The 60948-nt window shown below is 51.7% G+C and overlaps 1 protein-coding gene across 1 annotated transcript; it reads left to right on the forward strand.

Moving 5' to 3' along the window:
* Nucleotides 1–11471: 11471 nt before the first annotated feature.
* On the forward strand, nt 11472–60640 carry UNC13A (unc-13 homolog A; the record flags this gene model as incomplete). Its single annotated transcript, XM_080815598.1, has 42 exons — nt 11472–11526; nt 12416–12445; nt 13071–13170; nt 15068–15185; nt 15953–16076; nt 16704–16777; nt 17653–17707; nt 19348–19383; nt 22272–22479; nt 25791–26330; nt 26586–26694; nt 28337–28383; nt 31579–31657; nt 32275–32346; nt 32600–32819; nt 33373–33600; nt 34533–34674; nt 34799–34968; nt 35527–35642; nt 36666–36829; nt 37225–37375; nt 37676–37744; nt 38054–38143; nt 38360–38494; nt 40101–40234; nt 41479–41564; nt 41741–41867; nt 42625–42721; nt 43096–43239; nt 44006–44089; nt 44635–44712; nt 44934–45022; nt 45484–45636; nt 46782–46905; nt 49412–49450; nt 50591–50620; nt 52016–52072; nt 52440–52520; nt 53414–53561; nt 57434–57526; nt 58667–58826; nt 60340–60640. 42 exons carry the CDS (start codon nt 11472–11474, stop codon nt 60638–60640), a joined length of 5157 nt encoding a protein of 1718 aa, XP_080671724.1.
* Nucleotides 60641–60948: the final 308 nt, after the last annotated feature.

The raw sequence follows: 60948 nt of genomic DNA on the forward strand, positions 1-60948 counted from the left end.
ACGTTTATCAGTTTATCACAGTGTACTATCCCATTGGTCTCACATTTAGGCGGAGACCAAGGAGATAAAATGACTAAATGCAGTGTAGGGTCCTGGAGTGGATCATTGACTAGGAAGAGAACATTAGTGGAAAAACCAGTGGAATATAAAGTTTGCAATTTAGTTAATAATAAGTGCCAATGTAAATATTTTTCTTTTGAAATGTATATCCTGTAAGTAAGTACATGTTAGATGTTAACATTAGGGCAAGCTAGGTGAAGAGTGTATAAAAACACTCCGTACCTTTTTACAGCTCAGTGCCTCTACAACTTTCTGTATATCTAAAATCTTTTCAAAATAGAAAGTTTATTTAAAAAATTAAGAGATTCTCTTCAGAAAATGATTCCTAAATAGAATGAAAACAAGCCACAAAATTGGAGATTTTTTTAAACAACACACATTAAACCAACAAAGGATTCATATTTAATATGGTTAAAGAGCTACACCAGTAGGAAATGACAGTCACATTTTATTTATTTATTTTTAAAGATTATTTATTTTAGAGAGAGAGAATGCATATGAGGGGGGAGGGGCAAAGGGAGAGGGAGAGAGAGGATCTCAAGTAGACTCCCTGCTGAATGCAGAACCCAACAATGCAGGGCTCGATCTCATGACCCTGAGATCATGACCTGAGCCAAAATCAAGAATCAGACACTTAACCAACTGAGCCACTCATGTGCCCTTTTTTATTCTTTTTTTTAAAGATTTTTTTTAAATTTATGTGACAGACAGAGATCATAAGTAGGCAGAGAGGCAGGCAGAGAGAGAGGAAGGGAAGCAGGCTCTCCACTGAGCAGAGAGCCCGATGCGGGGCTCCATCCCAGGACCCTGGGATCATGACCTGAGCCGAAGGCAGAGGCTTTAACCCACTTAGGCACCCAGGCACCCTACCTTTTTTATTCATTTTTTTAAAAATGTGGCTATTGGGGCATCTGGGTGGCTCAGCTGGTTGGGTGTCCTACTTGTGATTTCAGCTCAGGTCATGATCCTAGGGTTGTGAGATCGAGCCCTATGTCACCGGGCTCCCTGCTCACTGGGGAATCTACTTGAGATTCTCTTTCTCCCTCTGCCCCTCTCCCCCTCACATGTGTGTGCTCTCTCTATCTCTAAAATAAATACATACAATCTTTTTAAAAGCGGATAAAAAACTTGAAGCATTTCATCCTAAGAAGAAACCAATAATCACATGAAAAGTTCCCCCTCATGAGCAGTAAGAAAGCAAATCAAGGAAAAATGAGGCACCAGTTCTCCCCCTTCAGTTTGGCGTGATTCAAAAACTGGGAGTTGTCCAAGTGTTGATCAGGGTGTGGAGCAACTGAATGCTTATATGGTGTGAGTGTGGTAAAAATAGTTGGAGGCATGTCAAAAAACAATTTGATGTTATCTCGTGAAGCTGAGCATGTGGGTGTCCTACAATCCAGCCATCTTACCATGTGCACCAGCCTACATTTCTGAGAATGACTATAAAAGTTTGTGGGTTTTTTTTTTTTTTGGAATAAACTCAAAGTGGAAGCAATCTTAAGGTCCACCAATGAAAGTAGATAAATAATCAAAGGTATAGTAAATCAAGAGAATACTGTAGAGCCGGAAAAATGCATCTATTTCAGCACACGCAGAAATGTAGGTGAATATCAGAATATCATCAGAATCATGTTGACCAAACAAGTTAGTAAAATCTGTGATCATTTTATTCTGGTTACATAAAGTCCCCAAACACACAAAACGAAACCGTGTATTGTTTGTTGATAAATATGTGGTAAAATGGAAAGAAAAGTAGGAGGATGAAAAAGAAAATTCAGGTAGTTCTTCTTTCTGAGGGGAGGGACGATGAGGTAGGGGAGAGGCCCATGGGGTCTTCCACTGTGGTGGTAATGGTCTTTATTCAAGCCTATCATTGCTGCCTTTTATTCCTTACCTAGGGCTGATCAGTATGTAATAAAAATTGGAAAAGCAATGAGAGTTACAACAATGGGTAATAATATACATTACTATTCCAAGTTCTTTCAGTTGTTAGCTTACATAACATCTGCAATTCTGTGAGGCAAGACCTGTTATTGTTCCCATTCTACAGATTGGGGAAATGAGGCATAGAGTGGTTACATAACTTGCCCAAGATCATGCTTGGGATTAGAGGTAGAGTTGGGTTTTAAGCACAGACCTCACTTGCAACTAATTTCATGTACATTCTGTGTTTATGAAATTCCTTCATGTGTGCTGGGGGCAGGGGATTTTGTGGGGCTCAGCTTCTAGTGTTGTCCTAGACACTGGAGGTACAGAGTGAACAGGTTTATAGGAACTTGACCCACAGGGAACTGCCCAGCTAGGTAAGTGGGGAGTCCTGGAGAGCAGAGATGTGTTGGAGTGAGGGCTGAGTCAGGGGAAGAGTTGGGGGCTGAGGAAGTTCAGAGGGTAGGGTCAGTGTGGGGAAGTCAGGGAAGTCTTCCTGGAAGAAGGGATGTTCAAACCGGGTATTGATGGATGAATAGGAGTTTGCCAGTTACACAAGGGAGTGAAGGATGGGATCCAGTCTGAATGTGTGCAAAAATCCACAGGGTGAGTGGCTAAAAGAGTGAAACAGATACTCAGAAGGAGACCTAGACAGGGAGTGGCAAAGACATAGACTGGACAGAGAGAGGCTCAGAGGGAGACACATGACCAAAAGAGACAAGGAGACAAAAAGAGGAACAGAAAGACACGGAGAGAAAGAGATAGAGAAACAGGCAATGAGAGACACAGACATTTGAGACAGAAGAATAGAGGGAAAGCAGAGAGACAGCAAAAGACTCAAGAGAGAGCCAGAGAACCCTCAGAGCGACTCCGGGAGAGATGAAAACACGCAGAACCAGTAGGGAACCTGAGTGGGACTGCTCTCTGTCCCTCTGGTCGGGAAGCCCTGGGGGCGGGGAACCCTCTCCCGGCTCCGGCCCTTTAAAGCTCCCCCAAGCCTGCAGCGCCCCCGCCCCATCAGGCGTCCCTGGGCTCCGCCCGCCAGCCCCACATCAGCACCACGTCAGGAGCTGTCCGCACCCCCGGTGCTGAACCAAGATGGCCGGCGGCACAGGCCGGGCCCCGGCGTGAGCTGAGCGCGGGCTGCAGCCCCGGCCATGCCCTAGCCCAGTGGCCGCTAAGCTCTACCTAACAGAGCCGGCCCGCCGGCGACCTCGGAGACATGTCTCTACTTTGCGTTGGAGGTAGGAGGCAAGGCTGCGGGGCTGGGGACCCGTGTGGACCCGGACGGGGCTCGGGGTGCGTGTGGATGCGGCTGGATTTCTGAGGGGGTGACTCGAGTACACGCGGCTGGACTTTTGAGAGGGGAGCCAGCCCTTGTAGACACATCAGGGAGCCTGAGGGGGTGATCCGTGCAGATGTAGCTGCGTTCTCAGGGATTCCTGGTGGCCACTGCTGGGGGTCGTATGGACGTGGCGGAACGCAGAGGCCGTTGTGGACGCCAGCAGGGACCTGAGGCTCTATCTGACTCCCTAATCTGGACTGGGGGGTCTGTGTAGACCAGGTCATTAGGTGTGGAAGGGGCTGGGCTGGGTAGTTCGAATGAATCGTGTAAGGTACTTGGAAGGAGTCTTGTGCAGTGAACTGGCTGTGGGTTCTCAGGAACGTGAACTAGCCTCGGAATTCGAAAAGGAGTGCAGAGGGAGGGGTCTCCAAGACCTGAGCATGTAAGATTTGGGTAAGAGGGTTTAACTATCAGGACAACGGTGAGCTCTAGGAATCTCCCAGCCTTGGGTGTAAAGAGTCCTGGGAAGGGGCTGGGGAAGACCCTTCCCTACGTCCTAGGAGGGTTGTGACTAGGGTCTGGGGTCGCTTTTCGCGTTAACTCTTTGGACTCCCGAGTTGGGGCTGGGGGAATCGCCTGAGGGCCTCCCCACTCCCCACCTCCTCCAGCACTCCGAAACGCGAAACGCCTAACCGGCCTTCCCCATACGGAGCCGACCCCTCGAGGGTGCAGTGCAGGTCTGCACCCCTCCCAGCATCCTCACCTCACCCACTTTGCGCCGAAGCGGAGTAGGGAGAGGTGGGGTGGAGCTATTTTTGGGGCCCGAACGCCATCTGCACGGAGGCCCACGCCCAGGCCCACGCTCTGCGTTGGGGTTGGGGGCGGGGGAGGAGAGAGACCCAGGAGGGACATGATCGTTGCCCCGGACTTCTGGGGTGGGGGCAGACCCAGCCCGTCAGGACTCGTGTGTCCTGAGCATTCCTGCTAAGAACTCAGGCTTTGGGAGACCTTGGGCGGCGGTGGTTATGACGAACAGAGCTCAAGTCTTATAGAGGTCTCAACCTTGGGTTTCAAGGACTGGGGTCCACCCCCCTCACTCACACCTACTCCCTCCAAGAAGGCTGAGGTCAGGGAAGAAGTGTGTTGGTCAGGCCTGAGATGTCAGACTTCGAGAGACCTTAGGCAGTAGGGATTGTGCCGCGTATGTGAGAGAGAAAGAGACAGACAGCTGAACACCGGCTTCCGCCTGGACCCCAGTGAACAGGCCCAGATCTGGGAACCGCCCCCGCCGCCCCTCCCCCCTCCTCCCCTCCCCCTTCCTCCCCTCCCCCTCTGTCGCTCCATTCACAAACCCTGCCCCGCCCGCTCCCTGCCGCGCGGCGACTTCCAGAGTGCTGTCGCGCGGGGCTGGGCAGGCGTGGACGCGGGTGTTCTTAAAGGGGCAGGGACATGCTTTCTCTGAGCTCTTCCCCAACTGTACCTGATGGTGACAGAAAAGCCCATAGATCAAAAGCCAACTACCCCTTGACCTAAGGAGTTAAGGGAGTGGGAAGGTGCAGAGGATCCCCTGGAACCGCCAGGGGCTAGGCCTAAAGGAAGGCGGAGGTGAATGTCCAAACCCCCTATTGGCCTCTTCCCCTCCTCTAAGTTGCCTAAAAGTGGGGGCCAGGAGGTGGGGGGACGGCATCTGGCACTGGAGGAGGGGGTCAATGTGAGTGTTCCTGGCTGAATCTCTTTTCTGCTCCTCCCACCCCCACCCTACCCTGCCTCACATCCTCCTAGTTGGGTTCCGCGAGGTTTGCCTAGTTGTGTGTGTGTGGGGGGGGGGGGTGGAATTTCACCATTAACTCTGACGCAAACTGGAGGCTGGACTGCGGAGGTGGTGTGAAGGGGGGGCAGTAAGAAGGGTGAGGCTTCCAGAAACAGAGGCCTGGGGGAAGAATTGTGTTGGATGATTCTGTGGAACTTACAGGAAGGGAATCACCAGCAGAGTGGAGGGGTGTTGGTGGGAGGGGCAGGGCTATGGGTGGGGTGGGAAGTAAAGCCCTGAGATGTATGGTGGGTGGAATAACACTGAGAGAGAAAGGGAGAGGCAGAGGGGGAGACCAGGATAAATGGAGGCAGGGTGAAATACTGGGGGAAGTGATGCCCAGAATGGGGAGGCCAGGAGGATGAGGGGCTGAATGGGAGGGGAGAGGGGGGAAGGGAAGCAGTGGAGCTGGGCTGGGAGGGCTTTCTATGGGTCTGAGCTCATCCTTGTAGATGAGGAAATTCCTATACCTCCAACCAGAGGTCCACTCATGTTTGCCCACATCTGTACACACATGCACTGAAACGCTCATACACAGGCAGTCTGTGTTGACAGTAATGCCCAGGATCCATCAAAGCTCCATGAAGACCACATGCCTGTGAATGCACACTTATGGACACATGTGCACATTCATATGTGTGTGTGCGAACACACACATGTATATGGGACACAGCCACTCTGACATATAGACATGGCCCCAGAAATATAGGCAAGTGTGTCCACATGCATGTACACAGACATGTGTGTATCCAAACACGTGTGATGCACGGTCACAATATCCATGTCACATAAAGATCCACTCATGCTCTGACATACAGGCACATACCTAGGTATACCTGTTAGGACCACAATCTCAAGAAACACACATGTGTACACATGAGCACATGCCAAGGCCACATGCATACACACATGAAGACACTTGCCCGGACATTCAAAGCAGCCCCTTCCAGCAGGTGAATGCTGGTGAGTACACACAAGTAAACAAATACACATTCCATATTGTACATTCCATATACAACTGTATAACACACACATCCATACACACACAACATATGTTTCTAACTAACATTATCACTTGCAAGTCTTCATATACCTAAACTCACACATACTAGCATGTCCCACATACAGTCACACTGTACTCCCTGACACATATGTACGGATCATCACCTGCATTCAGATGGTACAAGTAAGCACATGTCCTTCCATGCACATATGTACATGTATACACACCTGCCTGCCCTGGTAACACTAGCAGATACACATGCAAACACACGCACATGCCAACTTTTGCATACATACCAGAAAGCAGGACATAGGACACCACCTAATATAAGTCTTGCCTCTGCCCCCTCTCATTTCTTTATCTTTGTGGAGTCCCAATGCCCCCCTTCCCCCCACCATCCACTTGCTAGGGCTTGGTAAAGCCGTGAGGCTGCAAATGCCAAGTACTACCTGGTTCCTTTATGATGAATTCATTCATTTATTTAATCAGCAAGCATTAGCTGAGCACTTACTCTATGCCAGGCACTGTTCCTGGAGACCCAGCCCTACTCTGACCTCATGCTGGTGGAGTCAGAGTGGGAGGAACAGGGAAGGGCTGAGGGAGCCATGGAAAGTGGTATCCTGGGCTCTCTTCCTTTGGGAAGCCTGTCTTTACCCGCAGCCCCCCCATCCAACATTTGCCTGGGTCTCCGAAGATGAGGGGGAGCTAAGCAGAAGGGAAATGGTGCTCTAGGTGGAGGGAACAGCACATGCAAAATCATGGTCCTGAGTATTCAGGTCTAGAGCCTCTTAGGTACCTTACAACAATTTGCCAGGCCACTCAAGTTTTAAAGGCTCCCTAAATATTTCATGAATGAATATTGCATACAATTAGCAAATTCATATGAGGATGAGTTTGCCTCATAACTAATAACATCAACAGCAAGCCCCATTTATCCAGCATTCTACAAGTATGGTGTTGAGGACTTTTTGCCCACTGCCTTCTCTAATCCTCACAGAAACCCACTTTACAGAGGAAGCAAACCAAGCCTCAGGGAGGTTCAACAACTTGCTTAGTGCCACAGAGCCAGAAATGTAGCTGTCTGACTCCACAGCCTACTGGGATTTGGGGGTGAAAGTTGAGCCTTTTCTTGGAGGAAGGGAAGCCATGTCCCTTTCATGGGATGAGAATCTGTCCTGGGATCACCTTCTTCCTTCAACCACTCAATAAAGAGATGTGTCATTTCTCCCTGATTCATTGTGGCTTTTCCTCTGCTCCTCTCCCAGGAAGTCTCCATAAATCCCTCTGCTCCTGGCTGCCTTGTTTCTGATACCATGTAGCCAGGAGAGTTTGTATCTGGGTCTTTGCTCTCACTGTACTCATAGGATGCTCTCCAGGGTTGGCTCTGATTCATCTTCAGGACTGTATCTTAGCCCCTTCCCTAACTTGTACCTCATTTTCCCCCCACATACAATGGGGTTCCTCTGTGAGGTGCCAACCAGGACATCCCTAGTCCACCAGGCCTGCATTCGAATCCCTAAAACCACCACTTCCTGGCAAGCCCTTTATCCTCTTCATTTCTCAGTGTGCTCATCTATAGAATGGACACATTAATAGTACCCACTGCCTAGGTTTGCTAGAACTCCAGTGATATGAGGCACGCAGAGCCTTTGGCACAATGCCTCATCTGTGGAAAGGGTCTGTGAGTGTGAGCCGATGACAGGAAAAATCGATGACGGTGTTTTTATTAATGGGGACTAAAAGCTTTCCGTGGGTGTAGGACATTTCCTGAGAGCTCACTGCGTTCTCAGGCCTGAGGAGGGCTCAGCAGCACACAGGATATAAAAAGACGTGCCAAGTTCATTGGAGGTAATTGGGCAGGGACAGGGGTTCAGCACCGTGGACAGAGCAGGAACAAGCGCCCTCCACACCATGGACAGCGCCCGCCTGTGACCATGGGGCTGATCCTAGGACAGGGCTGCTGGAGGAGGAAATTCTGTCATTACTTCATTGAACACAATTTAATGAGCACCTACTATATGTCAGGCTTAGTTCTAAGTGGCAGCCCCTGGCAAAAATACAGACAGAAATCCCTGTTAAGGTTCTTGGTTTGTTTATGTTTTACACCAAAGTCTTTTGTCGGGCTCCGGCTTATTTCTGTCAATGGAGGGTGAAAGCCCTCTCTCCCAGTTGAAAACCAGCGGGGCCAGTGTCCTTACCACAAGGCTCATGTAGGCCAACGACATCACATATAAAACCACCAAACATCTTAAAATCGATTTCTGAATTCTTTGTTTCCCTTCCCTCTTTCTCCATCTTGTAGTGTCTTCTGACACCCAGCAAGCATGTCCCAAAGAGGGGTTTTCAGGTACTTCCCTTGATGGTTGGCATCTACTCTTCACCTGCCCCCACTCCAGGCCTGGAAGGTCATAGAGGAGGTGCCCAAAGACTGCAATTTGTCTCAATTAGAATCCAGGTTCATCTAGACCTGCACACTTAGAACCCCACCAAATAATACAAATAGTAATGATATTGGCAATGGTAATTATAAAAATATTGGTCATGACAATATAATAAGGCCGATTGTAATAATGATGAAAAAGAAAGGGGAGCAGGAAGAGAAGGGAATATGGGAGGAGGAGGAAGGGAAGAAGGCCCTACTTCGCTCCATTTTCCAGATGAAGAAACAGAGGCCCAGAGCCTTGCAGAGCCTATGGGAGTCCCCAGCCTGAGCCCTGGCTCCCACCTCCACTGATTCTGCCCTGGCCAGCATCTGCCTATGTAACCATATTAATCAGTCAGGGCTGATGGGGCCCCCAAGGGCCGTGCAGGCTGCTGACAGTTGTGAGGCAGTGTCTCCCGCTGGCCTGTCAGAGGGGAGAGCAGTGGGCACCTCCTCCACCCGCCACTCCCAGCTGTCGCATCGCCCACGCCCTCTGTGCCCACTTTATAAATAGCCTTGTGCGTGTGACCAGGAGCTGGCAGGAGAGGGGTGGTGCTTCCGCCCCGGTGACCCCGATACTGCAGCTCGGCTCCGGCTCGAGTTCCAGCAGTGCCAGCGAGCAAGCAGGGGGAAAGTGGCAGGGCAGAGATGTGATGACTGTGGTGGTGAAGGCGACAGTGACTCGGACCATTTACTGCCCGGAAAGACGGAAGAAGATGGACTTGGTCCCTTTTCAGAGCCCCACCAGCCCCTGCCTGAGGCCCCTCCTCCTCTGAGCCCCACCTCTGATGACACCTGCTCCTCTGCCTTCCTGAGTCCCCTCCCCCACCAAGACCTTCCTCCAGCTCCGGTGTTTTCTTCCTTAGTCCTCTCTCCTCCACCCCTTGCCCCATACCCCATATCCCCTCTGAGTGCGCCTCTCCACTCTGAGCCTCTTCCTTGATTCCTCATTTCTTTCTGAGTTTCCCCCTCCTCCCTCTGAGTTCCCAGCAATGAACACATATTGAGGTCTTCATTCTGGACTCACTGAAGGGGCCTGGGAGCCGGAGCCTGGCCTCAGGTAGAGAACCCCCCAATATCATTCCAATGTCGGTGGGCCCCAACTGAGCTCACTACCCTCTGGCCTACTGAGGCTTAAAGAGGAGGAAAGTGGGTAATCTGAGGGAGTAGGGGATGAAAGAGACAGAGACAGATGGAGAAGGGAGGGAAGAGAAACAGAACCAAGAGGAGGGAAACAGAGACACTCCATCCCCCACCAGGAAGAGAGGGTGGAGGACAGACCTTAGATGATTAGCCTCCTCTCTGAGCTCTGTCCCTGGTCTGTAAAAAGGGATACAGAGCAGAAGCTGCAGGCCAGGGCCCAGGCCAGGCCTGGCTAGACAACAATCAGCCCCTCATCTCTCCCTCCAACCCTTCCCTTCCAACTCTGCCTCTTCTTTTTGCTGGCCCTCCCTAGTGGACATCTGTGTGTCTCTCTTTTTCTGTGTCTCTGAGTCTCTGTCTCCGACTCTCATGACTTGTTGTCTAACCCCTCTTCTCTGCTTCTCTTTCTTTCCCCATGTTGATCCCTCCATGTGTGCGTGCCTTTCTCAGCCTGTCTGTGTCTCTTTCACCATTCTTCTTCCCTGCCCTGCCCCTGCCTCTGCATCGACCCCACTCCCAGCTTCACAGTCGCCAGGTGTACAAGCAGGAGCTCCCCCAGGAGGGAGGTCTATAGCTCCTGCTGGGTATATTCCTAAGTGTCCCTGAGCTTCACTCAGCCCCAGGGGTGAGAGGCAGGAAGTTGAGCTCCCTGTGGGCTGAGTGAGGCTGAGGGTATGAGAGGGGACCAGTGGGACAGAAGCTGAGCATGCCTTCAGGAGAGGGGCCTTCACATGTGAAGTTATGTGCCTTAAATGAGGAGGTGAGAAAGATAGCACACGGTGACTAATTTAAGGGTGTGGGAGAAAGGGAGACAGAGACACAAAGATAAAAGACAGAGAGAAGGCCAGATCTAGAAAAACAGCAAGAGAGAGATGGAGTGAGAGAGAGATGGAGGCCCAGAGAGGGGAATTCACTTGCCCAGGTTCACACAGCACTGTAAGCTGAACCTGGATCCACCTGACTCCATGCTGAAATGGTGCTCATCGCTCCCAATGTCCAGCCAAGGGCTTTGTCTGCACTCTAACCTCCCAAACCCAAACCCAGGTGTAAGTACGATGCACAACCCATTTGCATTTAAAGTTTCGGTTTTCTTGGAGGTGTTGGCATTGGCATAGGAAGATAATCATTCTCTCTCTTGCTCTGCAACTCTAGGGAGCTCGCTTAGTACTTCTGAGCTACAATTCCCCCACTGCCCCCCCCCCACGTACACCGTCTGTCTACAACAGGAACAAACAGTATTTATGGCAAGTGTTTAGAACTACTCCACGTCCCTCACCCTTGATGGGAATTCTCTCTTCTCTGGTTTCATTCGGGTGCTTTTGCAAGAGAGAAACTCAAGTGATGAGGACAGAGATATGAACCCAAGATGGGAGGCCATGGCATTTTCCCAGAAAAGGGCTGAACTTGACTCTCAAAAGAAAAGAAAGGATAGAAACACAGTTTTGTTTCTAGGAATTTATCCTCCAACTTACTGCACATACTCTTCAAGATGCACTGAGAAACAGAAAGTTTCTATAGAGGGTGTAGAATGCTGCCATTTGTGTAGAAAATAAAATAATGTACACATGCACACAATCGCCAAATCAGAAACCGTCTCTCTCTAGCACTGCAAGAAACTAGTAACATTGATTGCACCAGATGGGATCGTGAGGACTAGGGTAGAAAAGAGCCTTATTCTCATTGTATGCCATGGATTTTGTCAAATGTGCCTGTACTGCCTACACAAACAAAAATGTTCATTGAAAAGGAGAAAGGGAGAACTGTAGAAAGCAGGGGCAAGAGCTCGGTTTGGGAGTTGGTTTTGGGTGGAGACAGACAGTGAATGGTAGAGAAGGATGTTGGGGGCAACTGCAGGGTTGCGACGAGAGATGTTGAAAGTAAGTTTAATATCCTGTGAGAAAAGCCAGTGAAGAGTGGAATTGCTTCAAGTCACTGTGAGTTGATGTGAAACATACAGAGACTGGACCCCCTGGGGCCCTGATGTATATTTGGGTTTCACCTTTCATAAACAAGCTGGGCTGGACAAGTTGTGTGGGCACTCTGGAGCCAGCTCTCTGGACTGTTCTGTTCCATCTCGCCCAGTCCCCTTTGAATATTAGACCTCAAACCCCTGGAGCATTTGGTAGGACAGACTGAGCTGGATAATTGGGGGAGAAGTCTCACTAGCCTGACAGGTGGAGGGGGTCATTGGAGATTGTCTTTCTCCTCTCTCTATCCCTCTCTCCTTCTCCAACTGGTCTCTCTCTGCTGCAATCCTGGAGGGCTTCCTGTGGGAGGCCCCTCCTATCCCCTGCTCAGCTCCTTCTTTGGAATCCTGTTCAATTGTGGGTAAAGGCACAGCTGGAGGTGGGGGAGCTTTGGGGGAGTTTGATGGGGAGGGTTGAGGGACAGAAATTATGCCCAGGATCCAAATTTCCTTCAACCCCTAGGTCTGCCTGTACTCATCTGTCTGATGGCTTCTTTCTCTCCCTCTCATCCCTGCCTCCCTCCTCTCCTTCCTGTTTCTCTTTGTCTCCTTGTCTCTTTGTCTCTGTCTCTGATCTCATCTCTTGATCTTGCTTTTGTTTCTGTTTTCTGTTTGGTCTCCTGATATGTCTCTTTTGCTCTCTATCTTTGCCCTTCCTCTTTGGCTCTTTCTTTCTGTGTCTCTCTCCTCTCTGTCTCTCTTGTTACATTTCTATTTCGGTGTGTCTCTCTGTGTCTCTGTGTCTCTCTTCTCCCTACTCTCTACCCATCTCCCTTCCCTTTCTTTGTCTCTCTCCACAGTCAAAAAAGCCAAGTTTGATGGTGCTCAAGGTAAGTGGCCTCTATTCCTGCCCTGTCCTGTGTTGTCTGTGTCTTGGAGAGATAGCAGAGGGGGTCTGAACCAGTGATAGGGGACTTGGGCTGCATGTCTGCTGAGCGTTACAGAGTGTCAGACTTGGCCTGCAATCCCAAAGTCTCCCCAGCCATCTCCTGGAGAATCCAATGGAGGTGGAGTTCACCTTGAGTCAGGGGCCCTTCCCAGGACGCTAAGAGACAGGATGGGGATACTTAGATCTGTCTACAGGTGGGAAAAGGGAGGCTCAGAGAAGTGAAGGGAGTTTCCTACTGTCAATTTTGTTCCACTATCTGGGGCCTCCGTCTTCCCATCTAAAAACCCAAAGCTATTGTACCCAGTAATTTCTAAGCAGCAAGATTAGGCATCCCAAAATTCCACATCTCCCTTTACCAAGGCCCTTCCCTTGGGCTCTGGGGGACTGGTGGGGAGGGACTCTGGGGTTTAAGCACAGAAACAGCTCAGTATATTTGACCTCGTTATTGGACTGAGGCCCCAAATACACGGAGACCCTGGGGGATCACAGCAGGGTCATCTAGAGCTTGAGAATGGGCACAGAGGGTCCCCGAACCCCTGTGTTGACCCCCACTCTCACCACCACAGAGAAATTCAACACGTACGTGACCCTGAAGGTGCAGAATGTCAAGAGCACGACCATCGCTGTGCGGGGCAGCCAACCCAGCTGGGAGCAGGATTTCATGTTGTGAGTCTGCAGTGACTGGGCTAGCATGGCCTGGCACCTCGCTGGTCCCACAGAGCAGAGCCGGACACTTGCATGTCGTCTGGGATTTCACTCCCTCCTCCCTCGGCCCCATGTCCAGCCATTAGCATCGCCTCCAAAGCACTTCCTAAATCCAGTTGCTTCCCTTTATCTCCATGGCCACCAGCCAAGTCCCTGCTGCCCGCCAGCCTCCGCCCCTGGCCTCCTGCTGCTGCCCGCCTCCTGCCTCCCAGCAATCTGTTCTCCTCCAGGCAGCCAGGGGGATATTTTTAAAACTGCAAATCACATCCTGTCACTCTCTAAACTTGCCCGTGGCTCATGGCTTGTGAACCTCAGAACAAAACCCACACTCCTCTCCACAACACCCTCTTTCCAGGCCTGGCCCCTGTGACCTGCCAGTATCTTCCTCCATCACTCCTGGCTCACCTGCCCCAGCCACCTCCACCTCTGGACCATTCCCCCAACATGTCCAGCTTTTTCCCATCCCAGGACCTTTTCGCTTGCTCTTCTCTCCTCCCTCTCCCTCCAGCAGGGTCCTTCTCATCCTTCGAATCTCCGCTGAGTCACCTCCTTAGGGAAGCCCTCCTTGACCACCATCCCCAAGCTGCCATTGGAGAGTAATTTCAGGCCTAGCCACCAAATATCACTTTAGTCATTTGTGTGATTTCTCAACCCATTTCTGGTCCCTGTTTCCGGACTGTGAGCTCTAGGAGGGTAGGGCCCTGTTGGTCTCTGTCTCCACTGTGAGTCCCACCCCCACGTCAAGGACAAGGCCTGGCACACAGCAAGTGGCTCAATAAATATTTGCCTAACAACTGAATGAATTCAAGACCTGGAACCTCCCCTCAATCTGGAGCCACTCAGGGCCTCATATTACATCCCATCTTCTCTGATGATGACCAACAATATGTTCTATGCCCTCTTTTAAGGCTTTGATTAAATCTGTTTCCCCCACGTCCCTGGGAGGGAGGGTGTTAATCTAATCCTCATTTTACAGAAGAGGAAACAGAGGACCAGAAAGGCCAAACCACTTGCTCAGTGTCACACAGCCTATACTTGGCAGAGCTGAGATTTGGACACACACAGCCCTCAAATTCCTGAGCAGTTCTTGGCTGCAGACTAGCAGTGGTGGAGGCCATGAGAGAACTCAGAGTCAGGATCTTGAAACGGAGGAGTTTGGGGAAAGAGGGGAGGGGAAGAGCTGGCCCTACAATTCTAGGGAAGATGTGAAGGGAAGAGACAGTGTAGTCTCCAACTCCCTGAAAGCCTGTTACTGAATGACCAGGTCACAGCTATATGCCAGGAGAACATTCATTAAGATAAATCTTTGGTAAATTGGTAAATTCAGTGAGCTGGACATTCACCAAGGATTCCCCCAAATCTGCATATTTCAGGGTGAGTCCTGCAAAGGAAGTGTTTAGAGATGGTATCATTCATGCTCTCATGGGTGTCCCCATGATTGAATAGAGATGACCCTGGGAAGGATGGAGACATCCTGAATACCCTCATCGTGGGGTAATAGGGAGCCACGGAGGGTGTCTGAGCCTCTTCCTCACTTAGCAAGTACTCTCAGGGTCTGAGGGCTCAAGGAAGGGCCAAGGGAGTTGGCGATACAAGAGATGTGTGATGTATTTCCCCACTCCTTCCTTCCCAACTTGTAAATCTGGTTCTGCTGTGATACCCTGAGCATGTAAATTAACCCTTTGCCCTCAGTTTCCCTTCTGTAAAACAAGAACCGCTGTGTTACCTTCCTGGTAGGACTCACCCAGGCCTGGGTTTGAATTCCAATTGGCTGTGTGTCCTAAGGCAGGTGAGCTGAACTTTCTAAGACTTTACTCCCTCACTCTTACCCCGTCATGCCCCTCCCCTCTCTCCACAGTGAGATCAACCGCCTGGATTTGGGGTTGACAGTGGAGGTGTGGAACAAGGGTCTCATCTGGGACACCATGGTGGGCACTGTGTGGATTCCCCTGCGGACCATCCGCCAGTCCAACGAAGTGAGTGGAGGGCCGAGGGCTGGGGAGGAGTGCCTTGGAGGGGCCCAGAGGCCAGTGGCCTTCATAAGATGAACATGTATCTCTCTCCCCCAACGACGTTTGTGATGGTAGTTCCAAAGTCACCAGGGTCTGAGCTCCTTCCATCTTGTTGCTCTGCCTTTCTCCCTGTGCAGCCCAGGATGGCTGCTGGAGGATCCCCAGGACATCTGCATTGCCATCAAGGGAAGAAAAGGTGGCAAGGGAGGGGGCTCACCCTCTCGGTTAAGGGCCTAACCTGGAAGCTGCTCACAGCACTTCACTCACATCCTATTGGCTAGAACTTAGTCACGTGGACACTCAGCTGCCTGGGAAATGTAGTCTTAAGCTGCACAGACCTGGGCCCTGCTGAAAATGTATTTCTATGGAAGAAAGGAGAAGAGTTATTGTGGGTAATTAGCATTTGGTGCTGGGAGAAGGCTACACCAGTCCTGAAGGTACTAGACAATAACCTTGGCCTCCTCCCTCGCTTCCTGGCCTTATATCTCACTCCTTCCAATCAGACCCTTCATGCTGAGCCCACCGGGATCTTAACCACCCTAGGACCTTTCCTTGCCATCCCTGCTCATCTCCTTTGGGATGCCTTCTCGATGGCACTCGCTTACATTGCCAGCCTCATCTCCCCTGCCCCCCTCCAACTGTGAGAGTCGGGGGACTGCTGGTCAGCACGTAGCGGATCCCTGCTCCACCCTGCATCACTTTGGACACTGTCACCCCGCCCCAACCCCCAGGAGGGCCCCGGAGAGTGGCTGACACTGGACTCTCAGGTCATCATGGCGGACAGTGAGATCTGCGGCACCAAGGACCCCACGTTCCACCGCATCCTCCTTGACACCCGCTTCGAGCTGCCTTTAGGTGAGTGTGGGCTGGGGGGACACAGGACCCTCACCAGACCCAGGGGAATGGCCAGGGCTGGGTGGGTTCAGACTGCCCTTCCTTCTGAGGATGAAGTTTCCTGTCCCTGGAAGAGAGAGTGTCCCAGTTATGGCGAGTCAGAGGGGCAGGCACCTGCCATGTGCGGAGCACACCACAGCCCCCCCAGGTCACCAAGGGCCAGCAAATGCTTCTTGACCCATAGGACTTGGGCCTGAACTGACCGGGGCTGGTCTTTGGTGAGGTCTTAGACTGCAGGGTGAGCTGGAGATAGGAGGAGAGACAAACAGAGACAAAGAGACATGGAGAGGAAAACAGCAGAGACACAGAGAGGCCTCTCTCCTTCTCTTGGAAGCAGCTCAGTTCTCTCCACAGCATTTTTCCAAGAACCCATGGCTTCCCCACCCTTGGAGTGCTGGGAGGCATCTCCTGTCTCATCTTCCGGTCATTCCCAAGGCAGCTCTGGGGCGGGGGAATGGGACACCACCTTGTCTTCCCTTCCTCTTCCCCCACCCCCTTGAGACCAGCCCATAGACCAGCAGGCTGCCCTGGCTGGAGGCGGAGGGGCGGGGAGGGGTTCCAGACTCACAGCCAGGGCTCTGCTTCCAGACATCCCCGAGGAGGAGGCGCGCTACTGGGCCAAGAAGCTGGAGCAGCTGAATGCTATGCGGGACCAGGATGAGGTGAGCATTGGAGGGGAGGACTCTGTTCTTCCTGTGCCTGTCCCTCCCTCTGTCTCCCCGTGTCCTCTGCTCTCTGTCTCTGTTTTGCTCTCCGCTTGTCTGCCTCTGTGTCTCTAACTGGACAAAATCAGAGCCTCATTTGGCGCCTTCTCAAAGCACGGAGGACATCAAAGAACACACAGTCCACCGACGATGAAACGCTTTCAATCCGCTGGAGTCCTGCCCTTGCCGGATACCCGCAAGGAGACACGAGGCCCCGCAGCAGCCCTCACCTCCGTTCTCTGCCCCACATCCCTCAACGGTTTGGTTCATACTTTTGGACTTTTCAAAGTTCTCCCCCGCCAGTTTGGTCTCTGTGCCCCCGTTCTTCCATGGCAACCCCCTTCTTCTTGGCTTTGTATCATCGCAGTGCAAAGACCCAGCGGGGGTCAGAAGGCAGCCTTTGAAGGCGAAGGCTGAGAAGAAAAAGCAGGCGAGACCAGAGCTCTCTTTAGTGAGAGGTGGAGTGCCAAAAGGCAACCCTCGCTTGATAATAGTTTTTGTCCAACCTCATCCCTGATCTTTCTTCTGCTCCTTGCCTCAGTTTCCCCCACTGCTCTCTCTTCCACTTCTATTTGTTTCTTTCCCTCATCTGTGTTTCTGTCTTTTTCTGTTCGTGTTTCTCGCTGTTTCTGTGTCAGTGTGTGCGTGTGTGTGTGTGTGTCTTCTTCTTATTTTTTTTTTCCCCCCTGTGGACATCTGTATCCTTCTCCTGCAGACAGAGTGATTTGGGAGGCAGGGGTAGTCAGGATGGAACAGAGCAGAGGACCACCTTGGTCGTCTGGCTTCTGGCCCCTCCTAAGAAGAACTCTCTCTTCTCCTTCTCTCCTTCTCAGTATTCATTCCAAGATGAACAAGACAAGCCTCTCCCTGTCCCCAGCAACCAGTGTTGTAAGTACCTCTCAATTCCTCGCTGGGCATCAAATGAAACCTCATCCCTCCCCTACCCATGGCTGTCCTGTGTAACAGGCCACCCTCCACCCCCAGAGGAACAGGTCCCAAGAGCACACAGTATCCGCTCGTGATGCAGTGGAAAGAAAAGATCCGGGGCTTGGATGTGAGTCCTGCCTTGCTCTGGGGTCACAGGCATGCTGGTGTCCCTTTCTGATCCACAGAGTCCCTCTCTTTGAAAGAGGACATTTGACAGTGCCCTCACTCTGAGGGCTGTTGGAAGGGCACAAGAGAGTCCTACTAGAGATTTGAAAAACACTTTGCAGACTCTTTAATTCCATTCATCAGATCCTGAATAAGGACCTATAGCTCATTTGACAAACTCTCCTGTGGCCCCCACAGACCGCATCCCCCCAAGCAGCCCACAGTCTGGTAGTGTAAACAATCTTGCTAACACAGATACAATAGGCACACATACGATGGATGAAGGCTGTTCCCTCTGCCCATTTTCTTAGATAGAGAAACTGAGGCCCAAGAGGAGAAGTGACTTGCCCAAGGTCACACACCCAGCAGGAGACAGAGCTAGGATTTGAACTCAAGGTCTGAGGGGCTCCAGCCTCCAGCTTTGCTTTTCTTTCCACTGCTCTGCATCTATGGATAATGCTGGTCACATTCCTCTGAATACCGCCTCTCCACCAAGGCTGAATTTCTCGGGAGTGTTTATCCTCCTTGGCCCTGTGGATACTCAGAAACACCCAGGCCAGTTCTGCATGGGCCAAGGAGATGTCTGTCCCCTAAAAGCGCCCTCTGAGTCCCCTGGAGTGGGGAGGAAGTGACAAATCGTATAAGTCTCAGGGCAGAGCCCCACCTGACATTTTGACCCCACCTTTCGACCTCTTTCTCCTTTTCCATCTGCTTCCCCCTCCCCCTTTCATTCCTTCTCACAGTCTCCCCTATATCCATTGTCGAACCCCCATATGCCCAGGATGGTAATGATGGAGCCCGGTGGGCGGAAGGGCTGGGGGACTGCAGTTGGGAGCTATTTCTTGGAGGAGGCAGCCAAGTGTCAGAGGAGATAGGATTCTGGTCCAAGGCACTTTTTCCAAGATGCCACGTGCTGAGGATGAGGGGATGAGGGAAGATGTGGTTCTCTCCCTGGTCCTCAGAAGCTGTGTGACTTTAGACTGCTCACTCTACCTCTCTGAGCCCTGTTTCTTTACCTGTAAAATGAGCAGAATGATTAAAACCCACCCATCAGTGGTGTTTCAAAGTTTAAGTTTCCAGTTCAGTGTTTCTTTCCTTGTGTTCCAGAAGGGAGAGGGAAAGAGTGGGGAGTGCTTACTCCAGAGTTCAGAGTCAGAAAACCCTGGGCCAAAATGCCTCCTTTATTACTTCCTGGCTGAACTAATGGCCTCTGTGAAAAATGGGGATATCCCACCTTCCTCCCAAGGTGATGATCGAAGGTGTCACAAATGTCAGTGGTTAAAGTGATATTCTGAGAAGATACTCAGGGCAGGAGGGGATCAGGGTCCTGGGGTGGGAGGAGGAGATGGGGAAAATGAGGAGGATGGGGGAGTCCCCCTCCCCATGCCCCCCCTCTGCCTGCTCCCTTTTATTGTCTCTGCCCCTTCTCTTTGTAGGCAACTGGAATTATTTTGGCTGGGGTGAGCAGCAGAGTAAGTACTCAGCTTGATGTTCTGGGAGGCCATGGGGAGGTGGGTGCCTTGGCCACCCTGAGGCCCCCGCCCCACCACCAAGGACGCAGGGAGCCTGTGACGGACACACTGGGGCCTGAGGACTCGCAAGGCCCTCCCTGTGCCCTCCTGTCCCTTGACCTTAACGTCTGTCTTGAGGGTCCTGCTCTGTTTGGTGGGGAGTGGGCACCATTATTGGGGTGGGCAGACTCAGCTGGGAGGAGTGGGCCCTTAGACCAGCGACCTGCCTGTCTCCAGCCGGGCACTGTGACCCCTTCCCCTGTTCCCCATGTATAATGTCATCTCCTCTCCTGTGACTCCTTCCTCTTTTTGTCTCCCCATCTTCCTCCTCCACCTGGAAATGGGCCCCAATGTCACTTGGCAGCGGTAGGTACGGGGTCAGAGGGTCTCAGAAGGAGCAGCTGGGCAGGGGCCCCCAGGCACTTATCACTCCAGAGACCTCAGCTTCCAGAGCTCCCTGCCACCTTCCTCCAATCTAACCCCCGGTTGAAGGAAATAAGTAACCCTCCCGGCCCCGCCGCCCCCACCACCCCCCGCAACTTGGTGTTCATTTACTCCCCGAGCAATGAACTCATTTTCCCCATATTCTGCCCCTTCCAGGGAAATCTAGTCTTCTAGCCTGAGTGTGAATCTACCTCCTTCCCTCTGCCCCACCCACTGGGTGCTCAGATCCTGACCGACAACTTCCACTATGCCCTCCCTTCAGGACCAGGGAAACTGCTTACAAATACTTTGATCCAAAACAACTTGTCAAGAGCCAATTTGGCCCAAATAGGCATTTGGCAAACAAGAATTCTTGGTTAACAAACAGTTTGCCACAAACAAACAATGCAGTCAAAAACAAGCACATTTTTGGCTGAAATCGATTTGGCGAAAGCTGAAAATTATGACAGTTGGGTCATTTCGTTAAAACCAGAGTGGCTGGAAATGTTTATCGGAAATCAGGCAATTTGGTCAAGAACTATTTGGTAAAAAGCAGAATCTGGGTGAAAGCAAAAAGAATCCATTAGGAAGCGATTTGCCCCAAAACAAGACAGTTCGTCAGAAAAAAATTAATAATTTGGTGAACACGCCCACAGCCCCATGTAATTTGGTTGGAAACACCTTGGCTCAGTCAAGGACAGTTTGGTAGAAAGAATGCCCATTTGGCTTAAGACTATCTACCCAGGTAATTGGGTAGAAAATGGGTTGGTCAAAGGAGCAATTTGGTGACACTGACAAATTGTCCAGAGTCCCCTTGGGGGATTGTCTGGGTTTCAGACCCCCCACTTTCATGGCCTCACAGTTACACCCTGATGCCTGCAGATCTGAGCCATGGAAATTCACATCTGCTTCTGCCTAAAATGGCAGCACCAGTGGCGCACAATACATCAATCGGATGGTGGCTGCAGATGATGAGGACAGGATTAAAAACCTTGTAGGTCACAGTGGCCCAAGTCAGCTGAGAAACCAGGAAGTCAGAATTACCTTGGGGAGGCCGGCTTTGCTAGCTGAAAATGAAGTTAAGTTTTCTCAAAAGGCAAAATAGGTTTGGGAATGAATCCAACAAGCTTTCTATGTGAAGGGTGAAATTAATTTTTTCAACAGTTTACCACATTTTAAAAAATGGACCTATTTGTCAAATATATAGAAACAGACACGATTAGCTGGAAAAAAATTAGAAGGTTAAAATAATAAGGCAAGAAAAACATACAAACATCTGGGAAATAAGTAAAAAAACCTTACAAGGATAAAAAGGGGCAAGCCACCCCTTTGGCAACTAATGTGACCAGTAAATTGATGCCACGGACAAGAGCCATAGGCCACCCAGTCAGGGGTTTGATTTATTTTTATTTATTTACTTATTTATTTATTTTGCAGCCCATTTGTTTTTGAGTGTTGCTTTCTATTTTATTTTATTTTATTTTATCTTATCTTATTTTATTTTATTTTATTGAGAGAAGGAGAGAGAGCATGCGCAGGTGTGCCTGCATGCAGGCGGGGACGAGGAGGGGCAGAGGGAAAGAATCTTACGCAGACTCCCCACTGAGCGCAGAGCCAGACTGGGCTCCATCTCATGACCCCAAGTTCATGACCTGATCCAAAATCAAGGGTGAGACACTTAAGTGACTGAGCCACCCAGGTGACCCTCGTGTTGCTTTCTAAATAAATTGAGTCTCTCCCATCCCACCACGATCTAACATCCTTCCATACTGTCCCCTTTTTATCAAGGAAAACAAACCAAATGAAAATGTCCTTCAATTCTTAGAAAACACCTGAAGTTCAGCAATGCCACTCTGTTGCATTTTAGCAATAGATTCTGAGTGTGTACCTAAGAATCTAATCCTTTTTGAGGGCTACAGTGTCAGAGCCGCTTCTTTGTTCCTACACCTGTGAGTTCAGATCTAGGATCCGCATCCTCGGACATCATGAAATCTCTGAGTGTTAAAGGAAATTTATACTCCACCTTGTCCTCCTGACCGCCCTCTAAACGTCCCTCGGAGTGTTTGTGTGACTCACTGCCTGATGGAAAAACTCATCTTGTTTTCAGAAAGCCTGGACTTTAGCAAAGTCCATTTTCACATTTGAGCTGAAGGACACCCTCCAATTTGTCCTTGTCCTCCTCATATCGTAGGACCTACTTTGGACCCCCGACTATGAACCCAGTCTGACCGGCAAAGCAAGGTTTTCGCCTCCCTTATCCTAATGCCTCTGCTTCTATTAACATGGCCCAAGATCCTTCATTCATTCTGGCAAAGATTCCTCTTTTTGGGTTAGCAGCCAGTGAAGACTCCCTAGTCTGAGAAGTCTGAGAGACTGCGTCGGCCTCCATGGTGTGCTCTCTCTCCCTCCCCTCCTCTCTCTTCTAGATGATGACCCTGACAGTGCAGTGGACGATCGTGACAGCGACTATCGCAGCGAGACAAGCAACAGCATCCCACCACCTTATTACACTACATCCCAGCCCAATGCCTCAGTCCACCAGTATTCTGTCCGTCCACCACCCCTGGGTTCTCGGGAATCCTACAGTGACTCCATGCACAGTTATGAGGAGTTCTCCGAGCCACGGGCCCTCAGGTGTGTGACCCTGGAGGAAGGGATCCGTGTGTGTGCATGTGCGTGTACGTGGCTGTGTGTCCCAGAGTGGAGAGAGGAGTAGGGGACTTGGGCGAGCAGGAGGGGGAGGTCAGTGGGTCTAGGAAAGCAGCATCCGTACTTTCTTTTAGGTAATAGAGTCCTTTCTTTACCCTTGATCTTATAAGAAAATCTCCCAAGCTTGGTAAAAGGGGATCAGTTTTGGCTGAAGGAAGAGGGATAAGTCAGGAGGATCCTGAGAGGTGCCCCCAAAATATGGGGGTGCCTTGGTGCTCCCTTTAAGGGCCCTGGTTTCTGTGTAGTCTCTAATTGGGCAGGGGAACTGTGGGTAGGGGAAGAGACGAGCATTCATGGAGGGTGGTGAGGCATAGTGACATTGAAAGGAGCCCAGTAAGCAGCTGGCTTATGGTCCTGCCTTGGCGCTGCCCGGTCCTCCCTAATGGCCCCACTCTGTGTTTCTGACTGGTGGCCACGGACATGGTGACACAGGAGCTGTACCTTGAAAGTAGGCTGTCCCATATCTGTCCCCTAGGTGGGTCCCCTGGTCCTCACGAGCCACGCCACTGCCCTGTACAGGGTGCTGGTCCTCAAGCCTCAGAGGCTGACCCTCGTGCCTGCTGTCCTTCCTCGCTGTCCTGATGACCCCAGTCCTGGTTTCCAAACACAACGATGGCAAACACGATATTGAGCAGACTGAATATTTGTAAAGCACTTAGAGTGGTATCTGTAAGTGCTACACGGGGACTGTTAGATACAAGGCACAAATAATAGCATTTGAAGCTAACCATGCACCCAGCGCTGGACTGGCACCTTCCCTTCATCATCTCATTTTATTCTCTGGGTGGGAATACTATTGGTCCCATTTGGTAGACAGGGAATCAAAGCACAGAGAGGTTAAGTCACTTGTTTGAGGTCACACAGCTGGTAAGTCGTAAGGACTAGTGTTTATGGGGAACCTACTGGATACCAAGCAGTGGCCTGGTGTGATTTTTGGTTGTGGGTCTTTTCCCTAAGTATTTGTTCCCAGAAGAATACATCTCCTTCATGAAAGCATCACTTGCCTTCATTTGCATACTCAAGGTGGCTTCGTGCGATTATGGGAACAAAGTTTCTATGTGTTGGAAACACATTATGGGAACAAAGTTTCAATGTGTTGGAAACAGCTGGAAAATATTTGATATTTATTAATATCAAATATTAATAAACTATTAACTCTTTTAGAAGTAGGAAAAGTCCTTTCTTGGAGAAAACGAGCTGGAGAGTGACCATAGCATTAGACCCAGAGAAAATGTCAGGAAGTGTCTGGTTGGAGGAGTCTGTCTACTGTGAGCATTCCTGGAACAGAATGAGGGGGTTTGTTGGAGAAAGAGGAGTCTCCTCCCCTTGTGCTGTGGTCAGGCCACGCAGGGGTGAGGGGAGACCTTTCAGAAGGAGGAGAGGATGCAGAAGCAGAAATGGCCTGCATTCCCCTGAGAGTGACTCAAGCCACACTCCCCGGGCATCCTATGGCTATGCTGCCTAGTGCTGGGTGATCTGAAAGGCTAGGGATACAGAGCCAGACACAGACATTCCGTTCCACGGTCGGGGCTTGGCTGTAAGGAGGGATTGGACTGGATACTCTAGGAGTGGGGAAGGGTAGGGAGGGCTTCCTGGAGGAAGGTGCCTGGGAGATGGCCCTTGAAGGATAAATGAGTCCAAGGCAGAGGAAATGGCTCAGCCACGGATTGGGGAGGTGCAAGGTGCCAGATCGTGCAGGAAGGCCCTCGGGGGGCTAACTCGGGGGGCAAGGGAGCCAGGGGAAGCATCTGAATGGGGTAAGAGTTGTGTTGGGACTCAGTATGTCAGAGTCAGGATGGGAGGATGGCCCCAAAGCCAAGCCTGGGACAATGTATGTGGTGCCCGAGTTTGCAGGTGGACACTTCCAGAGCCATGTTGGGATCCCAGTCCCAGGCTGCCCCCTTACCAGGGGCCCCAGAATGTGCTGGGCTGGACTTCAGGAGTATTCATCAGCAGTGGGACTTCGGAGTCCTTTCCACCCAAGTAATACCTGCTGATCCCCCACCTGTCTCCTGCCATCTACAGGGATGGGCACCAAAAAGCAATCAACTAAACTCGTAAACCAGCAAACATTGGCTAGAGGGAGAAACCTCCACTTTGGTTGCTACAGCATCCCTGGAGCTGTCCAGGGAAAGGGGTCGCAGTCCCTGAGAGTGGAGGAAGTATTTAAGGCAAGGAATGATGTTTGTTGAGTGACTGAGTGAATGATTATAAGGGGGATGAGGGGTGGCCCATGTGTCATGCTGCCCGCCCCCAGGCAGAGATAGAGATTTCTTCCTAGTCATGCCCAGCACGTTCCAGGGGGGCATATTAGGAGCATACAAAGACCTGACTTGGCCAGAGGGTGGGGGAAACTCACTCAAAGAAGGGACATTTTGCCCAGAGGTGGGCAAGAGTATAGGATTTTGGAGGAACAGTGAGAAAGCTAATGTGGCTGGAGCAGGGGGAGAGAAGGGAGCTTGGAGGGAGATGAGGTGGGGAGGCTGGAGGGTTTGGGCCACACTGGGTGTAGTCTGGGTCTGCCACACGGCGCAGACTTTATCCCAAGGGCTCTAAAAAGCTATAGTAGGGTTTGGAACAGGGAGGTATGTGATCGCATTTATGACTTGAGGAAGTCCCTCTGTGGCTTCCATGGGAAGCAAGTAGTGTTGGGGATAGGACGTTGCGGCTGCACCTGGTAGAGGCAATGGAGCCTGGACTAGGGTGGAGCCCAGGGTGCAAGGAAATGGATGCATTTTGCACGAGTTTTCAAGGCGAGCTGGGGAGACCCACGGCAGTGTTGGCTGTGAATGGAGGTTGAAGCAAGGAGTGGAGGCAGAGAGGCGTGGGACCCGGGGACATCAAGAGCCAGGCGTGCCATGTTCAAGTTTCAGGAGCACTAAGTCCCCAAAGGCTGGAGATAAGGGCACTAACTGGGATCCCCAGCACATGAAAGGAGCATTTGCAGCCTCCACGGTGCATGGACAGGAGTGACGGACAGTAGGTCATCAGTGATCACTAATGGCATCCATCGAGTTTCCTGCGTGTATCTCCAGACCGGAAATGGCCCGGAAAGCCGAGATTTTTGTTTCTTGCGTTCATGGCTGTGTTTCCCGGGTCCCTAGGGCAGAACGTGATGCCTGGTACGGGCTTAACCGATACCGAGTGAACGACTGGGTGTCGGAACCGGTGTGATTGGGGCTGGGTCCGGCAGTGGCTCTGTGCCTCCGCCGCTGAGCCCCGGCTGGTTCCCACAGCCCCACTGGCAGTAGCCGCTATGCCTCTTCCGGGGAACTGAGCCAGGGAAGCTCGCAGCTGAGCGAGGACTTCGACCCGGACGAGCAGAGTCTACAGGGCTCCGAGATGGAGGACGAGCGGGACCGGGACTCCTACCACTCCTGCCACAGCTCGGTCAGCTACCACAAGGACTCCCCACGCTGGGACCAGGATGAGGAGGAGCTGGACGAAGAACTAGATGAGGAGCTGGATGAGGACCTGGAGGACTTCCTGGAGGAGGAGGAGGAGCTGCCTGAGGAGGAGGAGGAGCTGGAGGAGGAGGAGGAAGTGCCTGATGACATTGGCAGCTACACCCAGCGGGAAGAGGTGGCAGTGGCTGAGCCCAAAGACTTTAAGCGTGTCAGCCTCCCACCGGCCGCGTCGGAGAAGGAGGAGAAGGCTCCGGCTGTACCTGCTGAGGCCCACGACGTGGCCAAGGCAGCCCCTGAGCCAGCCGCCCCGGAGGAGGTGCCCACAGCCGAGCGGGCACCTGAGCCCGAACCCCCCAAATCTGAGGAGAGGTAAGGGGAAGGGACCAAGGGGCTGTCACGGGGTCAGTGGTGCTGTGATGGGGTCAGCATGGACCTGGGGAATGGAGGGGAGTTTGTCACAGGGTCGTGGCTGGGGAAGCAGAAGGGGAATGCCGTCAGAGGGGGTATAGGTGGGCCGTTGTGTGTCTGTAGGGCCAGAGAGTCCACGGAGGGCCTGACGTCACTCCAAGGGCTGGGGGTCAAGGGAGGGCCGGCCCTGGACCCTCATGACATCCATTGCCTCAGTTTCAGGCGACGAGAGGATGAGGAAGGCCAGGAGGGTCAGGACTCCCTGTCCCGGGCCAAGGCCAACTGGCTTCGAGCCTTCAACAAAGTGCGGCTGCAGCTGCAGGAGGTGAGTGAAAGCCGCCACCAGCCGGGTCAGGCCCATGTCCCGCCCACACCCGTGCGGGGACCAGACTGCGTACCTCCCCGCCACTCGCGTTCCCCTCCCACCCGGGGCCAGTTCCCAGGCCCCGCCCACACGAGCCACGACACGCCCATGGACAGCTTGGCCACGCCCACTCCAATGCCCCCTCCGCCTTCTCTGCACTTTCGTATATCCTGGTCTTTTCATGGCTCCGCCCACACCAACCTGGCCCCACCCATGCTCTTCTCTGTCCTCCCCCGCCGTTCCCCGCCCAGCCCCTGTCCAATTGGACCCCTCTCTGGCCCTAGCTACACCTTGGCTTCATCTGTCTCCGGAAGCGCCGTTCTCTTGTTCTCACCCGTGCCTGCCTGTCCTCTTCCCCAACCAGCTGGCCCCACCAAGGCCCAGCCCAGTGTCCCCCATGCCAGCACGGAATTTTGAGGGGGGGAAGAAGGAGAGGTGAGCCGGAATCTGGAGCTAGGTCATGGGTATAGTCATGTCGGGGGGTCAAGTTCATGGGTAGGGGTAGAGGTTAGGGATGGGGATAGGGCTAGAGGTCAGAGTTAGGGCAGCAGTCAGAGATCAGAGGTCAGGGTTAAAATTGGTGTTAGGGGGAAAAAAAATTGGTGTTAGGGGGAGGAATCGATGCCTGGGATAGCATTGGGTACCAGTGTCAGGGCTGGGGAAAGTTCTGAAGTCTGTTCGGAGAAGAAATTAAGTGAAAGATAATCGGTTAGCATTAGGGTCAGGATGGCTGTTCAGATGGGCAGCAGGATTGAGGCCATTCATTTACCTCTTCAATTGCTCAGGCCACCCTAGGCTGGGGACAGAGCAGTGCCCTTATGCAAGCGGCCCTTCCAAACTGGAGTGAGGCTGTCAATAGGAGATCCTAAACAAATTCCCAAAGTCCTAGACCGTCACACATCAGAGCCGCAGAAACTTCAAATCAAATTTATGTTTTAAAACAGAATTCTATTTTATTTTTAACGAAGTATTCCACTCACATGGCTCTAAAGGCAAAGGGTAGAAAAGAATATGCAGCGTAATGTCTGTTGAATAACTTTCACTAAATCAGCAAATTAGATGAAAAAAAAAAACAGTAGCTACTCTTATAATGGAACCAGCCATAGAACAAAAATAAATAAATAAACATGGGCAGACTCTCTGGGTTTCATAGAAGGAGCATAAAACTAATCCAAGACAATCAGGAAGACTCCCTGGAGGAGAAGACCCTTAAGGAGAAGTGATATGCAAAATACTTCAATAATACTTCCGAAGAGAGGGCTGGACCCTCTCCAATCTTTGCCCACCATGCCACTCTTTAGTTGCATCAGAGATGGGGGTGTCAACCCAGGGTCTGCCCTGAGATCCAAATGATGAATGGAAGCTGGTCGGGTGCAGTAGGTGGGAGGGCATACAACGAGCTAGCACAGCTCAGGCAAAGGCCCTGGGGTACAAGATCAGATGAGCAGGTGATGCTGGGTGAAGGACAGAACCTTATGAGGGTTTGAACCAGCCTGTGAGAATCCCAGGACTATAGAGCATGAGCACAAAAGAAGTGGGGAGCCTACCCTGCTCTGGGGAGAGGCTCTCTCACAGTGACCGTATCTCTCTGTCTGTCCCACAGGCCCGAGGAGAGGGAGAGATGTCTAAATCCCTATGGTTCAAAGGCGGGTGAGTAATGGAATTGTGGGGGTAGGAGGAAGTTTTGAATCCAGAGCTTGAGGCTGCTTTACATCATAGCCTCAGCCCCGTGAGGGAAGCAAGGGGTTCCATCTATTTATATATTTAAGATTTTATTTGTTTATTTGTCAGAGAGAGAGAGATAGCACAAGCAGTGGGAATGGCAGGCAGAGGGAGAAGTGGACTCCTCCCTGAGCAGGGAGGCTTATGTGGGACTCAATCCCAGGACCCTAGGATCATGACTTGAGCCAAAGGCAGACACTTAACTGACTGAGCCACCCAGGTGCCCCCAGGGGATTCCATTTAGACGGGGGACAGAGCGAGTGACAGATCGGGTGAAATCATGTAACCCCAGACAGAAACCAAAGGTATAACACATGGAATCCTTACAACAAACCTGGGGGGCCTGCTAGCCCTATTTTACAGGTGGGGAAACGGAGTCCAAAGAGGTACATGCCTTGTCCCTGCTGCTTGCATTATTCAAGACCACTCCCTTCCCCCCCGCACCGTCCTCCACCCCCCGCTAGAAATAAATGCAGGATAAAGGAGAGGTCTATTTCCTGCAGTACACCTCTGTAATCCTGGAGTGAATTTTTTTTTTTTTGCTTTGATTCTGTTTTCATTTTATTTACTTATTTATTTACTTTTAAAGATCTTATTTATTTGAGAGTGCGATAACGAGTGAGAGATAGCACAAGTGGAGGGGAGAGGGAGGAAGCAGGCTCCCCGCCAAGCAGGGAGCCCAGTATGGGGCTCAGTCCCAGGATCCTGGGATCATGACCTGAGCTGAAGGCAAATGCTTAACCGACTGAGCCACCCAGGCACACCTTGATTCTGTTTTTAAATATCTCAGATTATTACTGTGGCTGCTGGCTCTCTCATGATAATTATTTGGTCTTAACATGGAGCAATTTGTCGTATCTAATTTCTTAAGTTTCTAATTTTCGGGGCTTTCTTTTCCTTCAGCGTCTGAGTGGTGAGGGTAGAAGATGTAAAGGATATTTTTAAAATTCCACTAATGTTTTAAAAATAGCAGCAGGAAGGTGACTGCCTTCCCTTACACATCCCTTGCACAGAGAGGCATGAAGACAGAAGCTGTCGCTCCCAGATGAGCAGGTGTCCTGGGTGGGGAGCTCGGGACGCAGGGACTGACACGGGGATGTACTCGTGCTTTCTGCAGGAAGTGCCCTTGGGAGAAATCTGTGAGGCGGGCAGGGCCAGGCAGGAGAAGCAGCCAGGCACAGGTGTAGTTCAGGAATCAGCACACCTCTGCCTGATGGAGCGTATGAATAGCGTCCCAGGGCTTGTCAGGAGTCATTGGCTGCCAGGCATCTCTCTCATTGGACAATGAGAAGCTTCTGGGAAGGAGCCACACCTGAACCCTCTTTGAGATGAGAGCGGCTCTCAGTAAAGTGAATCTGTACAGGGCACAGAGCTCATTCAGATCCACCAGCCACACCAACACTGCCAAGAGGCAATAGCCTAGATTTCCAGTTCCCCTCTTCCCATCAGCTTTTTTTTTTTTAAAAAAAAGGTTTTATTCATGTATTTGAGAGAGAGAGCATGAAAGGAGAGAGGTCAGCGGGAGAAGCAGACTCTCCACCAAGCAGGAAGCCCAATGTGGGACTCGATCCTGAGACTCCAGGATCATGACCTGAGCCAAAGGCAGTCACTCAACCAACTGAGCCACCCAGGCATCCCTTCCCATCAGCTTTGACATCACTCCTTCCAGAAGAGATTTTAAGACTTTATTTATTTATTTATTTATTTAAGATTTGTATTTATTTATTTGACAGAGAGGGACACAGGAGAGAGGGAACACAAGCCAGGGGAGTGGGAGAAGAAGCAGGCTTCCCGCTGAGCAGGGAGCCCGATGTGGGACTTGATCCCAGGATCCTGGGATCACGACTCGAGCCGAAGGCAGATACTTAATGACTGAGTCACCCAGATGCCCCAAAACTTTATTTACTTATCTGAGAGAGAGAGCACAAGCAGGGAGAGAGGGACAAGCAGACTCCCTGCCAAGCAGGTACCCCGACATGGGGCTCGATTCTGGGACTCTAGGATCATGACCTGAGCTGAAGGCAGACACCTAACTGACTGAGCCATCCAGGTGCCCCATTCCAGAATAGATTTTTTTTTTAAGATTTTATTTATTTGAGAGCGAGAGAGTGCACTAGTGGAGGGGACGGACAGAGGGAGAAGCAGGCTCCCGGCTGAGCAAGCTGGATCCCAGAGTCCAGGGATCACGACTGAGTCAAAGGCAGATGCTTAGTCGACTGAGCTATCTAGGTGTCCCCAGAATAGATTTTAAATATACATATCTACTTCCAATTTTGAACAAAAGGAAAGGGTTCATGAATATCTTAGTATATTATTTAGTTTTGCTTAATTCAAATTTTCATTAAACGTAGGCAACAACATCATCTCCCCATTTCCCAGATGAGGAAGCTGACATCTAGTATCTTCATTCCCCAGGGCCACTATAACAAACTACCACAAACGGGTAGCTTAAAACAACAGAAATAGATTCTTCTACAGTTCCAGAGGTCAGAAGTCCAAAATCAAGTTGCTGGCTGGCCCCTACTCCCTCCGATACCTGTAGGGGAGATCCTATCCTTGCCTTGCTAGCTGCTGGTACTTGCTGGCAATCCTCAGGATTCCTTGCATTGTAGATGTGACACTATAAACTCTGCCTCTTGTCATGTTGCTGTCTCTCTTTTATAAAGGGGCCCACCTAATCTAGTGTGACCTCATCTTAATGAATTATATCTGTGATGACCGTATTTCTTTCTTTTGTTCTTTTTAAAAAGATTTTATTTATCTACTCATCAGAGAGAGAAATCACAAGTAGGCAGAGAGGCAGGCAGAGAGAGAGGGGGAAGCAGGCTCCCTGCTTATCAGAGAGCCCTATGATGCGGGCTCAATCCCAGGACCCTGAGATCATGACCTGAGCCGAAGGCAGAGGCTTAACCCACTGAGCCACCCAGGCACCCCAATGACACTATTTCTAAATAAGGGCACATTCTGAGGTTCAAGGGGGCTAGGACTTAAATGTATCTTTTTGGGAAACAAAATTCAACCTTTAATACCCAGGGAGATCAAGTGATGTCCGGGCCTCAAGTGATGCCTATTGGAGGAAGGGGGGAAGCCTGGGCCCTTGACATCCCTGTGTGTGTCTTGCAGCCCTGGAGGTGGCCTCATCATCATTGACAGCATGCCAGACATCCGCAAGAGGAAGCCCATTCCACTCGTGAGCGACCTGGTGAGCGCCTGTGCCCTCTCCTACCCCCGAAGAGCAGGTCTGCCATAAGCAGTGCTCAATCTGCACAACTGCCCATGGCAGACCTGGGACTGGGAGCTGGCAAGCTGTTCTCTGGGACTAATGTAATCTGATTTTTACCCTGCCTGCTGCATGGACACTTCAGGCCATGGTGAGTGATGGTGACCTGGGCCTCTAGTCTCTGTCTTTTCCCCAGGAATCCCCGCCCCCCAGCGAGGATCTTTCAACTGGCCCAGCCCATGGGTTCTGGGAGGGATGACCCTGCCATGTCCCGCAGTTTATGGATGGGGGAGAGAGCAGGTGACTCCCGACCTTGGTTCATGGAGTGGCTGGAGATCATGCCAAGTGCAGCTCCTGAGTCTGGTGGGGGGTTGGTGAGTCAGGTGTGTGAGGCTGCACACCTTCCAGGGTCCCTTCTAACCCAGAGTCTCTGTCACTTTCCAATTCTTTGCTGGCTCTGCGTCCTGCTGCTGTGACCTGTTTTCTATTTGTTGCTGTGGCTTCAATCCGTGGCTGGTGGCTGTGGATTCTGCGTGTGGTGACAACCCCATGGGTGTGACTCGACCCCTGTGACTCCCTGGGTGATTTCCCTGCCCCAGTCCCTGGTCCAGTCCAGAAAAGCAGGCATCACCTCGGCCTTGGCCTCCAGCACTTTGAACAACGAGGAGTTGGTGCGTGGGGCCCTCCCCTTCCACTGGTTGAGGGGTGGGCTGGGCTGGGGCTTCCTGGAGGAGGAGGAAGGGAGAGTGTGGCAGAGACAGGCATTCCTAGCTCCCCATAATCTGGTTTCCAGAACTGGGTTGTGCAACATCCTGCCGACATGATCTGTGCCAAGGAACCGTGGTCCCACGGTGTATTATACTCAGCAAGGGGGTGAGGGCGGGACAGGACAGCACCCCATGCCTCCCCGCTCCCTCCCCTCAGAAAAACCACGTTTACAAGAAGACCCTGCAAGCCTTAATCTATCCCATCTCCTGCACGACGCCGCACAACTTCGAGGTGTGGACGGCCACCACGCCCACCTACTGCTACGAGTGCGAGGGGCTGCTGTGGGGCATCGCAAGGCAGGGCATGCGCTGCACCGAGTGCGGTGTCAAGTGCCACGAGAAGTGCCAGGACCTGCTCAATGCAGACTGCCTGCAGCGTGAGCGCGGGGCTGGAAGGGCGGGGCTCCGGGGGTGGGGCGGGGCCCCGCGGAGGTGGGGCGGGGCGGGGCAAGAACTATGGCTGGGCTCCTTGGCGGGAGGGTTGGGGCGAGAGCAGGGGAAAGGAGATGTGAGAGGCTCAGGAAGGGGTGGCGCGGGACTCAGGGACTAGCTGAACTGTGCAAGGGATTGGCTTACTGGGAGTCAGCGGTTCCCCTGGAGAAAAATGGGTTAGGACTAGGGTTAGCTCGGGAGGGAGGGGGCTCAGCGTGGGGGGAGGAGTCAGAGAAGGGGCGAGGTCTTGGCAGAAGGTGGGGATTCAGAGGGGGAGGAGACTCATGTAGACTGGTGGGGACTGACGGGTGAATGGGTAGGATTCAGAGAGCAGGTAGAAAGTTCTTAGCAGCTCTAGCTTTGAGGGGGTGAGTCACCTGAGCCCCCACGGCTTCAAGTACCCTTGGCCGCAGCCGAGGAAGCTCTGAAATGGGAGTTGGGTTTCCCCCTGCGGTAAGGGAGCGCGCTCTGGACAGTGACTGCTGTCTGCGTCCACAGGGGCCGCGGAGAAGAGCTCCAAGCACGGGGCAGAGGACCGGACGCAGAACATCATCATGGTGCTCAAGGACCGCATGAAGATCCGGGAGCGCAACAAACCCGAGATCTTCGAGCTCATCCAGGAGATCTTCGCCGTGACCAAGACCGCGCATACGCAGCAAATGAAGGCGGTCAAGCAGAGCGTGCTGGACGGCACATCCAAGTGGTCGGCCAAGATCAGCATCACTGGTGAGGCCACAGGGGTTGGGGGTGGCCACAGGGCCCCTTCTTCTCAGCCCCCCGTGTTTCCTTCTAGGGCTCTTCCTTTTGCCGTGTGTACTTGAGTGTGTCCGCGTTTTTTCCATGTCCATGTGTGTATTTGTGCTCCCCGGGTGCCATGTATGCCTCCAAATGTGAGTGCATGACACTATCTGGATGAGTCTTGGTTGGTGCCCCCCGCCCCCAGAAGCAGACTCTAAGAAGGGGAGCTGAGGGCACATTGTTTATTTGTGGGGTGATGCCACCCAGTTGAGAGTTGAGAAGTGGGAGTTGGGAAGTGAGAATGGGAGGGAAGGAGCCCTACACAGGGTGCCAATGATCCTGCAATGCTGTGGACAACTGGGGCTCAGACCCGTGTGCCCCACCCCCACCCCCTGGGACCACTGGGGTACAGTGTTGAGCTCACAGAGCAGAGCGGTCCTACCCAGGGGTGGGGGCCTTAGTGTGTTTATCCATGCCCAAACTCATTCAAGTTTCCCTGAAAGCAGACCCCAAGATGAGGATTTCAGGGCAATGGGTATCCAGGAGGTGGCCCCAGGAAGCCCCAGTGCAGGTGGAGACATGAGTCTGGGAACAGGTAGGGAAGGAGCCCTGCAGGTGACTCCCTGAGCAACCGTAAGCTCACTCCTGCTGGGGATTTCACAACAATGTATAGAATGTCCCTACCCAGGGTTGGCCCCGGGGCACCTTCCCATTCTGAATCAGCTGAGGGCTCCCTGGGTGTTAACTCTCTAGCAAGCCCTTCATGTTTTGTGGGTGTCCTCAGGGGCTCCTGCGGTCAGCACAAAGCCCTCAGACCATGTCACAGGTGTCTCCAGCAAGCAACCTGGAGCACATGGCAGTAACTCTTCTCAGCCACCCCAGTCCTTGAGCCCCTATGTGTCTTTGTCTTTGTCTTACAGTGGTCTGTGCCCAGGGCTTGCAGGCAAAGGACAAGACGGGATCCAGTGACCCCTATGTCACTGTCCAGGTTGGGAAGACCAAGAAACGGACAAAAACCATCTATGGGAACCTGAACCCTGTGTGGGAGGAAAATTTCCACTTGTAAGTGCCTGGCTGAACCCCGGGGGCCCCAGGGGGAGCTTTCTGCTGGGGCAGCTGAAGGGGCTCCAAGACCAGCCTGTGGCTGCCACCTGACTCCAGCCTCCGCCTCCCCCCCGCCCTGCAGTGAATGTCACAACTCCTCAGACCGAATCAAAGTGCGTGTCTGGGATGAAGATGATGACATCAAATCCCGTGTGAAGCAGCGGTTTAAGAGGGAATCTGATGACTTCCTGGGACAGACGATCATCGAGGTGCGGACACTCAGCGGCGAGATGGACGTGTGGTACAACCTGGGTGAGCATGGGTGGTGTTCTGCAAGGGACAGGGAGGGCACCCCAGGGAGCCAAATTGGGGAACGAGTGTCAGGAGGAATTAGTCTAGGAGCCCAATCTGATGGGGAAGGCAGGGGTTGTAAAGTCGTATCTGATGGGGGAGGTGGGGGCTGTAAGGCCCAATCTGATGGGGCAGGAAGCAAGACCTGGGGATCCTAGTTTGAGGAGAAAGGCACAGACCCAGGAATCCTGTCTAAGATGAATGGACTCTGGAGCTCTTGATCTGATGGGGGAAGCAGGGCCTGGGAGCCCAATCTGGGGGAGAAGCAGGGCCTAGGGCCTAGGAAGATGCAGACTCGGGAATTTAACTGGAAGCAAGGTCTGGAGTTCTAGTTGAAGGAAGAGATACGACCTAGCAAGTTCTAGGCTAATGGGAATGGCACAAGCTTAAAGAACCAATCAGAGGAGATACCCAGGTCTTAATCTCAGGGAGTCCAGGAGGGCTACAGTCATGCATACATTAAAATACCCCAGGCTGTGTTGGAAAGTTCTGATGCAGCCATCCGTTTCTGTTTTACAGACAAGCGGACTGACAAATCTGCTGTATCAGGTGCCATCCGGCTACACATCAGTGTGGAGATCAAAGGCGAGGAAAAGGTGGCCCCGTACCATGTCCAGTACACTTGTCTGCATGAGGTGAGGCCCACTGCCCTTCCCTGCCTTCAGAGCTCACTATGATCTCCCAAACTGCCTCCACTTACCATTCCTGCCTGCCCTAGTTCTACCTTCCTCTTTCCGGCCACACCATCCACACTCCCTGGGCCTCTAAGACTGTCTCCCATGTCATTCGTTCTGCCTGGAAAACTCCTCTTTATCCAGCCAGCTTCAGGGTCCCCTCCTTCGGGAAGCCCTCCCTGACTTCCAGGCAGACTCTCACTACACAGCTCCAGATCTCCCATCTGTTCCAGACCTGAACAGGGGGCTCCTGGAGATAATTCAGTTCATTGAATGAATAAATGATTGAATGGACTAATAGACAATGAGTGGATAAAAGGATGAGTGGACAGACAGATATGTGGTTGAACTGTTGGAAGTAGAGATGAGTGGATGAGTAAATTTGGGGGCAGTTGGATAGGTGGATGGGTAGAAAGATGGATGATGGATGAATGGATGGATAAATTGATGGGTAGATAAATAGATAGGTGATGGATGGTTGGATGGGTGGATAGATGGATTGCTGTATGGACAGATTAAGTTGTGGGTAGTTATAGGAGATGGATGGATGTGTGGTTGGATTATTAGAAGGGAGGACTAGTGCATGGATGAAATTTTGGGTAGATGAATGGGTGGGTGTGTGGATGAATGAATGAATGAGCAGGCAGACAGATGGAAGGTTAGATAGATGGGTGGGTGGATGGATGTAAGAAAGGATAGGGGAGTGGATACGTGGATTTTGGGGTAGCTGGATCGATGAGTGAATGAGTATATGGATAGGTAAATGGATGGGTGGCCAGGTGGGTGAAGTGTCACAAGGATGGGTGATTTGCTAGGTGGAATTTTTGGTAGTTGAATGAATTGGTTGGTGGTGGATAGATGAAAGGATAGACAAATAAATGAATGAATAAATGGATGGATGATGTAAGCTTCCCCAGACCTGGGATCTCTGACCCCTTATGTCTCGATGCACTTTTCATGATGCCTTCTCCATCTTGGTGGCAGAACCTGTTCCACTTCGTGACAGACGTGCAGAACAATGGGGTTGTGAAGATCCCAGATGCCAAGGGTGATGACGCCTGGAAGGTTTACTATGATGAGACAGCCCAGGAGATTGTGGATGAATTTGCCATGCGCTATGGTGTGGAGTCCATCTACCAAGCCATGACGTGAGGCTGCAGGCTGGGGTGGACGTGAGGGCAAGGTGCAGGAAACTGGGGTGAGGGGGCCACCAGGTGGACACTGGCAGATCTAGTAATGGAAGGTTCTTGGGAGAAGGAGCCAAAGAGGATGTGGGTTTGATGGGCATTCTGTAATCCCCTGGAGGTTGGGAAAGTGCCATTTCTAGGAGCTGAAGTAACGGGGTGAGAGTCAGAGTTAGAGCAGAGATAGGGCAACCCAGAGAGGAGACAGAGAGAAACTTGGAAGACACAATCAGCCAGAGGGAATGGTTTGAGGGTCAGAGGGAGCCACTCACAGATGCTGTCTTGGAGGCGTTCTGGGGGCGAACACTACCTGTCCTGGCTGGATCCCAGGCCCAATTTCTCCCATTCCCTCCTACCAGCCACTTTGCCTGCCTCTCCTCCAAGTACATGTGTCCTGGGGTGCCCGCCGTCATGAGCACCCTGCTCGCCAACATCAATGCCTACTATGCGCACACCACCGCCTCCACCAACGTATCCGCCTCTGACCGCTTTGCTGCCTCCAACTTCGGGGTCAGTCCTAGGGACTGGGGCTGGGGGAGGAAGGAGAGCCCAACCCTGTGCTGGTCAGACCCTGTGTGACTCCCTGGTCTCCAACCTGGACCTGACTTAGCGTGTTACTTTGTACCAGTCACTCGCCCTCTCTAAGGCTCAGTTTACCCCTCTGTAGAATGGAAACGGATATTACGAGGGTTCAGATAGGGGTGCACTTAGTGTATAGTAAGCACTTACCCAATATGGCAGCCAGCTTTAGCTACTGCACTTGACCCCCATGTCCCTGCTTCCATTCATCCCCCTCTCTTCCCTCCTCAGAAAGAGCGCTTTGTCAAACTCCTGGACCAGCTGCACAACTCCCTGCGGATCGACCTCTCCATGTATCGGGTGAGAAGTACATGCATGATGACTTGCCTACTCCTATACATGTGTGCCCGTAGGGGGGAGCTCCCAGCCCATGTGCATATGGGAGGACCCATCTTAACGTGTGGAATGTGTGCCTTTGACATGAGTACACATATGTGGGCTACACCTGCCCAGTATGCATCCAACTAGAGCCCCCTGGTTGCTTCAAGGTGTTCTCATGGACCCTCACATACTTCCTAAAACTTGGGGGGCTCTTGCCTTTCCCCTAAAACAGTCTCCCCCCCACCCAACCCTCTTCCATAACCCCACCTCTCTTCTCCCTTCCAACAGAATAACTTCCCAGCCAGCAGCCCAGAGAGACTCCAGGACCTCAAATCCACTGTGGACCTTCTCACCAGCATCACCTTCTTTCGGATGAAGGTAAGAAGGAGACCCAGTCCCATTAGTCTCCAACAGGCATTTTCTAACACTCTTAGATCCTAATCAAGTAACGTTTCTCCTAGAGAATAGTGCCCTTTCTCAATGACCCTCTGCTTTCATACTGCTACATTTCCTTAAACCCGTAACCACTTGTAGCCACTTCCTGGTACCTCCTGTTCCAGCTGTGCGGACTTGTGCCTCTCTCCCTCCCTCTAGGTGCAAGAACTCCAGAGCCCACCCCGAGCCAGCCAGGTGGTGAAAGACTGTGTGAAAGCCTGCCTCAACTCTACTTATGAGTACATCTTCAACAACTGTCATGAACTCTATAGTCGGGAGTACCAGACAGACCCGGTGAGGACCCCAGATAAAGCAGAATAGAATAGGGGATACCAACCTGACCTTGGCCTAAGTCCCAGGTCTGCCACTTATCAAGTGATTTAACTGAGTCTCAGTATTTCTCTCTGTAAGATGGGGTTATAAAACCTTATCTCAGAATTGAGGAGAAAATTTAATGAGATGCTATCTTTAGATAAAATATAAGTAAGTGTTTAGCACCTGATATACAATAGATGTTCAATAAGTTCAGTTTTAGTTAAACTTAGTTGAGTTTGGCATGCAGTTTGCCTGGGATAGAATCACTATTCAATAAATGTTGAGTTGAATTTAATTTCTTGAGTAGAATTGAGTTTGGGCCATTTCAATTCAATTTATTTGAGATCTTTCAACATGTGTTTGTTTATCTACATACATAATGCCAGGATTGTCAGTAAGGTTTCAGGGAGTTCATACCATTTTATAAGGGAAGGATATATACACTGAAATTCATAACCTAGGGTGATTAGCTCTGGGATGGAGGAATTGCAGGAGACTGAGGGAGCTAAGGTGACCACTACCTCACCTTGGGCTTCTGATAGGTGATAACACATAAGCTCACTTTAGTGATATTTTATTTCATTCTGTTTATTTACATTCAGTTGACTTCAAGTTGAAGTCAACCTGAGTTGAAATCAAGTCACTTTTAATTGAATTGGGTTGAGGTGCTCTAGATTAAATTGGGTTGGGTTTAGTTCAACTACAAACAGTTTTAGTTCCATTTATTTCTGTACAGGTGACTTAAAATTGCTCTTGGCTAGTTGATGAGCAGAACTGAGTTGGATTAAACTGGGTTTAATTTAATAAAAATCCATTTATTTATATTCAGTTGATTTGAATTGAAGTTATTCTTGACTGGGTTGATATAGCTTGAGTGAGGATGAGCTGGGTTGTTGGGTTAGATATGGTTGAGTTCATGTGAGTTGGGTTGAGTTGGGCTCATTTCAGTTGAATTTAGCTACATTTGTTTTCAATGATTGACTACAGTTGGATTGAACTGGCCTGAGTATGTTAGGTTCAGTTGAGTAGGTAGAGTTGGACTGGAGTGACGACTCAGTTGAGTTGAATTAGATTAAGTTAGGTTGGGTTGAGTTCAAGTCAATTTATTTCCATTATTTTGACTTAGGATAATGTTGATTTTGGATGAGTTGATTAGGTTCAATCCAATTGAATTCATTTGAGTTTAATTCAATCCAGTTAAGTTTAATTCCACTACATTCAGTATAATTGGCCCAAGTTCAGTTTCATTGAATTAATTCTGAGAATCTCCATCTGTTAAGCTAAATGGGCCTGATTGGCATTCATTTCAGTTCCATTTGGTTTAGTGGGCTTCAGTGTTTTTCAACTGAATTCAGTTCTATTCACTTTTATGAGTTGAGTCTAATTAAGCTTTGTTGAGCTGCATGGACATGAGTTGTTTGGGCCAGTTTGATGAATTCAGTTCCTTTTCATATAGCTCTCTTACCTGAACCACCCATGTGTTAATGGGACCCTTTCCTCACTAACCCTGTCCCCCCAGTAATGAACTAACTGAGGTGCCCACCCATGGACACCCTTGCCCAATGTTTCTACTTCCCTACTCTAGGCCAAGAAGGGAGAAGTTCCCCCAGAGGAACAGGGACCCAGCATCAAGAACCTTGACTTCTGGTCCAAGCTGATTACTCTCATAGTGTCCATCATTGAGGAAGACAAGAATTCCTATACTCCCTGCCTCAACCAGTGAGTTGTGTATCTGTGTTAACTATCTGGAGGTCATTGTGTGTGTGTATGTGTGCACAATTTTGTGTTTTATGTGTAAAGGTGATCATGTCTAATTACACATAAAATGATGTGTGTGTGGAGGCAACTATAGGTGTGGTTGTGCCAGAATGAAATAGGGCATAATTTGTAAACATAAACATGAAATTGTGTGTATGTTTAAAATCACTAATATAATCAAACATGTATTATGTATGTGTTGATTTGTGTGAATAGCAATGTGTACATATGTATATAATTTTGTATATGTGGGTGGGTTCATAAATAACAATGGACACTGTTACTCAAGTATTTACTATGTGCTAGATACTCTACTAAATGTTTTACATTTAAATTGCATTATATATTTTGTGGGGGTATAATTCTGTATATAGCTGTGGCCTTTGGGTTTAATTGTATATTGTATATGCATACAATTGTGGAATGCACTTCAATATACAATATTGTATCTTGTGTAATTGTGTGTGAGTATGTACAGTTTTGGTTTGTAGGTTTATACGTCTGTAGAATTTTCATCTGTGTTAACTGAATGAACTGTTGTGTCTTATTTTTCCCTGAGTGCTAGAGGGGCTTCTAACTTGGGTGTGCCAGTATCTCTTGGTTAGTTACATATTCAGTTAAGATCAGGGATTTGGGATGGATGGACTGAAGGGTGGATGGATGCACAGGCAGATGGATGGAGTTATGATTGAATGAGGAGATGGACAGATGGATGGGTAGATGGTTGGATGAATAGGTGGATGGATGGGTAGATTGGTGGAAGGATGAATGAGTAGTAAAGGAATGGACAGATGGCTGACTGGTTGGAGAGATGGATGGGTGGGGAGATGGGTGAGTGGATGAATAGGTGGATGAATGGATAGATTGGTGGAAGGATGAATGGGTAAATAAAGGAATGGATGGATAGTTGGTTGGATGGAGAAATGGATGGATGCATAGCTGGATAGACAGATGGGTGAGTGACTGGATGGGTAGGAAGGTGGGTGACTGGGTGAATGAATGGATGAAGGGATGAAGAGGTAGACAGGTGGAGGCTCAAGGAGAAGCAAGGCTTCATTTGAGTCACTCAGAAAGTTAGTGGCTTTGGGGGAGCTTGAATCCAGAACTGTCTGTCCCATACTACCCTCTGGGCTAGGAAGGCCAAAGCAGCCTTTGCCATCCTGCTTCCTTCTGCCAAGGTTTCATACTTCCATGACTTTCACTAGGTTTCCCCAGGAGTTGAATGTGGGTAAAATCAGTGCCGAAGTGATGTGGAACCTGTTTGCCCAGGACATGAAGTATGCCATGGAGGGTGAGTACCCCATCCCATTGTTTGCTATCCTGGCTACAGCAGGTAGCGGTACCTCAGTAATATCCCCTGCAAGGCTGTGAGCATCCTGGAACCTCAAGCTTGAGGTTGGACACCTGTGATGGTGAGAGCTGGTGCTGCCAAGACAGAGGGTGGAGACTTTCATTCTCCCCTACCAGAGCATGACAAGCATCGCCTGTGCAAGAGTGCTGACTACATGAACCTACACTTCAAGGTCAAGTGGTTGTACAATGAGTATGTGGCAGAGCTTCCTGCCTTCAAGGACCGCGTGCCTGAGTACCCTGCGTAAGTCCCTTGCCCAAAGCCAGAACTGTAGCACTGACAGCTAGACTGAGGCCCAGAGATGAGGGCTGACCTACTCAGAGTTCCCTGGGCACCAAGGGCATAGTGGGGTAGAATCCTGGCTTTCTCTATTTTCAGCCATTGGACTATGGGCTCCCATAGCCCAGACAATTAATATGTCTAAATATCAGGAACTGCACTGAGCAGTGCTTTTTCTCATTTATCCTTTGACAATTCTATAAGATGGGAGCATTATAATTTCCATTTTGTGGATGAGAAAATGGAGAGTTTAATGCTGAAGGGCTTGCCCAAGGTGACATTTAATAAGTGATGGGGCCAGGATTTGAACTCTGGATGTCTGACTCATGAGCTGTGTTGGAGAGCAGGAGGGTGGTCACCATTGACCAAGGACCTACTATGTGTTGTGTCAATCACTAATCACAGCAGCACTGTGAGATAGATTCTCCTCTGTTGTACAGGTAAATGGGATCCCAGAGAGGAAATCCAGTTGTCCATGGGTATTTTATCTGAACCATGAATCCTGCGAGTATGAGGCTTGCCGTGACAGTGTTACGAGGTCTATTTCATGGCTGAAGTAACTGAGACCTGGTGGGGTAGGAAAGCAGGGGGTACCCACCCAAAGGACACAGTGCGAGTTCAAGGGAGAGAAGGACCTGCCTAAGTACCATTCAGAGCTAGGCAAAGCAGAGGGTTAGGGGACAAGAGGTGGCAAGACCCCCACCCATGCTCTCTATTCCAGGTGGTTTGAGCCCTTTGTCATACAGTGGTTGGACGAGAATGAGGAGGTGTCCCGGGACTTCCTGCATGGGGCCCTGGAACGAGACAAGAAGGATGGGGTAAGGAGACTGGCCCATGATCCAGGCCCTAGTCTGCTCACAGTGGTCTCACTCCCTATGGGGTCCATTGGGATCCAATATGGGGTCAAAAATTGCCCTTGAGATGAAGCCAATCTCTGAAAGGTGGCCACCATCTTCGTCTTGTTCATAGTGTTGAAAGTGTTTTGTTCATTCAACAAATGAATGCAAGTTCAAGCTGGGAGCCCCTCCTTCCTCGTCGCCTCTGTGTCTACCTCTCAGTCACCCTTGCACACAATTCGCCTCACCCAGGGCAGCTGGTCTCTGGTTCTCCCCATGGAAAGCAGGAGGGTTGGATGTTGGGGACTGTCTGGTTCTGACCCCTCTCTTCCTTCCTGGCTTCTTTCTCACTGCAGTTCCAGCAGACCTCAGAACATGCCCTTTTCTCCTGCTCTGTGGTGGACGTCTTCTCCCAGCTCAACCAGAGCTTTGAGATCATCAAGAAACTCGAGTGCCCTGACCCCCAGATCGTGGGGCACTATATGAGGCGCTTTGCCAAGGTGCGGAAGTGCAGGTGGGGTTAGGGATGGAGTCCAGGTGAGGGATTGGGATAGGGTCAAGGCTCAGGTTGCAGTTGAAACTGGGATTAGGGTCAAGGTCAGGATTGGGGTTAAATTTGGGATTGAGGTCAAAGTTGGGGTTGGTGATATCAGTGGGATTGGGGTTGGGGTTGAGAACAATGTTGGATTGTGGTTGGGGATAGCATTTGGGTTGAGGCTGGGGTTGAGGTCAGGGTTGTGGTTAAAGTTGGAGATGAATTTGGAGCTGGAATCAAGGTTGAAGGTAGGGTTGAGATTGGGGTTGGGTTTAGGGTTACTATTAGTATGAGATTCAGTTTGGCATGGAGGTCCGAGTGAGTGTTGGGATTTATGTAGAATTTGGGTGGGCTTTGGGGTGAGTTTGGAAGTTGGGACCATCTTACTGGGGTTGAGGGTTCCAGCTAATTGGCTTGAGACTAGGTTGCAGTTAAGGACTGCAAGTAGGAATTGGGATTCCATCTGGGGTTCAGTCATGCTTGTGTTTGGAGCTGGGCTCATGTGATGGTTGGTTGCTCTGTGAAAGAGCTAGGTCTACATAAAATAATCATCTTTACCTGGTGGTATCTCCTGTTGGTTGTGAGGGTCATCCTGGGTGAATTCACCCATTCAAGTGGTCTATCTTGAGTGCTCATAGGGATTCAGGTTCATTCCTGATCTCACTAGCGGCTCTTGATGGACCTACCCAGCCCTAGGCCCTGTTCTTACTCCCTATCTTTGTCCTCCCCAGACCATCAGTAATGTGCTCCTCCAGTATGCGGACATCATCTCCAAGGACTTCGCCTCCTACTGCTCCAAGGAGAAGGAGAAAGTGGTGACCTGTGGGGGACCCTATCCTGTCCCCTCCCAGCCCCACTCTGCACCCCCAAGTCTCCATCCTTCCCTGGGCCCTGATACTTATATCTGTGTGTGTGGCTAACTGTGTGTATTCATGTACCTGACTATGTGTGTCGGGGGGGATCTGGAGGTGAGGGCACATGCCTTCAGTGTGTCATTGTCTGATTGTTGTGAATGAAGCCTTCAGGGTGTATGGATGTAAGGGTGCAAAGCTTTGAGCCCATGTAGGAGAATATGGGTATGTGACAGGAACTCCCCCCTTCCTGCTAGTCCCAGAAGCCCAGCCCACCCTGAAGAAGTTACTTGAGCCCTGTTTCCCTTTGCTAATCTCCAGAAACCAGTCCCCCACCCCAACATTTCCAGGAATTGGGTCCCAAATGCAGTCTCCCATTTCCCAATGACCCTATGGGGCCCTCCTCTGGACCCAGACCCTGAAACCATCCTGGGGTCCCTGGCAGTGGATGGGGGAGGCTTTGAGGAGGGGTCCTGAGCCCTGACTCCCTGCTATGTTTGCATCCCTAGCCCTGCATCCTCATGAACAACACTCAGCAGCTCCGCGTGCAGCTAGAGAAGATGTTCGAAGCCATGGGAGGGAAGGAGGTGAGGCAAGCCCCACGCAGGGTTGCCACTTTCCTTCCATCCCTGCAGTCCCCTGTTGAATTCCATCTCAGCACTCCCTCTAATCCAAGCAAGCAGCTCTACCTTCTGTGCCTGTTTCCTCCCCAGTCCCTTGGGATCTCTTTCCCTGTGTTGGGTGGGAAAATGCCCCATTTATGTGGATGCTCTGTAAATCTAACCTGATGTACTTTTTCCCTCCTCAGCTTGATGCTGAGGCCAGTGACATCTTGAAGGAGCTCCAGGTGAAACTCAACAATGTCTTGGATGAGCTCAGCCGGGTGTTTGCTACCAGGTGGGGACACCTCCAGGGCTGGGAGCAGACAGGAGGGGGCAGCCCCGAGACCTGTGAGCCTGGGGCATCCAGAGACTCAACAGATGTAGTGGTGAAGACTTCAGGCTTGGAGTTAGACAGAACTGAGTTCAATCCTGGCTTCACCACTTGCTAGCTATGTAGCCTTGGGTGAGTTATTTAACTTCTCTGAACCTTAGTTTACTCATCTGCAAAGTGGGGATGATGATAATAGCATCTGGGTAGGGCTGTGCAGTGAAATAAACAGCACGGGTGAATGTCTCAGCTCTGTGCCCAATTCAGCTATTATACCCCACTCCCTCCCCTGCTTAGTTATATGCCATGGCTCCTTGATGCTCAGTATAAAACACCAAGGTCCACGGTCAGCTTCTGAGGCCTCCTCTGGCCCTTTCTCTGGGAGGCCTGGAAAGTCTGGTCTGAGCTCCTCCCCTCTGTGCCCCCAGCTTCCAGCCACACATTGAGGAGTGTGTCAAGCAAATGGGCGACATCCTCAGCCAGGTGAAGGGCACGGGCAATGTGCCAGCCAGTGCCTGCAGCAGCGTGGCCCAGGATGCTGACAATGTGCTACAACCCATTATGGACCTGCTGGACAGCAAGTAAGCCAGGCTGGGTGGACTAGGACAGCCAGAAGAGGTTAGGGATGGGGCTCTTAGAGACTGGCCTGGAGAGGACACTCAGGGCATGTTTGCTGGTCAGTGGTTAGATGGTCTGGATGGGTGGGTGGGTGGAGGTGTAAAGGAATGGAAAGATGGGTGGGTGAATGCTTGGATGGACTGGTGAGTCCTTTTGTATGAGTTAATGGGTGGTGGTTGGATGGATAGATGACATGAGAAATAGGTGGGAAGACTGATGGGTAGATTAAAAGATAAATGCTTAGGAGGCTAGATGGAGGATAGATTGATAAAAGGAGGGATGGATGGACAGATGGATGGGTAGATGAAGTTAGGTAAGTATTTGAATGGATGAATAACTAGATGGATGGATGGATGGATGGATGGATCAACTGAAATATAGATAAATGGATGGAAATGTAGATGAGAGGATAGATGCATGGGTGAAAGGAAAGAAGGGAGGGAGGGAGGATGGAGGATGGACAGATTGGTGGGTAGAAGGATGGTTGGGAGGGAGGAAGCAGGGCAGGGGAAGCAAAACGATGGAGGGGTCATTAAAGAAAGTTGGGGGAGGGGTAGTTTGGTGGATGGGTGGGTCATTTGCTGGATGGATCATGGTAGATTACTCTGTCTCTGTCAACCCCCATGCATCCAATCATGACTTCTTTGTTGTTTACCCTCTCAAGTTTGCCCTCTTCCCACCATTCCCTTCCTTTTTGCCTGAACATGGCCTCAGTCCCCTCACAGTCCCTAGTCTCCAGCCTTCCTATTCCAGTTTACCCCTCACTCTGTTCTTTCGAATAGGAAAGTCTGCCTGTGTCTCTCTTGAGCACTCCATGGCTCCCCACCATCCTTATGCTAAGGCCCAGGCCTTCCTCCCAAGTGCTGAGTCCCCTTCCAGCCTGGCCCCTGCTGACCTGTCCAGCCATCATTTACTTTTAATGTGTGCCCCAGTAAACCATTCTGATCAGTGGGGTCTCCTCAGACCCCATTTAGGGGTCCCTGTACAGGCTCTGTGCCCTCTTGTGTGTCCATGAATCATCTTCCTGCCTTGCCTATTTGTTGAGGGAAAGGGAATCTTCGGGTTAGGGCCAGCTGGGCTATCTCTCAGACCTGCCTCTTGTCTCCAGCCTGACTCTCTTTGCCAAAATCTGTGAGAAGACGGTGCTGAAAAGGGTGCTAAAGGAGTTATGGAAGCTGGTCATGAACACCATGGAGAAGACCATCGTCCTGCCGCCCCTCACTGACCAGACGGTGAGGCCCACAGGGGGCCATAGGGGATTCCTGGGCCACCTCCCCTGTGGGAGCCCAGAGAACTTGATGCCAAAGTCATTGGGGCTCAGAGGTCAGTGGGGCCATTCAAAGATCAGAGAGGTCGCCTATGGGCCAAAAGTCATCAAAGAATCAAAGAACTCCTTCATGGGTCAGATATGTAAATGTCAAAGAAGTCAAGTAGAGTTAAGAGGTGTCTAAGGGACATAGAGGTCACATGTGGGTCAAGAGGTCATAGGAAGGTCAGAGATCACCCAGAAAATAAAGAGGTCAGCTTGGGGATCACAGAGTTCATAAGGGTCAGTGGTTTCATCAGAAGGCTCTTAGGGTCTATCAAGAGAAAAGGAGGGGAGATACCAAGGACTTTGAAGATCAGAGACCAATAGAACAGAGGGCTCCTAGAGGTCAGCCGGAGGTCACAGAGAGCATCTAAAGTCAGAGAGGTCAAGCAGAGGTCAGCATTTCATCCAGGGATCAGGACCATGCCTCTGGAACCCTTTTGGGAAAAGCTCAGAGATCCTGTTCCCCAGGGGTCAGCCTTCCAGGTGGGATTGGGTGAACATCTGTGGAGGGGTGTGGCTGCGCTTGGGTTCCTCCAGGGAGGTGTGGGGGCCTGAGGACCACAATGGCACACAGGCTGATGGCACAGCAGAGTGAGAAGACATTCCTGGGGATGGGGTGGGGGAGGCTTGGGGAGGGTGGGTAGGGTGCCAAGAGGCAACCATGGTGGGGGAGGCCTTGGACCTCCGTCACCTGCCGGTCTCCTCTGGGCTGGGCAGGGGCACGGGGTCCCCCCCTCGGTGCCGTCTCCGCCCCCTCCCTGGCCTTCCTGGGAGACTCATGGTGACTTATTCCCCCCTCCCCACAACCCCACCCCCATCGCGGCTGACAGATGATCGTAAGTAGAGGCCCTTCTGTCCGTCTGTCTGTCCGTCCGCTCTGTGTCTGGAATCGGCCCACCGCGTGGCTGCATCCACCCCACCCAGCGCCCCCTCCTCACCCACCGGCCCCCCACCCACTGTCCCACTTCCCGCCTAGATGTGCCTGTGTTTGTCTGGGACGGGGCATGGGGAGGGGGCGGGGCCTGGCGGGAGGGAGGCCACGCCCACCCACCCCGCCCTATTGTAAGTGCAGAAAAGGTGCTTTCCTGCTCCCAAACCCTGAGCCCAGCACCTTCACATCTGACCTCGTCCTTTAGTTGGAATTCACCCTTACTCCCATGCTCAGACTCCACCAGGATATTGGTCTCTCCCCAAAGCTAGAAGGTTAAAAGTCAACGGAGTCCCTCTGCCTCCCCTCTGGGCTCTGAACTGTTAGCAACCATCCAAAACACAGGCTCTTACCACCCGGGTCCCCCTACTCAGCTGTTCAGCGCAGACCCCCCACCACCACCCCTGCCTTCCCACTCCCATCACAGGACCACATGAATCCCAGACACACACCCAGGCACCCAGGTGGGAAACAGTATTCGTGACTTTGGTGACAGGCAGACTTGGCGTCAAATCCCAGCCCAGCCACACTCTCTGTGACCTTGGGAAGTCACTTCACCTCCCAATCTCTATTTCCTTGTCTGGAAAAAGGGGTTAACTGCAGTAACTCTCTGAGGATTGTTGTGAGAACCAAATGGGATGATGCATTAAAGTACTCATCTCTATGACTACCTGTGGCAGTGCTCACTAAATTAGAGCTAATATTGTTGTTGGTGGTGGAAATATGTAAACACATAGTAGGCAGAGATCAGTAAAACCACTTCAGAGTCCCCCTTTGTGGACAAGACAGGCTATTACAAGATTTCACCTGTCAAAAGTTCTTTAAGTGCTCATCTCACTCCTTGGTAGCTGCAGTCTGCATCTTTGGCTGTAACCACTTGGTGGCAGCATACCCAACAACAGACAATGTGTTTGTGGGCAAGAAGCTAAAGGGATTCACATTTACTGGTGATGCTTTGTATGCTAGATCTCATAGTTGCTCTTATAGCCCACCTTCAAGACAACCCTTTAAGTGAGGTGGATATTATTATTATTCCCATTTTGCAGATGAGGAAAACTGATGCTCAGAGAGGAGGAGTCACTTGCTCAAGGCCACATAGTAAACATATGCCAGAGTCAGGTTTCAAATTCAGGTTTGTCTGAATTTGAAGCCTGTTTGATCTCCTGTTGACCCAAGAAACAAGATCCTCATATCTACAGTAAATGTAAATGGGTTATATTTTGGCAATGACTTCTTTCTCTCTGGAAAATTCTCTCTGGAAATAGAAATTTCTATTTCTCCTCTCTCTTTCTCTTTTCTATCTCTCTGACTCTCTTATAGTTTTTTAAGAGTTGGTCATTAAGGTATGCACACATTCTCCCATGCAACCCAGCAATCAGCCCCCTGTGCAATATAGATGCCCCTTACCTCCTGTCCCCATGAGTACATGTGTGATCACCCTGGGTTCCCACCCCACATGGCCTGCTAGGTTGATCACCCTGTGACATTGTCTCTGCAGGGCACCCTCTTGAGAAAACATGGCAAGGGATTAGAAAAGGTAATGAGGGCCTCATCTGTGCTGAGGTCCTGAGCTCTGGTGTCTGGTGCATGTGTGTGTTCATGTGCATGGGTAGGAAGGTCAGCTGGGGATCATAGGTAAAGACAGATGTCCTAACAAGTCCCACAAAGCCAGAAGTCAGAATGAGTTGATTCTCCAGGGACATGGCTTGGAGTGTGTGTGCACTTGTGAGCAAACATATGTGCAAACAGTTCCCACCCCCTCATAACAAAACCCAAAGCACTCATCTCAGCCCTGGGCTCAGCTAAATTCTGTGGCTTTGAGAAGGGCCCAGACACTGGACCACTGCCCTGGATTGAGATATGTGTTGTTTTTCATGTAGATTTTGGTGTTGTTGTTATTGTTCTAATGGGTGTTTGTTGTAAGGAGATGGAAGCTGTGGCAATACATGAACAGTTGCCCTTGCTGTGCATTCATGCAGGAACTATCATATCTGTGAGCACACAAGTGGGGTCTCTGCTTCATGAACATGGGTTGTAGGACTTCCCTACTCACTCATCCAGCCCTTTGGGGGGGGGGCACATTCACTGTTCCAGGCACCATACACATGTAAGTGCATCCATGTGGGGGTGAGTGTGTGAGTTTATGTGTGTGATTGTGCACACATGTGCAAGTGTTTGGGAGTGCATGTGTATATTTTAGTGTGTGAGTTCTTCTGTGTGTACATGTGCTGATCCAGGTGTGTGTGTGTATAAACTTTCTGCACTTGTGTGGATATACTTGGGTGTGTGTCTCTACATTGAGGGAACTTGTGATACCTATAAGTACATTTCTTTTAGAGTCAGGCCTGCTGGGGAAAAGTCTTGGGGGTTGGGAGAGGAGAGAAACCCAAGTTCTTTCTCTTTTCTCCCCCTCCCCAAGGCACCCCATTCCTAGACAGGCTGTCCCCAGGTGATGGGCTGGTTGTAGCCTCCTGGCAGTCTGGTGTCTGGCCAGAGCCCCCAGTCGGAGACAAGGGAAGGTGCCTAGCTGGGGAGGGGGCCCAGTGTTAGACTCAGGACCTGGGGGGCTGCTTGTGGGCTGGGGAGTGGGACTGTGCTTTGAGGGGGCAGGGAAGCCCCAGTGAGCATCCTCCCAACAGCCACCCAAACTCTGACCTCCACCTGATTCTCTCCACAGGGCAGGGTGAAATTGCCAAGCCACTCAGATGTAAGACCAGCCTCTCACTGTCTGTCTGGCTCCCACCCCCAACCCCCTCCCCATCCCATGCCTCCTTCCACCTCTGTGGTCTGTGCCGTCTGGGGGCGCACTGTGAACCCGTCTGTGGTCTCTTCTTCCTTTGTTTGTCTGGTTTGCTTGTGAGGGTTGGTGGGTGGGAGGGCGGCAGGAGGGGAGGAGGGGTGGCAGGGGAAACCAAGGACCAGACAGCTGGGCTCCTAAGTAGCTATGCCTCAGGACAGCCTCAGGGAATCACAGACATGGAATCAAAAGAGTAGCAACAGCCAGGATGATGGTAAGGATCTTAGTAGCAGCAGGATAACCAGCTCCCACTGGCCAGCTGGTAGACCATCAATGTGATTCCAAGCACCCCAGCTGTGAAAGGCCCTCCTCCCTGCCCAGTCCTGCTCAGGACCCCAGACCACCCCAGAGCCCAGTAAATGCAGGACCTCACTGATACTTAGGCCTACCCTATCCCCTAAGCTAGTATAGGTGCCTCTGTTAACCAGGGAAGGAAACAGACCCAGAAAAGTCCAAGGACATGCCTCAGGTCACCCAGCACAGTGGTTGAGGGGGGCAGGACTCATGGCTTCCAGGCCAACCATTGCTCCCAGCACTGCTCATGACCTTGAAACCAGATGATAATAACAGTGAACATTGAACAAAGACACATTTAGCTCCAGCTAAACCATGAAGTGGATATGATTTTCCCCAACTAGATAGGAAAGCTGAGGTTCAGAGAGGTTAAGTGACTTGCCCAGGGCCACACAGCAGAGCTGGGATTTGAACCCAGTCCCAGTTGGCTCATTGGAGCCATAACCAGGATGCCATCTTGCTGGTGTCTGTTTTGGGTAGGGTGGGGGATGGGTACTGAGGTGTGTGTTGGTGGGGAGGATTCTTCCTTTTACAGGGTCAGACTAACAGCTACCCAGATGACTGGGGAAATTCTCCCACAGTAGCATTGGGCCCCAGGAGTTGTGGTGGTGGGGTCACCAGAGACCATCCCATATTTTTCTTAAAACCCTCTGACTTCGGGTTGGCAAACCTGTCCCAAACTGACAAACACCATCCAGAGGTCCCTGCACCCATGGCTCCTCACTGCCCACTCTTTTCCTTCTCTGTCCCACAAACCTGGGGTTCTGGTGGAGGTGAGAGGGTGGGTAGTGTGCCCACACTGGGATTTGCAGGGACAAAGTCACCACCTCCTCCTCAGCACTTCCTGAAGGGGAGTTCCAGACCTCTGCCCCTGGGACACAACCATTGCCTTGCCCAGAGCCTCTGGACAAGAACCAAGATGGTGTCCAAGGCTAAGGTGTCAGTAGGGCTGTGGGGATTGGTCTGGAGGACCCCCACCCTCACTTTGGCTGTGACTGTTGTTACCTGCAGGGAACCCAGATGATCTTCAACGCAGCCAAAGAGCTGGGTCAGCTGTCTAAACTCAAGGTGAGGCCAAGGGTGGAAGATTGGGGTGGGGAAGCTTCCTAGGGGAAAGTTCGCAAAATGGTGACATGTTCAAGGGGCAGAAACCCTACTCAGACCGATTTAAGCCCGATTTATTTGCTCCAGTGTTTCGGAAAGATCTGCAAAACTCAGCTTCAGATACAGTTTGATCAAGGGTACAAATCATTTATTCAACAAATATTGAGCCCCTGCCACATGCCAGTCATGTGTTAGGTACCAGGGACACAATGATGAAAAGACAGACCCACTACCGAACGTGTCAGAGTTTTACAGGGATGAGGCCCATAGCCAGGCAGATCCCTAAGGTGGGGCCTATCTGCCTACCTGGGCCCTCTCTCTATCCATCCAGGACCACATGGTACGAGAAGAAGCCAAGAGCTTGACTCCAAAGCAGTGTGCAGTAGTTGAACTGGCCCTGGACACCATCAAGGTGAGAGGTCCCACCCTTGTCCCATCCCAGGTGGAGCAAGCAAAAGGTTTGACTGGTGTAGACATGGACCTAGGCTTGAACCCACCTTACTTCATCCAATTTAGAAATACTCCCTGATGACTCCCTGATGCTTCTGTCAGTTCCAGGCTGGCTGATGGCAGGGCCCTGAGGAGCCCTGGGTTCAGGGGGCCAGCCAGATACAGACAGCCCCAGCTCTGTCGGGCCAGGGTAAGGTAGAAGGAAGGATGGGAGCTGGGAGAGACCAGGGAGGGAGAAGAGAGGGCTTTCAGAAAGAAGGCATGTGGGAGGTGGGTCTTGAGGAATGCATAGGAGTTTGCAAGGCAAAGCAAACAAAGCATTCTAGGCAGAGGACCAGCCCATGCAAGAACTCAGTGAAAGGCGCCGTGGTCTCCATGAAATGAAAACTACTCTGAAGGGAATTTTTGCTGAAATAATTATAGTGAAACAGGAGGGTGGTCAAGGAAAGCTCCTTGTGATCTTAACCAAGGGAGGACAAGGAGCCAGCTATGGCAAAATAAGGTGCTTGAAGTTGTTTGGGGTGTGGGGGTGTCCCACCAGGGAGCACAGTTAAGTGCAAAGACCCTGAGGCAGGTACGTTCTAGGGAAGACCTTTTGAGAAAAGACTGGGAGGTTGCCGGATTGGGGCCACAAAGGGCTTGAGGAGAGGCGAGAAGCATGGGTATTATTTTGAGAGGGCTGAAAGCCCACCGTCGCGTTTGGGGCAGGGTTGGAGGTGAGGGAGTAGCAGAGCACGACTGGGGTGTTCTGAAGGTCCGCCCCCCAGCCCATCACCACTGAAGGGCAGCGGGGTTGGGGAGGGGGTATTGGGGCTGCCTAACTAGTCTCGCCTCTCCCCACCTTGTCCTCCACAGCAATACTTCCACGCGGGTGGCGTGGGCCTCAAGAAGACTTTCCTGGAGAAGAGCCCAGACCTGCAGTCCCTGCGCTACGCCCTGTCCCTCTACACCCAGGCCACGGACCTGCTCATCAAGACCTTCGTGCAGACACAAGCGGCCCAGGGTAAGCGGCGGCTTGCCAGCCTGCGGCAACCCAGCCCCTAGCCAGCGAGGCTGCCGCAGACTCACCTCCTCTGTGACAGGGGCCGGGGCAATTGACAGCTCCCGGGAGCGCCTGAGCTGCGTGATGGCACGCGGCCAATGAGTGAAAGACTACTCGTGGGGGCGGGACCTCTGACGTCATTGGCCAGGAGGTGATTTGCATCTCCTGGGAAAAATCTGTGACACCGTGGGGCCAGAAGGTGACTGAAAGCTGTGGGGCGGGACTTCTTTGAAGCAGGACCAGGGAGTGATTGACAGCTCTTAGGGACGGGACTTTGAAGTATTGGATTCAGGAAGTGGTTGACATCTCGGGGGGCGGGGCATATGACGTCATGCAGCATAGGAATGATTGACAGCCCCGGGGATGGGAGGGATCCCAACATGGAGGTGTGGACCCAAAGGGAGTTTCCATTTCTCAAATTCTGTCTTTCTCTGTCTCTTCTCTTGCCTCTGTCTCCTGTCCCTCTCTGAGTTCACACACAGCAGCTGGGGCTGGGGAGAGCAGGACTCAGGGTCCTCGTTCTCCTCCGTGAGGACCCCATACAAAACTGGTCCTAAGACAAGGGAAAGAAGTTTGGCCTCTGACCCAGCAGTGGGGTGGGAGGGAGAGCTGCCATCAAGCAGAAGCTGGGGGCAGGGGAGCGACCCCCTCCCCCCACAGACAGCCCAGGACCTAGGGCCCTCCCTGGGCGTCGGGCCTCCAGTCCAAGCTGCTGCTTTTAGTGTCCCCGGTGTCCCCCCGGAGCGGGAGGCTGTCTGTCCGTCCGTCTGCAGCTGACGTTTCTCTCTCTCTTGTTTCTCCTCCCTCTCACTCGCTGCCCCCTCTCCGCGCCTCCCCTGCTCCCCGCCACGCACACTCACCCTCCATCCTCGCCTCTCGCTCGCTCGTCTCTCCCCCCACCCCTCCCTTCCCTCCTTTCTCCACCTTCCCCTGTGATTAGTCCATGGTGGAAAAGGGACTAGGTTTACCCTTAGTGAAGACATTTATCCTGAGAAGGGTACGTGCCGCCGCCGCCCGCCCGCCCGCCCGCCCGCGCCCGGTGCCCGGTGCCTGCGCCCCTCCCGGCCCCGGCTAGTAAAAGGCCCGTCCTTCCGCCTCCCCGGCCTGCCGGGCTCGGCCCAGGCCAGACTGGCTGTGGGGGCCTAGGTGGATGAGGGGGAAGGACGGCTTGCTGGTTCCACGTGGGGAAGGAGAAGCAATTCGAGTCGGAACCCGCTTCTTCCTGGGTGCATCTCAAACCAGATCCCGGGTCCCCTGGATAGCGCCTGCACGGTTAAGAGTGGACTCAGATCCCAGTGGGCTCTGATCCCAGCTCCGCCACTCTGGTGGCTGGGCGTCTGCGGGATTATCTCACCTCCCTGAGTCTCAGCTTTCCCATCTGTACAACTGGAACAGTCAAGGGCCTTAATTCATAAGATTATTTTTAGGATTAGATGAATTAAATTTGGAGCAGTTCTTGACCTGTAATACATGTAGTAACTCCCAGGAAGTGTATTTTTTGTTGTTGTTGTTGTTGTTGTTATTATTATTATTATTAACTATTATTATTATTAACTATTATTATTACTGATGTCATTCTTCCAAGCATAGAAAACTATCAGTTTTCAGGCTCTAACTCTGAGCCAGCGTTTGTGCCAAGAAGCATTTCTCAGGGATTTTTGAAAAGATTTCTCCCAATTGCCCCACAGGGCGGTGCATCATTCCACAGATGAGGAAGCTGAGTCTCAAAGGAGATTAAGCCACTTGCCCAAGGAACCTTCCCCTACAGGGGGGCCAGGGACTCGGGGAGGGGTGGGATTGGGGTAAGTACAGAGAGGCCCAGGAAAGACCCTTCCCCTTGGAGCCAGCAAACCACGGGATGGGGGCGCCCAGCATTGCCCTCCTCCCCCTTCTTACTAGCTTTGGCCATGGTCTGACCCCTCACCCCACCCACCACTGTCCAACTCCCCCCCGGCACCCTCAGTCTGGCCCGGATTGAGCTTGCTGAAGCATCAGCCTTGGGGTGGGGGGAGGTGAGGCTGAGCATGTGACTGGTTGGGGGGAGGGGGGATCCAGAGCCTGAGATGACAAGGAAGGTGGCCTGGGGTGGGCAGCGAGGTTGGGGGGGGGTGCACGCCCCAGTAGTGGGGTGATGGGGGTCTCCAGACCTCTCTGTCCCCTGAGCCTCAGTCACTTCCCACCCAGTGCCAGGTAACCGGATTAACCTTGAACACCCACCCCTGACTCCCCCTTTTCCTCCCCCCCATGCATGGGGTGCTCAAGGTGTGGGAGCTTCCTGAGGGGCAGGGAAGGAACGCGGGGGTGCTGGCGGTCACAGGTCCCCAGGCCCCACAGGATGCCTTTCCAGAGCCACAGAGAGAGAGACAGGACAAAGCTTTTAAGCTGCCCCATTCAGTGACCCCATCAGAACCCACCAATCAGGGCATTGTGGTGGCCACAAACAGAAACACACCTTACCCAGACCCAAGCAGACAAGGGAATTTGTGGGCCTGGAACTGAAAGATTAAGGGCTGTGTTGACATCAATAATAGCTGGATCCAGAGTTTCTGACAATGTCATTGGTCACTTGTCTCTGTTGAGATATCTGTGATGTAGGCTTTTCCCACTTTGGGCAGACAGCCTTGCCAGCTTAGCACCAGACTCTTTCCTCAGAGTTACAGCTAAAGTCCCAGGGCTAACAATGATTGGCCCGGTGTGGGTCACATGACCATTTTTGAACCAATCTCTGCAATTAAGGGCAGGGAATGCTCTGTTTGGGCAGCCATGGTTCATTTCGTGCAAGATGGAGCCACAAGATCTGAGGTGGGCTTGGAGGCCATTTCTCAATGGAAACTTGAGATTCTCTATTGAAACAGGAATAGCGTTGGGGCAGGGAAAATAAAGATAACCCTACAAGCTGTCACTTCAGAAGAAGTGAGGACTCTGGGTTATCACCAGCATTTTGGAGAAACAGTGAGGAACCCTGTGTGGCCGGAGCAGAGTGAGCGAGGGTGAGAGTGGACAGAGGTGAGGCAGGAGAGGTAATAGTGAAGACACATTGAGAGGGACATTGCAAAAGGACTTTGATTATTTCAGAGCGAGATGGAAACCATGGAAGTGTTTTGAGCAGAGGAAGGAAGTGTGCTCACCTAATAGGATTACTCTAGCTGGTGTATGGAGAGAAGCTGAGAGGAGGATTCGGGAGACAGGGTGGGGGCTAGTGCAATAGTCCAGGCATGTGATGATGGGGGATGGAACATGATGGAGCCAAGGAGGCGGGCCAGATTCTGGGTGTATTTAGAAGATAGAATCAGTAGGATTTTCTAGTGTGTGAGTACTTCGAGAGGGAGTGAAGACAAAGAAGGGAGTCCCAACAGTTTGACCATTGAAAGAGAAGGAGGCAGTGACAAAAGAGTGAGAAGCAGTCTAGTCTGCTTCTAGTCTAGTCTAGAAGCTAGTCTGTAGGAAGAGAACCTAAAGAGTGTGGCATTGGTGCAACCAAAAGGAGAAAATGAGACCCAGGAAGCCAGGGTGTGTACAGTGGTGTGTAAGATGAAGACTAAGTTTTGACAACATGGCAGTCAGTGGAATGAGAAAAATCGAGGGCAGATGCATTAAGCTCAGAGAAGTTAAGAGATCTACCTGAGATCATGCAACAAGGTAGTGAAAGGCCCAAACCCAGCATTCCTGGCTTCCTAAGGTCACTTGCCATCATAGCCCCACCCTCAGTGCCACCCTGTCAGGGCTGATGACCTGGTGCCGCCAGCACATGGTAGATGGGAAGTGGTCCAGGTCCCTTAGAGTGGGTGGGAAGAATGGAGCTCATGCCAAGCATCCTCCCCTACCCCGCCCAGGCTCGGGTGTGGAAGACCCTGTGGGTGAAGTTTCAGTCCACGTTGAGCTCTTCACTCATCCAGGAACTGGGGAACACAAGGTCACTGTGAAAGGTGAGTAGTCTGAGTTGGGAGAGGGAGTGCCTTTGCCAGGACTCACTAGGTCCTATGACAGAAACCAAACTCAAACTAGCTTAAGCAAGAAAAACATTTTTCATTAAAAAAAAAAAAAAAGGGTTTCATAAAACTAAACATTCCAGAAATAATTCACCCTCAGGCATGGCTGGATCCAGGGACTCAGTGTTATGGGGCTTAATTCTACCTTCTCCATCTCTCAGCTCTGCCTTCCTTTTGTCTTTGTTTTTGTTTTTTTAAATTACAACACAGGGGCACCTGGGTGGCTCAGTAGGTTAAGCTGCTGCCTTCGGCTCAGGTCATGATCCCAGGGTCCTGGGATCGAGTCCCGCATCAGGCTCCTTGCTCGGCAGGGAGCCTGCTTCTCTCTCTGCCTCAGCCTGCCTCTCTGTCTACTTGTGTGCGCGTGCTCTCTCTATTTCTCTTTCAAATAAATAAATAAAATCTTAAAAAAATACTATTAAATTACAACACAGATTGAACTGTTTTAACCAAGGCCTAAAATGACAGTGGCTTAAACAAGACAGAATGAAATTTTCTCTGAGGTAACCAAGGACAATCAGCCCAGAGCTGACATTGGAGGCTTCACAGATTTGGGCACCCCTGCCATCTTTTGTTGCACTTTCTTTTTTTTTTTTTTAAGACTTTATTTATTTATTTGACAGAGAGAGATCACAAGTAGGCAGAGAGGCAGGCAGAGTGAGAGGGAGGAAGCAGGCTCCCAGCCGAGCAGAGAGCCTGATGCAGGGCTCAATCCCAGGACCCTGAGATCATGACCTGAGCCAAAGGCAGAGGCTTAACTCACTGAGCCACCCAGGCACCCCTTTTGTTGCACTTTCATCCCTAATAGGGTACCTTTCCTCCTCTATAGGGTACCAAAGAATTCAGTACCCAGAAGCATCCCAGCATGCAGCTAGAAGGAGGAGAAAGTTTAAGCCACAACCTGAAATTTGTCCACATCACTTCCTTTCACTAAAATTTCACTGGCTGGAACTTAGTCATAAAGCGACACTTCACTATAGGAACATTCTGGGAAATGTATTCTTTCAGACAGGCTTTGAAAACCACAGCTGTGTAGGAGGGGACCCTGACAGCCTTATCCTCTACTTCCCCTAACAGTCGTGGCTGCCAATGACCTCAAGTGGCAGACTTCTGGCATTTTCCGGCCGTTCATCGAGGTCAACATCATCGGGCCCCAGCTCAGCGACAAGAAACGCAAGTTTGCAACCAAATCCAAGAACAACAGCTGGGCCCCCAAGTACAACGAGAGCTTCCAGTTGTGAGTCTAAGAATGGTTTGGGGAAGATGGGCGGGGGACATCTGCCAGCTGAACCTAAGGGTCTAGTAGAAGAGGGATGTCTGGTGGGCGGGTGATTCCTTGGCACAGGGATGAGAGGGGTCACATCCTAGGAGAGGGAACTGGAAGGAAGGCACCTTAGTGCATGAGTGACATTGGTGAGGGGATGGGTGTAACCACTCTGGGAGACAAGCAGTTCCCAGGGGAGGCCATGAATGTAATATAACATGTTGATGAAGGCTTGTGAAGAAAAGGGGAAGTCTGGGAAGAGGGGGCATGTTGGGCAGGGCCATTTCCGGGGCTGTACACTCAGGTCTAGTAAGGGCCATGAGGGGCCATGATGGGGCAAGGAATGTGTGGGTGAGGGTCTCAGCGGCAGGGGGCAGGTCTCCTGGAGTCAGCAGTGAGCCTTGTGAGGGCTGTCGTGGCAGGGCTGGAGGAGTCACAGGTAGGGGACAGAAGCCGAGTGTGTTCCAGGGATGCCTGTCAAGTGAATGAGGGAGGGGTCCTATCCAGATGGGGCATCAGGGGTCCAGAGGGGCAGATGAGCTGGGGAGCTCAAATAAGTCTGATCAGGGTATTGCTTGCGGTGGGCACATATTTGGGTCAGGTGCAAACCTCACGGGGGCAGGATCATGTTGGGGGGTGTTCTCGGGGGAGAGAAGTGCAGAGGGGTAAGGGGAGAGGACAAGAATAGGGCACTTGGTCAAAGGACTTTGGAGTGGTAGGACACCTGAAGAAATAAATGCTTGGGAGCAAGGGCTTGGTCTAGTTGTGGAGCAGATGTTTCCTGGGGCAGGCGGTAGTACTTGAGGGCTGGGAAGTACAGTGAAGGAGGGTGTTTCTGGGGAGCAGTGTGGGCATGGCCCATCAGGGCAGGTCTCCTGGGGGCAGAAGCCCAGCCTTAGGGGCCTAGCTTGGGGGTAGGGGAGGCAAGCTGGAGTGTGTTGGGGGGTCACTCATGGTGAGGCATGAGAGCAGGTCATGCGGAGAGAGCCTTAGGGGTAAGAAGGAAGAGCTAGGGAATATGGGGGAAGGAACACGTCAAGGAGAGAACTTGGATTCCAGGTAAGAGCCCGGTAAAGGGACTTCTGGGTGCGATATCTGGGACAGGATGGTGGGAACAGCAGCTCAGCTGGCCAAAGGTGTGGACGCAGATACCACGGGGTGGAAGCATGGTCTAACCAGGGAGTCTCGGGGAACTATCACCTGGGTGGGGACGTGGTTTGGCCCGGGGCTAGGAGTGGGATGGTGGGGGACGTTGTCGGTTAGAGGTGGGGTGGGGGGAGAAGGGAGGAAGGAGAGACAGGACAGCGATTACTGGGGAACAGGGGTGTGGGTAAGGAAATGTGGGCGTGCCCCAGCTCTGGTGGCCTGGGGGCGTGGCCCGGCGCGGAGGCGGGGTCAGCCGTAGGGGCGTGGGAGCCCGGCAGGTGGGGCTGTCCTTACGCCCAGCCCCCTCTCCCCCACCCCCTCACCCCTCGCCGCCCCGCAGCACGCTGAGCGCCGACGTGGGCCCGGAGTGCTACGAGCTGCAGGTGTGCGTCAAGGACTACTGCTTCGCGCGCGAGGACCGCACGGTGGGGCTGGCCGTACTGCAGCTGCGAGAGCTGGCCCAGCGCGGGAGTGCCGCCTGCTGGCTGCCACTGGGCCGCCGCATCCATATGGACGACACGGGCCTCACGGTGCTGCGCATCCTGTCACAGCGCAGCAATGACGAGGTCGCCAAGGAGTTCGTCAAGCTCAAGTCAGACACGCGCTCCGCCGAGGAGGGCGGTGCCGCGCCTGCGCCCTAGTGCGGGGCACGCGGGCGGGCAGCACTGCGCCTGCGCACGGGGCGGGGCGGCGTCTGCGCGCTGGGACCTCCCGGAGGGCGAGTCTTCGGGCTCTGTGCAGAGGGCTGGCTGCGCCTGCGCCCTTGACTTAGCGCACCCCTCTAGGGAATTGTGAACGGATGACGCCCCGCCCCCTCGAGAGGCCACGCCCTAGGGCGCTATGAAGGAAGAAGCCACATCCCCTACTAGAAGCCAAGTCCCCAGCGCCTAGGGGACATTTGGAGCTGGGATGGGAGGAAGTCCCGCCCCCTATGGAGGAGGCCAGATCC

Source organism: Martes martes, assembly GCF_963455335.1.
Source record: "Martes martes genome assembly, chromosome: 1".
In the NCBI taxonomy this organism is placed as follows: Eukaryota; Metazoa; Chordata; class Mammalia; order Carnivora; family Mustelidae; genus Martes; species Martes martes.